The sequence below is a fragment of the Ictidomys tridecemlineatus genome, unplaced genomic scaffold (genome assembly GCF_052094955.1).
Source record: "Ictidomys tridecemlineatus isolate mIctTri1 unplaced genomic scaffold, mIctTri1.hap1 Scaffold_4295, whole genome shotgun sequence".
In the NCBI taxonomy this organism is placed as follows: Eukaryota; Metazoa; Chordata; class Mammalia; order Rodentia; family Sciuridae; genus Ictidomys; species Ictidomys tridecemlineatus.
In genome coordinates this window covers 1607-73695 of record NW_027522778.1, presented here as the reverse complement: position 1 = coordinate 73695, position 72089 = coordinate 1607, and the positions used below count along the sequence as shown (strand labels likewise).

General features: G+C 40.1%; 1 long non-coding RNA gene and 2 pseudogenes across 2 annotated transcripts; 1 reads left to right on the top strand and 2 right to left on the bottom strand.

The window, feature by feature from the left end:
• Positions 1–2830: 2830 nt before the first annotated feature.
• LOC144373563 (isocitrate dehydrogenase [NADP] cytoplasmic-like) lies at positions 2831–21204 on the bottom strand (annotated as a pseudogene). Its single transcript, XR_013433187.1, has 10 exons — positions 21024–21204; positions 19885–19954; positions 17376–17514; positions 14221–14512; positions 11730–11835; positions 10178–10355; positions 8893–9044; positions 6284–6424; positions 5310–5472; positions 2831–3757 (listed from the first exon to the last, which is right to left on the bottom strand). The product of XR_013433187.1 is annotated as an isocitrate dehydrogenase [NADP] cytoplasmic-like (transcript).
• A 7755-nt stretch (positions 21205–28959) lies between these two features.
• LOC144373565 (1-phosphatidylinositol 3-phosphate 5-kinase-like) lies at positions 28960–63319 on the top strand (annotated as a pseudogene).
• Positions 59699–68277, bottom strand: LOC120884917 (uncharacterized). The gene is made up of 3 exons (XR_013433188.1): positions 68139–68277; positions 62582–65365; positions 59699–61290 (listed from the first exon to the last, which is right to left on the bottom strand). It is a non-coding gene; the product is annotated as an uncharacterized LOC120884917 (long non-coding RNA).
• Between the last annotated feature and the right edge of the window lie 3812 nt (positions 68278–72089).

The following is a 72089-nucleotide window of genomic DNA, read 5'->3' as shown; positions in this document are numbered from 1 at the left end:
CAATGCTACAATGCCTGCAAATTTCTACTCCTGCAGAGCCTGAGATATCATGGAAATTCAAAGTTGTTTCTTTTTCCAGAGCAATCAGCAATTCAGAAGTTATTTTCCTTAACATTAAAAAATAGGGACTGTGGAATAAAACCTCCAATATGAGAGAAGTGATAGGACTACAGCAATTTTACTGAGTGTTGATATAATATCAAGATTTCATTATTATTTTTAGATTAGCTTCTAATCCTCTCTCTTTAACCAAACTCTTAATTTCAGGGAAATTTTTATTATATAAAAATGTTGATGGGGCTGGGGATGTGGCTCAAGCGGTAGCAGACTTGCCTGGCACGTGTGCGGCCCGGGTTCAATCCTCAGCACCACATACCAACAAAGATGTTGTGTCCGCCGAGAACTAAAAAAAATAAATATTAAAAAAAATTCTCTCTCTCTCTCTCCTCTCTCACTCTCTCTTTAAAAAAAAGATGTTGAAGTGGGAGATAGGAAGTCATGAGTTGGTGTCTTAGAAAAATTTCATGTAGAACACAGGGGATAGCTGTGATTCTAATTGTTAAGATTAACACTTAAATATTTTCAGTAAAAAAATTCTTCCTAAGGAACAGTATCTGCAACATTTAGAGAATTTCAAAGCCTGGAACTCTCTTCATTTCTGTCCCTGGATCTTCCTACCATCAATGTTTTCCATGTCAACTATTTGGACTCTCTAGTTGTTTCAGAATAAACCATTACCCTGTGGAGGTATTGGTCAGCATCTGCTCATCTGATTATTTTAGAACATTAAGTATTTTTGGAAGATGCTGATCCTGGTGGCCAGTGGAGCAGCACTCACGAACTCCCAGGATCTGTGAGTGATAGAGGGACTTAAAGATCATCCAATCCCATGCTATCATTTGTTGGCAAAAGAAAACATTCGATATTTTCTTCTTTTACCCAAACCTGAAACAGGCAGATGGTGGAAAGAGCCCGATCTGTTATAGATTCCTGAGCACTAGTGGCTATCAATGTATTTTGCAATCTTGATCAAAGGCCCCATTTACCTTCCCCATGAAACGCTGAACAAACATGGGCTGCTATGTAGAGCAAAGGGATAATAGAGGATCAAACCCAAGCCTCATGCAAGCTAGGCAACCTCTGTACCATTAAGTTGCATCCCCAGTCCTGCTTTTTAAAGTAATTCAAATCATATCAGTGGAAGGGGAACTGGGTCCTCTAATAGTTGTGATGGCTTAGATGAGGAGAGTGAAAATATATTTTATTTGACAATTTTTTAGATGTGAACTTTAAATGTTGAAGTAATTTGAAAGGCCAAAGGTTCAATAATATGAAGGAACTTAAGTTTCACCAGTTTGTTGGACATCAAGGGGCTTTAAGGTAATATCAGCTCCAACTCTAAGTTAATCAGTCTAATTTTATGGTTTCTAATTAAAAACAGTTGTACAATCTCTTAAGACTTCAGTGAGAATTAAATGCAAGTAGAGAATTATGTAAAATAACTGATGTTCCTTGTCCTTCTAATCCAAATTTATACTATTAAACAAAAAAGATTTAGAAGCGTTAATGTTAAAATTGATTCGTTGTTATATCTTTATATTGGAACAAATACTAGCCAAAAAATAACTTACCAGTTTACAATGCTCTCAAAGCCAAACAAAATATAATGGCATGTTAATTCTAAATTTTGTAAAATCTTATTCATAACTATAGTTATATAAACTTTAAAAAAAATCTGTATGGGAGAGAAAAACATTTATTGCCTATTTTTTGAATAGTTTTATCTGGATGCAATGCTTTTTTTCCTATTGCCTGAGTGACATAGTTGATTGTATGAGAAGAATGGATATCCCATTCCCTCATCCCTCAAGAGAGCTCACGTGCCTTGCCTTCTAACTTCAGTTTGACTGGAGATAAATTGCCCAAGACATAGGGCCTTGCCTGCTTAATGATATTCTTCTGTGTGGGGCTGTTCAAGGCTCTAGAGCTTAGACTGGGGTGTACCTCAAGGGTAGCACTGAGGAAACGGTCAAATGTACATCTTGAGTTAGCTCTACCCCACAGGAGTCTGAAAAACTCCATGTGTTATTGGGCCTACGGTATGCTAAGGAAGTGTCTGTGGCCTGACTCTAAGCTTGTCAGGAAATAGCCAAGAGATATCCACCCCAGCTTACTGAATTCTGAGGCATGAGAGTGCAAAACCTCACAGGGCCTCCCTCTCAAAGATGCTAGGATATGGACAGCCTTTCTCTAAGTATGGTAAGCTAGGGAAGCCTCCTCGACTTGTTTTTCTCCCTCAGCCCCCATGTGCCCTGCCAGTACTCATTCATTAACTTATCTCAGGGATTCATCCAGTTCTCAGTGCCACTGCTCCAGCTGGGTCTTAACTGTTTCCTGCCTGCAGTAATCCAACAGCCTCCTAGAAGGTTTTCCTCTCTCTATGTGCCCACCATTCTACCCCTCATCACCTATTTTTTTAAAAGAGCTGCCCTAAGTGCTACTTTTAAAAATGAAAATATAATCATGTCTCTTCCTTCTTAAAAGGCTTCATTGGCCCCCTACTAACCTTTAAGATAATGCCTGAACTCCTCAGCGGTGCATAGACAGAATCTATTGTCTAATTACTCCTTTAGTAATGACCTTTGGCCATTCTCATTCCTCTCGATGTAGTGGGATCCACCTCTCACTGTTTACTTATCCATCCCCCCTCCCCCCCAGTTAATTCTTGAGAGCAGAGATTTTCCCCGCCGCCCAACCCCAGATCAAATCCCTATGGCAAGGAGCCAGAATAAGGCATAAGGCATAAGCATAAATAAAAACCCAGAAAAGAGTCATTAGCACTTGATTTTAATTAAAATTAACAGTTCAGATGAAGACTGGACTAGAATAGTGTTTAATATCAACCTCTGAGAAATCATATTTATATAAAACAAATGAAACAGGCCAGGAGAAGTCCAAAAAAGGTACAGTTTACATTATTGCACGTGGATAAAATGCTATTTAGGGTAGCAAAATCCTCAGGCCAGAGGAGGAGGAAGAAAAGACAAATACAGAAGATAAACCTCTAGGAAGTATTTATTTTGCATTCTGAACTCTCCAATGTCCTCAAAAGTATTTAGCACTTTGGACACATTCACTATGCTCTTGAAATAAAATGACTGCAGTGACTTCAACATGTTTTAGTTACACTTGCATTCTTTGTTCTAGTCATGTGCAAGTTCAATGTGTAGCTACCTCACATACTGGGACATCTGTAACACCAAAATTCCCAGTGCCCACAGTCATGGACAACAGGGAAAGGGAGTAAAGTACTATATTATACAGATTTTAGGGAACAAATACTGTGGCTATTGTTAACCCTTTTGAGCACTCTTGATTTTGGTCATTTATATTGGAACATGTGAAGGAATAACATTGAATATGAAAGTAACTCCTAGGCTGCTTCTAGAAAATAAAACACAATTTAAAAAGAGTTCCCTTCCATGTTCAGGAAGGTGGCAATTACTGTATATATAAGAAAAGGGGTGTAAACTTATAGAAAAGATCAATGCCAGCTTACAAATTATAAAATTGATTTTGTTTTAACCTGTGAGTGTAATACAAAAAAATGTAAACTTGTGGACCTAGTTACCAAGACCACTTATCCTCCTAAGCCCAGACATGAAATTAAAGTTTGGCTTGAGCTAGTTTTATCTTCAAGTTTTCTCCAAGTTTGTCCAGGAACTCAAAGGTATTCAAGTAGTCAGAACGCTGTACGCTAAAAGGAGAGAAAAAAGGAAAGATGGAAATTTAGTTTGTTTCTAATATTGTAGGAGGTAGAGAAAAAAATCCTAAAAACACTACTTAACAGTATTCTATCTATTTCTAGAAGTCAACTGATTAATGTTACCAAGCTACAAGAATACAGACAATGACTATGTTTCCAGTTCATAGGGCTGACCCAGTCTTGGGCATCCTGCAGTGGAGGCTGAAGCACAAACATTCACAGTAGGTTCCATGCCATGTAGATTTGAGGTTGAAACTATCAAAAGTTTCAGTTTAGACTAATCCAATGAGAGCAGACTCATCCTACTCCTTAATTCTTAGAAATAACAAAACCTGTTGAGAGTATAGCCATGCTTTACCTACATTCTCATTCACCGTTACATGTTCTTAAAAAAGCTTAAATGCTCTTGATTTCATCAGTGTTTTATTTAAGAAAAACAAAAAAGAATGGGCTAACTGACATAATCATGCTGGTACATGCCCATCAAATAGGCTGCAAAGATCCTATAGATACTACATATACTATACAGATTGGAACATTTCAAACATTGTATTCTCGATGGAAATTCAAGTTAAGAAATTTGCAGTGATTGAGTATATGCACTTTATTGGGGTGTACTGAAATCTCTGAGGATATACCAGTTGGGACTTGGTATTAGTGTTAATTTTTTCTAAAATTTCTTAAGATGAGTCCTGGGAACCAACTCTGACTTTGAGAGAGTTATCTGATTAGCAGTTAATGCAATGGAATACTGGTTACCATGTCCTCAGAAAAGCCCAAGGCAATCAATGCACAGTAAGTTCCACTGTACCGAAGGTTAGTGGAACTTAAGGAAGTGATAGTAATCAATGAACATCTTATACTTGCGCTACTTATTTGTCTCATTTGTAAATTAAAGAAAATAATGGGATGGAATTAGCTAGACTCTGAGTTCCCTTTTTTCCTAATTGACTATCATTTTCTTAAATTAAATAAGTTGTTCATTCAATTATTGTTAACTAGATCAGCAAATTATAGCCCAGCCATAGAATAAATTTAGCCTGTAGTCTGGTTTTGTACACAAAAGTATAATTGGCAAGTTGCTGTATCTATGCATCTTTGTATTATCTATGACCACCTTCCTGCCACAACAGTAGATGCCAAGTTTAGTATTTGCATAGTTTTCAAAAGACTGTATGTCCCACAAACTAAAATGTAGCTGGGCTTGGTGGCATATGCTTGTAAGCCCAGCTACCAGAAGATTGAGGCAGGAGGATCACAAATTCAAGGTTAGCCTGGGCAACTTAGTAAGACCCTGCAAAAAAAAAAAATCCTAAAGATATAGCTCAATGATGGAGCATTCTTGAGTTAAATCACCAGAACCCCCCCCCCACATACACATACACAATCTGAAATGTTTACTGTCTGACACTACATAATGTCTACTGACCCCTAAAAAGGATGATGGATATCAATTTACATAATTACAAAAAACACTGGTGTTTTGAGGCTGGTGAGGGTAAATGGCAATCTGACCACAGAGTTCAGGGCATCTTATACTTACTTGGGTAGACCTTTAATGCAAGCAGCCAAGTTTTTGGTCATAAAGCCAGCCTCAATGGTCTCAATGCAGACTTCTTCCAAAGCCTTTGCAAAGATGCCAAGTTCATTATTGTTATCCAGCTTTTCTCTGTGGGCTAACCCTCTGGTCCAGGCAAAAATGGAAGCTAAAAAAGAGAAACAGTCATCCCAGGTCTAAGAATTCCCAAATCTTTCACAATTCTCCCAAACAAAACATTTTAAAAAATTTAGGTTGTGGGCTTTATTAGATGATATCCATATAGGACAGAAGTTTTAGGAAAGCTGGAAATAATTTCCCAAATAGAAACTACCCCCCCAATACCCCAAAACCCCAGAGGAAAGGGACCAGGGGGTGGTGGGAGGAGGGAGGGGGAATGTGCTATGAAGTGATATTGGCCAAGTTTTGTTGTTATATTTTGCGCACAGACAATATGTAACAACAAACCCCACCGTTATGCAACTATAATGCACTAAGAAAAAGTGTGGGAAAAAAACCTACATTTTAATGGTATGGTACTAGAGCTTGATGTTTAAGGTATTTCTGTCTTAGAAAAGGTCTCTATATCTTTTGTCTACATGTCTACATTGGTCTCCTCTTTTTAGGCTGCTATCTCTTTTTAAAGTGCTGTCCTTGACACCTTGTTGGAGGCATCTATCCATGTGACTTTAGATGTGTAGCCTCCAGTGACATTTCACTGCTCTAGGGACAGTTGATACACTTGTTGATAATATTCTTTTCTGTAATGTATACTCTTCTACAAAATAGAAAAGCACATTTTGAGAACATTATTAAGCATGTTAAAATAGCTCCTATTAGTAGAATTCATTAGCTACTTGCTGATGACTTTTCACACAAAACACTGAGTAGCCTAAGGAATGTGCCTGAGTTCCTCTGGAGATCTCCTTTGGAGAACACTCTCTTGTCAGAAATCGATGTAGGAGTAGACACCATCTTACTAATAGGATTGGTGGACGTCTCCTGTCCTTTCTGGTACAAGCGGTAGTGGCGTGTTACTGTCCCATGGGCAGCCTCTGCTTCTACTGTCTTGCCATCTGGACAAATCAGCACACTAGTCATCATGCCAAGGGAGCCATAACCTGTAGGTGGCAGAGCATTAAGTACTGGTCCATCTGCGAGAAGACTGGTCTCTCAGCATTGAGAGCAAAAGACTCAATCTTGTCAGGTCTTGGTAAGCAAAGTAAGCATGAGCACATGGAGTCATTGGTAGCTCCTTTGCCTTTCAGAAAATGAAGTATCCAGATCTCAGAGTCAAAGGATCTGGAGAAGCTGAGCTGTTTCTCATTTATCTCTGGTACCTGCTCCATGATGGAGGGTTTGGGGTCTGACTGCCTGTTTTTCACCCTATTCTGTGACTTCATATCTGCTGTGACTCAGTTTTCCTACCTGTAAAATGAGAATAATAAAAGGACCTACTTTACTGTGTTGTTGTGGGATTAGATGAATATACATATAATTTGTGAATATATATTCATATTTCTTAGAAAAATATCTGCACAGTAAGAGCTCAATATCTTGTTGTTATTATATGCAGATACTCTGCTATTCTGAGGAAATAAGGATTAAAGAGTTGTCTCCTGCCTTCAATTTACTATAAACTCATGGGGATGGGAAAAAGGCTCATAAATACAGGATGGGTTAGATCCAAGAACATTCTAATTGCTCTTCCTTGTTCTCTGTAATACCCTCAACAAAACAATTCTCTTCCATGGTTTCCTATTCAAATAACCATATTCTAAGTTAAGTTAATTCACTTATTTTTTATGTACACTTTTTCACTTGAATTCAAGGGACCCTTTCTCCATTTGTGCCACCACCTATGAGTTCTCATTAAGTTAACAATGTAAACTTCCAATAAATAAACAAATGGCTACTTTTGTGTGGGCAGAGATCAAGTGGATCTACTCTAATTTCATTTTAGTTTTTGGTCATCTTTAAGCCCAGTTAAGAAATTTCTGTGTGGAATTAATAGTTCCTTACATATCACTGTATTTCTTTGAGGCTTCATAGATACTCAAATTAAGTTGATTAGAGAATTCAGGACCCTACCATGGTGAATTTGTCTATTTATTAATATTAGGATATAAGCTTATGTCATTATCAAAACTGAGGACATAAATGAAATGGCCTGAGTCTGAAGTAGTTTGTGTCTCTAGAGTTGAATGAACAAAAAGATAGCTGGGCTGGTTTTCATCTATTTAGCTGAGATCACCTGATCTACCAGACTCTGGTCTTGAGTAGGTCTCTTATCAGGGCCCATGGTACTTAGATCTCTTGCTTCATAGTCCTTTAAACTTTTATAACTGGACATTTACATCTGAAATATTTCTTTTGATACTCTCTTCTTATTGCCATGAGAACCTTTAAACATGGAATAACTTTGGGTCCCTCTCCCAGAACTCCAATGACAAGGAATAGCTCTCCTCATCTTCTGTGGAGTCACCACTAAGCAGTGCACCTTTCTGTATGTATTTAGTACCAACCACCAAGGATCTGGAGACAGAGGAGGTGGAAGTGGTGTTGGTAAAAAGTTGTGTAATTCAGTTATCTGATATAAAAGTAATCTTGGGGCTGGTCTACTGATTTTCAAACTGATTAGAGATGTTTAACTTTCAAAGAGAAAAAGTAGTACTTCCTTGGAGAAAATAAACATAATTAAAGCCTATGCAAACATTCATCTGGGGAGAGTCAAGTTCCTACAGCTACCAAGAGTAACTGAAACTGAGCAGCAACTTGGTGCTGAGGAAAACAGGAAAAGGAGAATTTCTGTTGATTTGGCCAATTCCCCTGGCATGAAGTACCTGGTTCCTGGAATTTCTGTGAATGGCCCTGGACTTCTTTTCTCAATATTTCTTTGTACAATCCCCTTTGTTAAAAGCTAAGCAGTAAGCTTAAATTAAAATATATATATTATAATTATATTAAATTAAAATGTACATATATATATACACACACACACAGACATAAACACATACACATATATATTTATATATACACACACACACACACACACACACACACAGTAACAAAGCAGCCTGATTCAAGGCTGGCAGTAGGGGCATGATCAGGACCTGTTGCCAGGTGAATGAGCTCCTGGAGATACTGCTCACAGTTGCCCGACAACCCAGGCCACTCACTTTATTGCTCCTCCTTGCCTGAGTACACTTGGTTTTCATAATATCACCAGAGGGAAAATGAATGCAGGAAAAGGTGGTGACTTCTGGACCAGGTAGTTGGCTAACTGCTGGACATTTTAAAACTTCAAGGAAAAAAAGGATGAGGTGAGTTTAACATAAGACTGGAGCCAGCAGTGTTAAACCCCTGCTTATTTCCTCTGTGACCTTGAATAATTCACTTCCCCATCTAAACTTAATTTCTTTATGTGTCAGAAAATGAATGATGGATCTGGGTGTTTTGTAGCACTAGCATTTCATAGTTTTACAACTAAGGACTATGAAATCCCTCTTCCCAAACTATAGATCTACCATGGAATGACCTCAGGGCTAACAGGCTCCATCTACCTCCACCTGCTGCTCTGGCTCCTTACCTTGGGCCATGGAGTCTGACTGCACATCACCATCATAGTTTTTACAGGCCCACATGAAGCCTCCCTCTGATTTCATAGCTTGAGGCACCATGTCATCGATGAGCCTATGCTCATACCAGATCTTTTGGGCTTCAAATTGGGATTTGTACTGCCTAAGAAACAAGAGAAAAATTAGAACAATTAAAAAAGAAGTTGGCTTTTCAGGGCTGTCATCTGCTTCTCCCAAAGGCTTGGAAGAGGACAGAGAGCAGACTTTTTCAGTAGACAGAGCACAAATGTGGGACTCTAACACAGGCTAAATCTCTGCTCAAGCATTCTCTGGCTATTAAACCCCAATTTGGCCACCTGTCACACCTTGCAGGAAAGGTGTGATACAGTAGGCTGACCCAACTATTTAATTTCTAATTTTCAATATAGTACTGATCATATTCTTGAGACTCAGAGTCTTTTAAGAATGTAGCAAAGGAAGCTGAGTATAGTGGTCTATTCCTATAATTCTAGCAACCCAGGAGGCTTAGGCAGGAGGATTGCAATTTCTCAGCAATTTAGCAAGACCCTCAGCAACTTAGCAAGACCTTGTCTCAAAATAAAAAATAAAAAGGGCTGGGGTATAGGTTATTAGTAAAGCACCCTTGGGTTCAATCTTGGTGTTGAAAAGAAAAAATAATATAAAAAAGGGAATAAAAGATATTCCAATGACATGATATCATTCAGGAAACTAGATATACTATGGGACAGTTTCTAGGCTTAGTACAGATGGATGGTTGGAAGAGGGAATCAAAATGCCTTTGAAAAGATTTTTTTACCCAGAAAAACTGCATCTGAACTGAAGAGTTAACACAGGCTCACCTCACAGGTTGTTGGGCCCGAGGTTGTTATAAATTTATACTTAAGTTCAAAAGACCATGTAAGGTAGAGTTTCAATCATTACAATGATTTTTAGAAAGAAGAAAATGGGCCTGACTCATAAACTGACATATTTGACAAATCAGAACTTTCTATCACTAACAGGGTACTTTAGTCAAATACTAAACAATCCTGGCTCTGTGAAAAATTAAGGATGGACCCTTTTTTAGAACATGTTTATTTTCCAAAAGCAATTCAGAGTGGTTTTATTTCACTCCTGCTAAATCTTACTTTTGCTCTTATGTAATTTAAGGATTATTGAAGATTTTCACTTGATTTGTCACAGAATCAAAGGGATAAGGAAATGCAAATTCTATACCATAAATGCCAGCTTACATGGAAACAAAAGAAAGAAAAAGGAATAAAGAATGGCAGTTACTTGTCATATATCTCCTGAAAGATGTCTTTAAAGCGCCCATCATATTTCTTCAGAATAGTGTTTTTGGTGCTCAGATACAAAGGCCAACCCTTAGACAGAGCCATTTGGAAGGAACTGTGTGCAAAATCTTCAATTTACTTGTCTTCATTGTACATTTCCATGGCAACTCCACCACCCACTGCAGGGAGCAATGAGAGAAAAAAAGAAAGTAAATGTGGGATAGCTGGAACGAGGTTAAAGGAATCTCCACAACCAAAATACCAATTCTTGGCTCCCCTGGCTGAGCCTAGACTTCAATTCCCTGGCAGTCTTCCAAAATGAACAGTTCAGAAGTTTTCAAGGGACAGGATAGGATGAAAATAAGTTCTAGATAAGAATAGTCTAACTTGTTTTGGAAGGGCCACGGAAATAAGAAAAGCATATGGTCTTCAGGATCCCAAAGATACTGAAATACCAAAAACTACTAATATGGGGGCTGTGGCTGTGGCTCAGCGGTAGCACACTTGCCTGGCATGTGTGAGGCACTGGGTTCGATTCTCAACACTGCATATAAAAATAAATAAAATAAAAGTCTAACAACAATTAAAAAATATTTTAAAAAACCTGCTAATGTGACAGAAATATACTCACAAATGGGCAAATAATTTTGAATTTGTTTTTTATGTACTTTAACAATTTCCAACATGTATTTTGAACTTAAGGGTGTACTCAGCCCATAATTATTGAGAGAGATTTGCATTTTAAATACTAAATGAAAATTCTTGTAATTTCCAGAAGGATACTGAGCATGTCTACTGCAATTGGTGGAAATAATTATGCTACATGTAATCATTCATGTTTCACAACTTTTATTAGTTGAACTCTGAAACTTGAACCCATACCAACTCCCAGGGTGCTGAAACTCACAGAAGTAGATTCTATTAAGATGACATTATTTAAAGGAGGTAAGGAAAAAAAAGATATATAGGTGTTATCTTTTTTTAAAATTTGTTTGTTTAAATTTTTTAAATTTGTTTGTTTAAATGAGTACTATCAACAACTTTTGGGTGGGATTGCCCTAATGAAACTTTGAAGCTGCCAGGGAAGAAAAATCAAAAAAACAAATGTTTCACTTTCACAGGATAAATTCCCAGAAGGGTAAGGAGAAAATCTTAGCAAATAATGCAACCATTTCTAAATACAAACCCCACCAGAGCAAAGGGTAGGATTGCATGACAGATGATTTGGGGCTATTAATGTTTAATTTATACCATTTGTGCATAAGATATTCCTGCAAATCTTCCCTCCATATTTTAAGACAAATGCATAAATGTCTCCTTGTCATTGCCTATATGCATTTCCAGTTAAGTGACTAATCCCTTCATGCTTTATTCATGCCATGGGAGGGTATGGAACCAACTACTTTTTAAGTTAGATTTTAGGTCCTGTAGAAGTGTAGAATTGGGTTATATTTTTAGGCAGTCACTAATTTTGAAAAAAAAACAGTAATAATGTTTCTAAATCATTTGTTTTAAAAAAAAGAAGATGTAGCTTATGATGGACTCATACATACCTTCAAAGTTATGTACCAGGTATGTCACCTTCTGGGTTCCATCACTTGGTGTGTAGGTTATCTCTACTTTTCCAGGCCCAGGAACGACAAAATCAGTTGCTCTGTACTATATAAGTAGGAAAAAGGTATTAAGAAAAGAAAAATATCCCAATAGGAATTATAAGGAAATATATATATATATATATATATATATATATATATATATATATATATATATATATATCTGAGAGAGAGAGAGGGAGACAGAGAAACACACATGAGCACAAGAAGACACCAAGATAAACAAGAGAATATAGCTTGTCCTTTTTTTTGTTATTAGGGATTGAATTCATGGGTGCATAACCACTGAACTACATTCCCAGTCTTTTTTATTTAATTAATCTGAGACAGGGTCTCCCCAGTTGCTGAGGCTGGCCTTGAACTTGGGATCCTCCTGCCTTAGCCTCCTGAGTTGCTGGGATTACAGGCTACCACATCTGGCAGATCTTTAAAGAGATAGAAACCAAGATAGTCCAGAGTTCCTCTAGTTAGTGGTAATGCACATTAAAAAGTCAGTCAGTATTTATTAGAAGGCTACCATGTATGTGACAGTTTTATGGGCACTGATACAGAGAACACAGAGAATCACACAAGATACTTTCTTTAGGAAGCTTACCAACCTAATAAAGACAATACTAAGTGAGAAGTGACAGAGAGTTTTCAAATGTCAGAAAGAGTCATAAGCCAATAAATCAATAAAAATGCTGCAAGGTGATGAAGAGATACAACCTGGCCCATGGGCTGAGAAAGCTGTCCTGCAGGGAGGATTATAATACTACTTGTGCTGAAAATGATGATAGAGCTGATGCTTTGTCCTTACTATGTATCAAATGCTTTAAGATGATCTCATTTGATTCTCACATCAATCTTACAAAGATGTCAGTGTGATATAATGAAAATAATGCATCCTGAGTCCAGAGACTTGGGATCATTACTTAGAGTTTCAGGGCTCAGTCGTTCCAGTTATCACTTGTCCACATGAAAAAAATCATCTGGAAGCTGCTGTGACAGTTGATGAACCCCCCCCCCCAAATCCTGCTCACCTCCCTCATGAGCATAAGCCATTCCAGTGGAGAAATGTGCCTGGTACACATGAGGTATTCACAAGTCATTCATGCACTGAAACTTACTCAAAGACTTGGGTTAATTGGGAGACTTGGAGTTAGGAATTAACAAGCACCAGCCACACCTATAGGTTGATAGTAATACTAACAGTAGGTAAAAGAGTATTCAGATAACAAAAAAGATTAAATATCTACTCTACAAAGAACACTTATGACATATAAAGTCATTAACTATGGGTTGCTGATTTGTTTCCATTTCTCAAAAGGAAGAACTGAGACATCAAGGCACTGTAAATGCTTTGCATAGGGTTTATGCACATTTACACAGCAAATCAACCTGGCATTTGAAAATTTTAATCTTGACTTTAAACAACAGAATGTCCATTATTACAAATGACTGATGCTACAATTAAAAAAAAAAGACTGAATTGGTAAGAACTGCCACCTATGCATCCTTGCCTGGGACTCTGGTACCTGTGAGGGGCCTGGCCAGGATGAAGGGACAGTATGAACCACAGGGTGGAACAAAGTTAACCAACTCCTTGGGGACTGAGCTGGCAACCCTGTCCCCAGAAACATCTTCCCTGGCCACACCATTTAAAGGGATGACTACATAGAAGTGCAGATTTTGGATTTTAGCATTAGGGAATTCCTGTTTTTAAGGTTCTTGTAAGACATAAGCTTCTTTCTATGAAAATCTGAAACCTGCCTCAACACAATTTGGAATTTGTTTAATTGGCAGCTTTTCTGCTTAACTTGGCAATGAGTCTATTTGTATACAGAATCCATTTTTGGTTTTCAAGTAGGAAAAAATGTTCTAACTAGATTGCTTTTAAATACTAAGCCAGTTATCATGTTTAATATCATATTTTGTGGTTTTCAACCCTATCTGTACATTAGAATCACTTGTGGAACTGATTCAAAAGCCTGAATTCAGATTTCAGCTGGTGGAGATGGGACTCAGATATTAGACAAAAACCAAAAAGGTAAAGCTAAACCTAACCAAACCAATGAATCATTCATAAGTGGAACTTATTATGCAGCCAGCATTGAAAACCACTGACCTGGTTGGATCATATGATACTACTAAAAAATAAAAAAAATAAAAAATAATTGGGCATTTGTGTGATATAACTAACAAAAGGATAAAGAAAGAAAAAAACATGTTTGGCAAAAATCATGTGTTGAGATGGGTATCTACAGTAAGTTTATCTGTATTTACCTCTACTTAAATGTGGGTAAATATACAGCTATACATACTAGAATTTCTAAATTTTGCAACTTTGCTTAATGGGTGTAGAAACCAAAAGATAAGGATAAAAACCCATATAAATCAGAATTGCTGGGTCATGTAAAAATATATGGAAAATTATGCCCAAATGACTTACTTGGTCCCCATAAGCATGATGGCCTATGATGATGGGTTTTATCCATCCATTCACAAGTCGTGGGATATTTTTGCAGATAATTGCTTCTCTAAAGACAGTGCCACCCAGAATATTTCGGATAGTGCCATTTGGTGATTTCTACATTTGCTTCAACTTGAACTCCTCAACCCTCTTCTCGTCAGGGGTGATAGTAGCACATTTGATGCCAACATTATACTTCTTTATAGCTTCTGCAGCATCCTTGGTGACCTGGTCATTGGTGGCATCACTATTCTCTATGCCTAAGTCATAGCTAGAAAGGGAAAAAAGTATCAATACTTCAGGAAAATAAATAAGTTATAATCCATGACCCCACTGGTGACACGCAGAGGTTGCTATGCAGAAGATAAAGGACTCAAAGACACCTAAATCTGTCAAGTTTTAGCACTGATGTATTCTAAACATAGAAGATGACTGACAATTCAAGAAGGAAGTAAAGAGTCAAGAGAACTAGGCTAGTGGGCAGTTGTCTATCTGGAAATTGAATGGAAAACAATGAACTCTGCCAAATTGCCCCCTATTTTTTACCATCTTGAGGCAATAACAACACATGAACAACCCTTTGGCATGGCTTCCCTCTATATAATTAGCATACAAGTTAAACCTAAGCACTACCTAATTTTCCCTTAGTAAATATTGTGCTTGAAAAATAAAGGTGTGGAAGTCTTAAAGGATGTTTTGTATTCTGACATTAAAGTGATGAAGGGTATAGAGATTACTGTTGTGCAAAAAATACTAATGACTGCTTCATTTGTGCCAGTTAGTCATAAGGTGAACCTTCCCCTAATTCTTGGGCAAGTCTCTATGTTCTGGAAACAAGCCTGCAGTTTATTGGATAAGTAGTAGAACCCATCATCAGTTTCATATGCACCAGAAAGTTTTAGCTCAACGTACACCAACACCCATACTGCAGGTCATTCAGAGCTGAATGAATGTTGGCTGTTCATGGAACACAAAAACATGATTTTATGGAAAGTAGTAAAAATAAAATAATAGAATAACTTATTTTGTTCTCTAAGAATTTAAAGTTTTTCAGCTCTCAAAAAAATTGCTAAACCAAATAGTCTCTAGATTTCTGTTCTTAGTTTTCACATCTTCTTTCCTTAGATATTGTTGAGAGCCACAGCCAAAGGGGCCCCAGCAAACTTCCAGCTGCCAGCAAGCTTCAGACTGCCCCAGCAACATCTAGCTGATTGGCTCCTCTGCGGTGATGTTCATTGGGCTGTTTCCCTGCCCTTCAGACTGCCAGCTGATGATTGGCTCACAGCTGCCTCAGCAACATCTAGCTGATTGGCTCCTCCACGGAGCTGCTCATTGGGTGACTTCTTTGGCTCTGCCCACGCAACCCAGCCAATCGGCCTCAAGAGGAGGAGGATTGTGGGAGGAAAAGGCTGGTGTTGGGGTGAGAGGCTTGTGGAAGCCGGTGGTGGCAGTTGGGCTCTGAGGGTTTTTCCCTGGAGCTGTTTTGTTTGGCGTTTGTAGTTCTAAAAATAAAGTTAGTTTCTTTTTGATAAGTGGCTCCTGATTTGTGCCAAGCCAGACTTCGGCAAGATATCCCAACTGCTGATGCAAACACAGAAATAGCAATCTTGATTGATTCACAAATAAAAAAAAGTCTAATGCTTCAACTTTAGATAATTCACATAAATCTAACAAAGCCATATACTTTCTTATCTTCCTGCATAGAAAATGCTGAATATAGACAACGTCTAATCCCAACTCCACAAGAAGGATGGCCACAGTTTTCATGTTCCTAGGTATGATTCTCATCAGAAGAATCTACCAGAAAATTAGTGGATTTTCTGCTTCCCTTAACATTTCTAAAAGAAAAGAAGAAATAAATAGCCAGGACCACTACTGAGTCTTCATAAAAACAACAACAACAAAAACAAAATAAAAAATCAAAAAACAAAATCAAAAACAATCAATCACTACACTTCTTTCAAAAAGAAGCAGAAATAACAGCAAATTTGGAACAACTTAAAACTTATTTGAACTTGCAAGAATTCTTTAGTTTGTAGCCACTGACTTTTTTTTTCTGCCTAGGCATAAAGACACCCCTTTAAAAGGCCTTATGAGTCTATACTACAGAGGCTAGCATTATTATTCTGGACCCTGTAAACCCCTGCAAGTTCACATAATGTCATGCAAAGTTCTGAAAAAGGAGAGAGTTTGTGAAATGCTTCTTCAACCCACTTGGAAACTGTTTTTATGCTCTGTTTCCTGTATGTTTGGTGGACTCCTACAAGCACAGTCTTTACACCACATGGTGGCTGCAATACAGACATTATCAGCAGCTTAATTTTAGAACAATTAAAAAGGGCGTCTAATGACAGCATGAGAACTGAATGTCTAAACCAAAGCAAGTTAACGGGTCCTCAGGACACATTCTGAATACTTCTGGATGGAGACAGACACTTAATAGTTGCCAACAATTTGACTGAAACGTGTTGTACTATACCAGGCTTTAGCTACTTCACCTTTTTAAACATTCTGCCTCTACTTAGTTTGAATGTTCAAAAACAAGAGCTGCTTATAAAAGACACAAGGAAAAAATGAGAGAATTACGAACATACTTTCACATCTGCCCCCAAACACTGTAAAGACTGGGCAAAGAGACAAAGATGACCTAAGGGAACTGGGGCTTGAGGTGGGTGTCTCAGAGAACCATGAGGGTTCTTTCAGTGCAGCAGCTGTATGAAAGGGTGAAAGGTCAAGAATGAAAAGGAAACATCCACTGACTGATTAAGAGAATGATAGAAAATTGAGATTGAAAGGATAAAATTTACTTTACTATTTTTTACACCCTCTCGTTTTTTTCTCTTCCACAAGTAATACATTGTGCTACTCGTGGGCACTGATTTATTACAAATAAAACCATCACTGGAATCAAGGTAAGAAAGCCCTCAAAATTTGTTCCCCTTATGATTCTTGAGTTCTAGATAATGATAAATCCAGTTTTTTTACTAGAATGTTAAATTAGAAGGTTCATTAGGTATATTTAAGCCTGTTCACAAAACATGGCTACATCTATTTTTAAAAGCCAATTGCACCCTGAAATAACTTAGATTAAACTTTCTGAATCTGCTAGCTTCATGGACGAATAATTCATTTACCTATGCAGATCCAATTCCACATAAGGAAAAATGAGTTTTTCTTTAATCAGTTCCCAAATGATTCGTGTCATTTCATCTCCTTGCATCTCTACCACAGAACCGCCATGGATTTTTTTGGGACATTTTTACTTCAATAAATCTAAAAAGAAGAACAGATTGGATATATGCCTTGTCATTATTTCATTATAAAGTGGAAATGAAATATAAACAATCTCGTGACTACTAAAAAAACAGTTCATAATAGTTCTTACATGCAAAGCAAATAACAATTATATTTACCATCAGAATCGAGAATTTTCTCTGTATAAAGCATTGTGTTGTGTTCTTTATATGTGGTTTGTGTCAGCCCTATTAGCCCTATAAGATGGAAATTGTTTAACCATTTTACCTTTAGAGAAAACTAGCTTTGCCCAAGGCCACCTTGCTAAAGGGTAGGGGTGTCTGACCTTGTACATGTCCTTAATAATGCAATCACTATTCTCAACTATTGGTTTGTCTTATGAAATGAGATTATTTTCACAATATCATCCTATTTGAACATATTTATCCAATTCAATTCCTCATTTTATTGGGCCCATAAGATGAGCAGAACGGCAAGTGCTAGTATTTGTCCTAAAAAGCTGTTTTGGTGAAAATAACTACCATTGAGGAGATTCAACTGGTTATGACCCATATTCCAAATAACTTCAGAAGTGCAAGACAAAGAATTCCTGGTGGAACTGTGCAAGATAAAGAATTCCTGGTAGAACTGTGCTTTCCTAGAGACAACACAGGCTTCAGAGATGTGAAGCTAAATAGAAAAGTGACTTCTCAATTAGAGAAATCTGAATAGGAAAGGTCCCCTGCCCAGGACCCAAGCATGTCCCTGTCTTGTTCTTTAGTATCCTAACTCCTCCATGGTTCCTCTGGCCCTTCACAGGCGAGGATAAGCTACCAGTGGGTGGAATGGGGGAAACAGCATTGTTTTAGGGAGGCATGGCCCTTTAAAAAATGGCATGTGGGGGTACAAAATACCAATTAATCTAATCCCATAAAGAACAAAGCTGGATCCTTTGGAAGAAATGAAACTGTGAGCCTTCAAAGAAGACCATGGTTTATGCTTATTCTCGAAGAGACACAGGCCTTGAGCCTGCTAAAAGAATCTGTTCCTTCTCATGACACTTTAATAGAAATTTTGCCCAGCAACACAACTGCAAATTACTTTTAACCCCTTAAGTTAGAGTGAGGACTGAAAAGTCAAGAGAAATCAATTGAAAAAAATAAATACAAAAATAAATAAGAAGATTAGATCAGAAGCTGAAAAACAGTCTCTCTTGAACAGTTGAGCTAAAGCATTCTGGCCTTTAAATAAAAAAGTATAAGTAAGCTGTAAACCTTAGTTTCTTGTGATAAATGAGGATATAATCCCAACCCCAGGCGCACTTTCACTTCTCAAATTTGTAGTTCTAGATTCCTGCTTATTAGTATTCAGGAGGCTCCCTATATCTTACCAGGGAACTTAGAACTCAACTAGAATAAAAGAAATGAGCAAACTTGTGGATGAGTTAATTACTTCTATCAGTAATTTCAAGAACATTTTATAGTATAGCTTTAAGTGTATGAATCTGTCATGCTTAATCCTACTGTCTTTGGTTTAAAACATAACAAATAAAAGCAGCGGCAAGCTTATCTTGGTTTTGATAGTACATTTTCATGGCCATGTTCTTACACAGTATTATGCAATAGTTATGACTGGGCTATTTTTCCTTGATGGCAAATACAGTTAATAGATCAGACTCTGTATTTAAAATGGCAAAACTAAGGAACAGTTTTTTTTTAGTTTCCTTCTCAGTGAATGCAAACATACTCTCTGCAATAATTTTTCTATGTGTTATAATGCATTACTGAACATTTTAAGTTTTCCCTGCATTAATTATGTATTAAATTTTCTTCTTTCAACAACAACAACAAAGAATTATTGTTACTACAATGTAAGGCATTAGTGTGTTTCTTCTGGATTTGATTTTAATGCCCTGGGCTTTAGATCTCACTGGATTTATTGAATTCTTATACCTCTCTGGTTTTCTATCTCCATCCAACCCCAACTTCTGAAAGAAGGGCTGTTTCAAGCCCAATAAATGAACAGCCACCAGTTCATTTATTGAATCTGAAGGTAGTTAAATTCCAATCTCCTGACATACTAGTGTAATTCCAGAAAACAAACTTGGAATAATAATACAGGGTAGTTCAAGTAAAAAGAGCCACTTGCTCTATTTTATTTTTGTTAACCTCAAATTTCTAGCCAATTTTTAAAGGCTATGTTTAAGAACTACAATAATTGCTGGCCAAATATAGTCTCTTGCAGATCAGAGAAGACGCTAGGCTAAAAGAAATAAAGCGGTTTTAATTTATCATTGGAAATATTCTTGACTCATTTCATTGCAGTATCTTAGCTTGCCCTCAAAACTAATTAAAGGCAGGATGGCCACATCAAAGAAAGTACAGAAGAAGAGAAATTATGAATTCTCACCTTTACAGTGAACGGACTTCTAGTCACACCAACTCCTCTCAATCTTGTGGACTCAACTGCAGTTTATCTCCTAAAACACAACAAAACCGGGAATAGAAAGTCTTAAAACAAACACACACACACACACACACACACACACACACACAAACAACACAAACACACATACACACACACACACACACACACACACACACACACACACACGTCAGGAGGATTTAACTGTTTTTAATACCAGTCAGGCTGCCTGATTTATCTGGTTTAAAGTACAGTGCTAAGTATCCAGAGGAGCAAAGGGCAGCTTTGGGTCCACGTCCACCTTCCAAATAAAGGTCGAGGGAGTACAAATCTTTCTACCTGCACACATCTAAGGGTGCGTCCCTGGTCCGTAGTCTGTTAGCTGGCCTAGGGGTTTGTACGTCCTCGGGTGACGCTGTGAGCTTGCAGATGTCCCTGTGGACGTTGTGCAAGAGGGCTCCAACGGAATCTGGACGGGTTCCTCTTTCCAGATTTCCACTCTTGATGTTCCCTATTGGGTGCCGGGACCTTTAACACCCAGACACTTGGAGCTGGCAGAGTAACGCCCTCCTAGAACTTGAAATCCCATCTCAAGGGAGGAATGCTTTCCCGACCCCCACCGCGCCCAGGGTGACCTAGGGAACAGTCTTCGGATCCAAACCAGAGCTCCGCCCCCTCGCGCCCCCAGGCGAACGCAGCCTATGTGCCACTGCCAGTCCCTCGCAGCCTGAGTTCGCTGTCCACGCCCAAGTCCTCAGCTTACACCCTTCTTTGCACCCAGTTCCCCACTGTCACATGTGAAACCTCCTACAGCAAGATTTTCCTTTCCGTATGCAGATCTGGTCTTCCACTTGTCAATGCATCCAACTTCCTCAGCGCCCAATTTCTTCCTCCCATGCCCAAGAGCAGGTTTCCCTACCTCCAGCACCCTCTTCTTCCTTTTTTTCCCTTTCCCATGCTGAATACCTGGATTTGTCCCTGCTTGAACTTAGGCCTTGCCGCTAAGTTCCTGCCTCCATAGCCAAGACCAGAGCTTTCTTTCTTTTCCACATTCCAGCCTTTTATGAATTAAAGCCTCCCACAACAGCCAGGGACCTGGGCCGCCCCTCAAAGCCTGAGGTTACCTGCAGGGGAAGGTACGTTGGCGAGCAGCCCGAGGCGCCACAGTTATTCACACGCTCAAACTCACACTCACACACAGGCAATCCTCACTGGGCCCAGCTGTTTCAGCCTGTGACACCATCTCTACAGATCCAGGGACCAGTGGGCGGGTCAGGGCTTTTTCCTCTTCCCGGCTTTTGTCCCCTCCCAAGCCCCACCTCCTCAGCCCACCTCCCGGCCCCGCCCCTGTCTCCAATAGCTGCCTGCCGACTCCTCGGGTTGGGCGGGGCCAGGGCCTAGGGGCGGGCCCAGAGAAGCTGGGGCTCAGTACTTGGGGCGACCTCCGTGTCCTCCGGGTGGAGGAAGGGGCTTCTTTGCAGCTGGGATTCCTCTCCAAGCCCAGCTGCCGAGGAACGTGAATGCCACTTGCAGGCCAGGGAGCCGGCCGAGCTGAGGCTGCAGCAGCCCGGCCATGTACCAATCTAGAGCACTGTGAAGCGTGTTTTCAGGTCCGCAGTAAAGGCACCCAGACCAGCACCTCGGCGGGTTCCCTACCCGCTGCTGCCGGTTGGTCTGTAGATTGTAATGTGCCTTTGGAAGGAGAGTGTTCCAGCCAACATGGGGTTGCTTTGGGGCTGCCAGAATGCAAAGTATGCAACAGATATAAAAGCAACCCTGCCTGCCTCAGTAAATAATTTCCATCACAACCAATAACAAGATCTTTAGGGTTTTATGCACCTATAATTCCAGTTATTACCATATACTATAATAAGCCCCATTTACAATTTGCATTAAAACATAATGAAAAAGATGATTATCCGGGTTCCAAGGTAGCTGCACTAAAGATGTGAAGCCTTAGAAAACAGTGGATTTTTTTAAAAATTCCATTTCCTCCAGAGATTCATTTTTGTATGTGTATTTCTTAGTCTAGCAAACATGGGAAAACAGTATTTTATATTGCTATTTGTAGGATAATAGCATGATCAAGAGTCAATGTTCGAAATTTTATTTTTTAAAATAATCTTTCATTGGATTATAATTGACAAGCAGGGCAAAATGCTCAAGGTGCATTTTGGACGCTAGAGGGCACTAGCGGAGAAGAAAGCAAAAACCCAGCCAATTTATTAGTTTTTAATATGGATTAACGGATATTAGCATCCACGTCTACTTATTCCTGAAAAAATGGTTATAGAAGAGTGTAAGGGTGTATCTGCATCTCAAATCTCAGGTCTTTGGTCACCTGAGATTGTAAATTTTACTCCATATCACATCTGGTTCACGTGGTTTATTATCCCTTGCTGATTATTAAAAGTAAGCAATCATACCCATTCTTATTCAGGGCATCCTTCAAGTTACCTAAAATATAGTTTCATAAAAAATGTTGGTAACGGGCTGGGGTTGTGGCTTAGTGGTAGAGTGCTTGCCTCTCGCGCATGAAGCCCTGGGTTCCATCCTCAGCACCACATAAAAAAAATTAAATGTGTCCACGGAAAACTGAAAAATAAATATTAAAAAATCCTCTTTCTCTCTCTTTAAAATAAATAATACAAATAAAGGTATCTAAAAAAATGTTGGTAATATATGAGAAAAATGAGGTAAAAATAAAATAAATATAGGATATTATTCAAAACCACGGTGAGTTTAATCATAAAAATATTCCATCAAATCATAAACATTTGCTAGAGAAGGGCTGCAAATTTGTCTCAAAGTCAATGTGATAGGAAAGATGACATGGGAATCTCATAAAACAGTGTTTCTTAGGCCACTAATATAGGAATGAGTAGATTTCAGGTTGACTTTAAATATTATTTTCTTGTAGATTTCACATTGACTTACATTAAAATATTATTAAATATATATTGAAAAAATTAAATGTAATGTACCATATGCTGATAATTCTTACACAACTTTAAAATAATAAATCTATAGACAAAATGGTTAGAAATAAAACTATGAAACAATAAATTACCATTAATAAAATCAATTAAATTTAACAATTGATGTTTGACTGAAATTAGATTGCTGATAGAAATGTGAATATGAAGCTCCCTGCTTACATGCAGGCTCTTTTGAATTGAACTGGCCTATTCTATTGGATGCCACATTATGATTAATTTAACCCACCACTTTCCCCAATTTGGTTAATATTGCATACTTTGTCATTATTTGCCTTTCATTTGATCAATAAAAGAATCTAAATATTTTAATAATATCTAACGCCAAATACTGTCATAAATACAAACTGAAATCTGGGTCATGAAATCTCTGTTAGAATTTGGTTATGAGACTATCATTAAGATAATGAGATTCTCCTAAGTATTCAAAAGCTGTTATATTTTCATTTTGCTGATCTTAGAGAATCTGCATATGAGTAGGGCTTGATCACTGCTTATTCATGAAGATTAAGGGAGAGACAACAGTGAAGGTGACTTCTTGATTTAGAGTTTGGGTGACAGGATACCCTTCAACAAGGAAGAAATAAAGATAGAGTTACAGATTTGATGACCAATATAATGAGTTAAGTTTAAAGTTTGTTGAATTTGAAATGCCTGTGGGACAGCAACATGTTGATGTCTAGGAGGCAGTCATCTGTATCTGGAGTTCAGGAGGGATGTCTGAGTTGAAGAGGGAAGGAAATCTGGTAATCTTTAGCATATACTGATAATAGCTGAAAACAGCATATGAGATCATTCAGGAGTACAGAATCAGAAGAAATCCTATCTCAGTGAGAACTGTGAGTAATACTCACATTTTTAAGGGCCATATAGAAGAAAAGGAGTTCCCAAAGTAAATGGGAAGAAAAATCTGGGGGGCAGTAAGAGAATCAGCAGAGTTTTCATGTCATGCAATGTTTTCAAAAAGCAGGAAATACCACAAAGAGATAAGAAAGACAGTCTGAGAATAATTCTGGCAAGCAGAAGGACCTCATGAATGCACATTTAGTAGAATGATTCTAAGAGTAATTTTGAAAGAAATAATAATAAAAGAGTTTAAAGTATGAATGGGAGGTATAAAAAAGGAGACACAAAAAACTTTTCAAAAAAGTTGATTGTGCCACTTCTATTCAAAATGCTTTATAAAGTTTTAGTAAACATAATTTTCTGTTATCTATATTACTTACCTATCATTTGTCTTGGTTAGAACAGATTAGATCATCTTAATTTCTTGTCATTTATGTTAGTTGTGTTGTTTCCTTTTATTTTTTCATTTTATTGTTTAAATAACTATGACAGATATCTTTAACTTACCTTTTTAAAAACGGTTGAATCATTTCTTTAGGCTACATTGCTAGAATTGGAATGAATGGATAAAGGAATTTTTAAGGCTTGTTAGATCTACCAAATCATTCTATAGCAGGGATATAACAATTTATATAGTTATATAAAGGGTAAAGGGGAGCTAATTTTATTATATCCTAGCCAGAACTGAATTTCATAATTTTAAAAAACATCTTTGCAGCTAGGTGCCATGGTGCATGCCTGTAATCCCAGTGACTTGGGAGGCTGAGGAAGGAGGATCCCAAGTTTGAGATCAGTCTGTGCAATTTATGGAGACCCTATCTCAAAATTTAAAAAAAATAAAAAGAGACAGGGTCCCATTGAATTGCTTAGTGCCTTGCTTTTTGCTGAGGCTGGGTTTGAACTTGCAATTCTTCTTTCTCAACCCTCCCCAAAACAAACAAACAAACAAACAAATAAATATTATAAATAGAGCTGGGGATGTAGCCCAATGATTGCACTTCCCTGGCATGCACAAGGCTCCAGGTTCAACCCCTAGTACTGCAAAAAACCAACAAAAACATCTTTGCATTACCTATTGAAGTGAGTTAGAGCTCTTTGTACAGAACTGACCGACTCCAGGCCACTGAACAGGGAAGTTCAAGATAAGCCTACTGGTCAAAAATTAGGAAGTGCTTTCAATGACAAACAACACCTGACATCATACTCAATGGTGGAAAGTTCAAAGCTTTTCTTCTAAGATCAGGCAAGAATGCCTACTCTTGCCACTTCTATTCAACATAATATGATAGAGCAATTAGGCATGAAAAAGGAATAAAAGGCACCCAAATTGGAAATGAAAACTTAAATTGTCCTTCTTTGTGGATGACTTGATTTTACATGTAGAAAACCCTAAAGATGACACAAAAAAACTGTTAGGAATTATGAACAAATTTGACAATATTGTAGGATACATCAACATACAATGATCATTAGCATTTCTATTTACTAACAACAAACCCTCCTGAAAAGAAAATTTAAATAGTCTCATTTATGACAGCTACAAAAAATTAAATACTTAGGAATGAATTTACTTAAGAAGATGAAGGGCCTGCACACTGAAAACTACAAAACATTGATGAAAGAAATTAAAGAAGACACAAATAAATGAAAAGACATTCCATGTTCATGGATTGAAAGATTTTAATATTGTTAAAATGTGCATATTACTTAAAGTGATCTATAGAGTCAATCTATATCAGTCAAAATTTTGATGACTTTTTTTTAAAAAACAAAAATAGAAAAACAAAGCAATGCTAAAATTTGTATAGAACATGGAACAATAAAGGCTCTGAATAGCCAGTCATCTTGAGCAAAAAGAACAAAACTGGAAGCTTCACACTACCTGACTTCAAAATACACTACAGAGTTGCAGTAACAAAACAGCATAATACTGGCAAAGGAGCAGACACAAGACCAATGGAACAGAATAGGTACCAGAAATATATGACTTTGGATGTTTAGTATTATTTATGGTAAATGGGTTATTCAGAAAGTTGCCAAGAACACACTATGGGAAAAGGGCAGTGTCTTCAATAAATGGTATTGGGAAAACTGGAGGTCCATATGCATAAGAATGAAAGTAGGCCAAGTGGATTAAATATCCAAATAAAAGATCTGAAAATGTAAAACTACTAGCAGTAAATGTATGGGAAAAGGTCCATGTCATTGGCCTGGGCAATAATTTTTTTGGTTATGACCCCAAACTTTAGGCAACAAAAGCAACATAGACAAATGAGCAACACATGAAACCAAAATGCTTCTGCAAAGCTAGGCAAACAATCAACAGAACAAAAAGACAAGCTACGGAATGAGAGGATATTTGCAACCTTGCATCCGATAAGGTGCTATTATCCAAAATATACAAGGAACTTAAACAACTTAATAATAAAAAAATGAAAAACACAACTATAAAATGGGGAATGTATGTGAATAGAATTTTCCTAAGATAGCATACAAATGGCCCATAGATATGAAAAATGCTCAATATTGGGGTTGGGGATGTGGCTCAGTGGTAGAGCACTTGCCTATCATGTGTGAGGCACTAGGTTTGATTCTCAGCACCACATAAAAATAAATAAAGGGCCATCAACAACTAATAAAATATCTTTTAAAAAATGCTTAATATAACTAGCTATCAGAAAAAATACAAATTATAACCACAGTGAAAGATACCACCTCACACCTGTTAGAATGACTATTATCAAAAGATAAGAAGCATTGCAGAGTATGAGTAAAAAAGGGAAGCTTGCATATTACTAATGTGAATATAAATTAGTACACTCATTATGGAAAACAGTATGGAAGTACTTCAAAAAATTTAACATAGAACTACCATATGATTCAGCAACCCCACTTTTGGGTATATGAAATCAGTGTATCAAAGATATATCTGCATTCCTATGTTAACTGTAGCATGATTTACAATGACCCAAATTGAAATCAATCCAAGTGTTCATCAGGCAGGGATGGATAAAGAAAAAATGTGGTATATATGGATAATGGAATATCAGTGAGTCTTAAAAAATCTTTGTGATAATAAAGATGAACCTGGAGGACATTAAGTGGAATGAGTCAGGCACAGAAAATTGATTAGCATCCATATTGATAGTAATCAATATAAAGAAAAAGCTATTTTCAGCAAAATGCAACTAATATATGGGGAGAAATATAAATATAGTACTATAACAATAGTCAATTTAGCAAGAATTATAAATGGAGGCTCAGATGAGTTTTCCGGGAGGATATTTACACAAATCATCTCTCTACAGATAAAATTCATCTGGAATGACTTTGGATGTTTAGTATGAGGTCAGAATCTAAACTGATTTCTCTCCCCACCACCAAATGGTAACCAGTTTTTCATCTTTTTTCCCCACAGATTATACTGTAAGTGAATACAGATATTGGACTGAAAAACTTATTGAGGACATGGACTATAATCATGTTCATAGTTTGATCCCTAGAGTAGTGCCTACTTAACACACATTGTTGGTGACTCAAAAATGTTTGTTACAGGGTCTGGAGGCACATGCCTAGAATTCTAGGTATTTGGGAGGCTGAGGTGGAAGGATGGAAAATGAGTCCAGCCTGGGCAACTTAGTGAGCTATCTTAGAATTTAAAAAAAAAAAACATTAAAAGACTGGGGATGTAGCTCAGCGGTAAAGCACCCCTATGCTGGGGAAAAATAGTTTGTTGAATAGATGTTTTATTATTATTTTTTTAATCATACATGGAGTTTCTATATACATTAAGGTGTTCTTGTCTAGTATGACTACTTTATTCATATGCTCTCTGGGTCTATTTTGTACTTTATTTTAGGTTTATGAAATATTAATATATGGTGGACTGATTTAAGAAAGGGTTTTTTTTTTGGTTTTTCTTCCTAGAAGGCAGAGACTTGAGCATGTTCATAGGCTGAGAACAAAGAGTCACTGGGAAAAGATTGGTTGAAGATACAGTGCAAGATACTAGGAACAGGAGAGTAGATTGGGTGCCAGGAGGATTGAACTGGGAAAGAGCAGACCTCTGTCTACCAGAGAGGAGGGATCCAGGTAGGCCAGGGTAGAAGTGGATATGTGGATGCAGGAAAAAGCTGTGGCAGGGGAGGTTAGGTTGTTAAGGATTGCACCCAAAGTAACCTTGGCTTTTTCACTTGGTTAGATAAGATTCTCTAGAGAATGCTAGTCAAGGTAATATGTGTGTGTGTGTGTGTGTGTGTGTGTGTGTGTGTGTGTGTTTGGCACCGCAGTAATGAAGAATGACAAGGGGAAGCTGAATACACTCTCTAGAATGATTGCTGAAGGGCCCAGTTGAGGGTAGTGACCAGGTTTTGTACTAGGACAGATTTCTGTGGTACTCTCTAGCAGATGAAAAGATCATCTCAAAGAAAGCTTGAATGAGGATTTGCCAAAACTCTCTGAGGAAAAGAATCCCCAGAATTGAATTAAAATAGAACCTCCCTTTATATTTCTTTCGTTTCTGTGCTCCTCTGCCAAGCCCCACAATTTCAGTCAGCAGGTTTTGGTATGTTTTCTACCGAATCAAAGTGACGATCCAGGTAGCCTTAGCATCTGAAACTCAAAACCTGAATGAAAAGCTTAGAGCCAACATCACTAACTCTGGGTCAGGCACTCTGCCAACCGCTTTTCATGAACTGTTTTACGTAATCTTAAAAAAAAAGTATGTGAAGTGGGTACTGCTGTTATTAACTCCATTTTACACACCAGAGGTCTGACGCCTGAAGAAGTTAGCAATTTATCTAGGGGAATTTGCCTAGCTATGGTCGGAGTCCTGCAAGTCTGACACCGGCGTCTTTGCTCTCACCCACTGATCAGCGCTACATAAGTCAAAGTCCGGGTCACGAGAACGCCGAGCACTGTCACCCATTAAGAGTGCTCACGGTGTCGAACACATACGGTAACCGCGGCCCAGCCAGCACCCGTCTGGTGCCCAGGACACCAAGCACGCATCCGGTGACCCACACGCGTGACGCTCACACCCGCTGTGATCCTGGCTTCCTCAAAAAAGGCGGAGGATGCCTAGCTTTGGCCAAGTGGTCCAAGACGACACTCTCTGGGCTGGACTCTTTCTGCCTGAGCGTCTGATCCGAACGTCGTGCGGGCGGGGAGGAGGGGGCGGAGTCGGCCCCCAGGAAAGATTGCGGATTGGTGGGGAGGAGGAAGGGGGGGCGGAGCCTTGGGGGGAAGGGAGACGCCGCATCTACCACGTAAGCATCTTTGCTTCCTGCCGCAACAGCCAGCGACTGAAGTAACCCTTCGCTGCGCTCCGGGGCGGGCTCCCTGCACCTGAGCCGGGTGAAGCTGGGGTTGGGGTGGAGGGAGGCCGGCGGGGCTGGGGCGGGAGGCCCAGATAAAGGAGAGGCCCGGGGTGTGGCCAGCTGGGGCTGATAGTGGGAAGAAGGCCGGCTTGGGTGCTGTGCGGGCCAGAGCGGTGGGGGAAAGCTGAGGTGAGGGCGAGAGATGGGGCTCCTTCGCTGGGTTGCGGCTGGGCCAGGAAAGGCCAAGAACCTGTCCCAAGCATTAGCTGGTCTTCCTAATTCCAGGCTGCCCTGAGTCTGGCGAGTGAAACGGGAGCCACGTAGGGCCCTTCTTGAAGAGGGTTCCTTGAAACATTTGAAGTTCCCTTGCACCTCTTTTAACCCTCATGCCCGAACTTATTTAGGAGGAGGAATGCCCACTCCTCTTCCCTTTGAGTGGACGAGCTCTGGTCCATGTGTCAGAGGTACATCATTAGGCTGGAAAAGAAAGCTCATAAGCTACAGAACTGGTAACAACATTGGGCTTTCAAATATGCGTATATCTCCTTAAAAGCTTGTTTCTGCTATTAAAGGCGACTTTATTTCAACTCAAAGTGTTTTGGGGAGACTTGGTTTCCAAATTAGTACTTCCCTTTCTTAAAGAATGTTCTCAGCAAGAGGATGAGAATGAAGTGGGTGGATACTTTTAGGAATATGGGGTCTTCTGCCTAGTTTAGAGTTTGTTGTTATTAAGACATTCAAGAAATATGAAAAATGCTAGAATTCTGTATCAAGCAGAATCGGTTATTTCTGTGTATCTGTGTATAATACGTTAAATTATTAAGATGTTAATTCCGTGCATTCATTTAGTAAAAATTAGTACAATGACAATACAGATAGTATTTTGGCATATTTGCAGTATTTTATTTCGAATTTATTTGAATCTCGTTTTCTGCCTCTCCAAAAGGTCCTACTCTGTCATTCTTACAAAAAAATATTCTTAGTTTTCTTTTTCTTGAGTTTGGGCAGGTTGACTCCTCTGAGAGGCAAGACTAATTTCCTGGGAACTGCCTCTTTCTTTCTGGAAAGAGTAATATGGATCAGTTTTGGTATTCCTTTAGTATTTTTGTTGGCAAAAATTGAACAACAACAACAACAACAAAACTCTTTGTTGGTGGAAGCCAACACTACTAGTATTAAACTGTCCTGCATTATTAGATACAATTTGAGTATTTTTTATAAAAAACTACTTAGAGATAACTAGGCTGATACTTGGATATTCTAACTAAAATTTTGATATTGGCTGATAGAGCCACTTATTTCCTACATTTAATACCCCATAGCCTACTGATTAGCTTTACTAACAAGGTAATATGCATATACTACACTAACCTTGAAATGGAAAGAGGTGGAGTGCTGGTGATACATCAGAGGTCTTTTGAGTAAGTAGATAAATACTTCTAATTACCTGTCAGGAAGGAGTCCTAGTTTTTATAATAAGCAGTTATTGAGTTGTCAAAAAATTAGAGTTGTAATGTAGTTTTTTCAGGATTTAATATCATGTAATTATTATTGATAACTCCATGTGATTGTATTTATGTTGTAGAGACAATACTTGCTATATGTTAATATTGTAATTTTTTATCTTCATATCTCCAAAACCTAATAAAAGTTTCATGTTTAGTTGATCTTTAGAAGTAATTCAAGGTAATTCTAAGGCTCTTTATGCAGGTTTTTAACTCTGCTTCTGATATTACTTTTGTGAAAGTAGAATATAGGTTGTTTTCTTAGGTCTGAGGTTGCTATTGTCATTATGTCCTTCATCTCTAGTACTCTTTTAAAAAATACAGAACAAAAATTTGAGTTTGTACTTAATCAGTCACCATCTTATTTTCTAAGTGTTGAAGCTGGAATATGGAGTGTCATGATACTTTGGAAGGATTATTAACTAGAAGATGATATTAAAGACTTTTTCCCTTTTTCCTTCTTCCTCCTCTTTTCTCACTTTCCCCCCTTACTCTTTTTCTTTTTCTCCCTGCCCCAGCTTCTAATAAATATTTATTGCCAAAATTCTGTTTAAGTTAGTGGTTTCATTTGTGCTTGAATTAAAAGTCAATTAAATTATTAATAAAGCAAAGTCTTGAGTAGTCTTGAGTAGCTAGAAAATAGCTTATAGGCTAGACTTGGAGGTCTGTGAAAAGCTACAAAAATAATTTCAATCTAAAGAATTTTGTGGTGAGATTAGATGCAGGTTCCCAAACTATCTTTGTGACCTGCCCCCAGGAAAGTTATTTTAGATTCAGAGTACCTTGGTTGCCTTGAAGATAAAAATGTAATGAGGACTGTTTTATGTACCTTCCAGGATTGTAAAAATAAAATGAGATGGTGCATATGATTTTAGAGAAGCAAAGCATTTACAAGAGTGTAATGTCCTCTTTTTAAAAGTGTAAATTATATTAGAAACTAAAGCATTTTAATGACTAACTAGAGGTATGCATGGTTCTTCTGGTTGAACTATAACTCCGAATAGCAAAATATAAATCGGTGCTTTTTTGGTAAACTCTGATGTGGAGATTTACTGCTTTGGCTGAATTATGATTTTTGGTAATTTAGGGGAAAAAGTCCTTTAGGAAGAACTTTATCTTGATATTTATATAGGGTTAAAGGGGAAAATAGCAAGTTCATATTCCTGGGAGGAAACATGATGGAGCATAGCTTATTGATTTGAATAGTTGTCAATATTCAAATAAGGTGTAACTTGAGCTAATTGATGAGTTTATATAGAAATGTCATTAAAGGATGACTATTTTATTTCCTTTCTTTAGGTAGATATTTTTTTTTTGTTATATTTTTAGAGGGAAAAGCTGAAATAAGTAAGATGGAGGAATTTATATGTTGGCATAAAACCAGTTTCCCCCTATAACTTTAAAAAACTATTAAGTACCTTTTTTCCCAAAAACTTTTACAGATACGAAAATATTTTTCTTCTTTGCCTGCTCACATTTATGCCTTACCTGCAAATTTTTTAATTTAAAAAATTTAAAATGATTTTAATAGTAATGTTTGAAATTAGGTTGACCATCAGTTTTAGGTGTTGAGATTTGATTTAGACAGCAGTGTTTTTAAACCTTCACTTGAGTATGCTAAGCTAAATTCACTGACTCTTTGGTTTTCATAGGTAAAAACTCTCACAGAATAGGACCTTCCAGATATATGCATATTGTTTGAAATTAACTTTTGGCTTCTGAAACAGTAACTTTTTTTTTTCTTTTGTAGACTCATGAAATGGCCACAGATGATAAGACTTCCCCAACATTGGACTCTGCTAATGATTTGCCTCGACCTCCTACCAGTCCTTCTCATCTTACACACTTTAAACCTTTGATTCTTGACCAGGATGAACCTTCTTTTAAGTCAGCATATAGATCTTTTGTAAATCTTTTTCGATCTAACAAAGGTAAGACTTACTCTTAAGCATCAGAAACCTTACAGTTTTGATTCTTTATAGTTCCCTTATTCAACTTTCATGTTGTATCTTTGTGAGAAAGTGAAATATTAAGAAGGTGCTTTATTCATATATCACCAGATTTTTCTGCTTAAGAAGAAAAAGCTAGATTTCTTTTTTTTTGGGGGGGGGTACTGTTGAACCCAGGGGTGCTTAACCACTGAACACATGCCCAGCCCTGTTTTATATTTTATTTAAAGACAGGGCAAGAGCTTGTCTTGCTGAGTTGCTTACAGTGTCACTAATTTCCTGAGGCTGGCTTTGAACTTGTGATCTTCCTGTGTCAGCCTCCTGAGCTGCTGGGATTAAAAATGTGTGCCATTGAGCCCAGACTAGGTAGAATTTTTTTTTAATATTGTTTTTAGTTGTAGGTGGATACAACACCTTTATTTTGTTTAACTTGTTTTTATGTAGTGCTGAGGATCGAACCCAGTGTCTCACACGTGCGAGGCAAACACTTTATCACTGAGCCACAACCCCAGCCCCTCAGTAGAAATTTTGATAGTTCTAATTAAGTTTATTAATGGTTAGGTTTAAAGTACTGTAAAAACTTGGTACATTTTTAAGATGATAATTTTTAAAAAATAAGCTTTAATTTTTAAAACAGTTTTATTAGATTTATAGAAAAATTGGAAAGATAATGCAGAGCACTTAGTTTACCCCTACATTCAGTTTCTGCTATTATTAACATCTTAGGTTAGTATTACTATACTATCAGTATTACTGCACTAATGTAAATATTTTACAATTTTCACTAACTACTGTATGTATTTTATTCAGTTTTAAAATTTTTACATAATGTCTTTTTATTGTTATAAGATTCCATCTAAGATATTATATTATGTAGACTCTTTATAAGATAATACTCTATTTAGTAAACGTTTATTGAGCAGCTACTATATTGGGTGCTATTTCAATAGTACAAGGAATCTCTTCCATAAACACAGCAAAAATTCTGGGCCTTTGTGTAAAAAGCTTGCATTCTGTTTCCTCAAATTTCAAATGAAAAGTAAAACAGAAAATCACATATACCAAGGGTGTGATTATTGGCTTATAATTTTGCTCTACTCTTTGGATTTCTTTCTTTTTAAAAAATCCAAAAGCCTAATTTTAAATTATGCATGTAATATATACATACATATATATAAGTATATATATATATATATCTATGTGTGTGTGTATGTATGCATATATATAATATAGTTGTCTGGAAAATTTCATGTTTTCTCTTTGCTGTTTTCTCTTTGCTGAATTCTTGTGTCTCAATTTTTCAAATAATGTCAACCTTTCTTTTGCTCTACAGAGAGAGGAGAAGGGAGCCAAGGAGAGCACCCTTCTCCCAGTGGAAGTTGGTCCAGCCCTCAGCTCCCTTCAAGGACACAATCAGTTGAGGTCACCTGTTCCTTATAAAAAACAGCTTAATGAGGAACTTCAGCGACGCTCTTCAGTGTTAGGTAAAACAGTGTTCTTATTTCATTCTTCTAAGATCTTTCCACAGTCATTGTTTCCCAAGTTATTTATTGACTTAACTTTCTTGTTGTTTGGAATAGTCAGGTACTCTCCAGAATAAATAAAACTATTACTTAATTAGTGAAAGAATTTGTTGATATCTGAATAAAAGCTCTTAAACATATCACTAAACTTTGATTTAGGCAAACAACAGACCTCTTGGCTGCTTTTTGATTAATTACTTGCTTGAGTTTCAGCAGAGAACAATTTGCAGCATCCCCAGGAGAACACAGGTTAGTTTCAGTCTTGTGAATGAATTCTGTGTCTGTATTTGGGTGCTAGTGAAATGTGATGTGCATGCCTCTGGCTGCAGAATTCTTCAACTCCATTGCTGGGCTGCCACTTGCTCTTGGCCTGTGTCCTTTGTGGGGTGCAAACTTGTATTTCTAAGTAGCTAAATGCAAGGGGCTTCACAGTTTGTTATTGCCGGTATGCGGAGCATTGCCATTGTAATTCTCACAGCTTTGTCTCCTTTTTCAACTTATAATTCATGGATAGTTGCTTTATATTTTGAGACTCAAGAATAATTTGGTCATTCTAATACTTACATTTTAGTACCACCTCTGAGGTATTACTAATGCTAAATTAAGTTTTCAAAGTGTTTAAAAGTGTTTAAAAAGTGTTTCAAAGTGTTTAAAAATAAGTGCAGTTTAGATACAGTGATTATTTCATTAAATTGTTTTAGATAATTCTTTGTAAATTTGGATTTAGATATCAATCTCTCATTTCTTTGTAATCTTTTATTTTCCACCCAACTAAAACAAAGCACACCTAATATAAATCTGGCAAATAGTGAGTTTGAGGCAGATTTTCCATTTTATTTTTTAAATTATTATTATTTTGTTGTTGTTGTTGTTGTTGATGGACCTTTATTTTATTTATCTGTTTGTGGTGCTCAGAATCGAGCTCAGTGCCTGATGCATGCTAGGCAAGTGCTTTACCACTGAGCTACAACCCCAGCCCCAGATTTTCCATTTTATAGTAGTTCCCATTATCTGCAGGGATATACTCTAAACCTCCCTTCTTTTCTGTACCAGTAGAGGCTTGAAACCACAGATAGTACCAGACCCTATGTTTTTTATCCCCATATGTACACATCTGTGATAAAGTTTAACTTGTAAATTAGGCATAGAAAGAGAGTAACAAAAATAACTATGACAATAAATATATTAAAAATTATGTGATTGTTGTCTCTTTCTCTTCAAAGAATGAGACAAATGTTAAAATTTTTAGACTGCAGTTGCCTGTGGGTACTTGAAACCTTAGAAATAACTGCAGTCTGTTTAGGTTAGTGGGAGCTCCATGGGTTATTAGACTAGAGTGTTTAAGCTAATTGGATGTTCATCTTTTTTGTCAGATCACCTCCTATTCACCCTTAGATTTTGAAACAGCTGGAGTGTCTTAACTTTTTGTCACTATGACCAAAATACCTGATAGGAACAACTTTTAAGAAAAGTTTATTTTGGGTTCATGGTTTCAGAGGTTTCACTCCATAGTCAGCCAACTCCATTACACTGGGCCTGAGGCAAGGCAGAATGTTAGAATAGAAGGACATGGTAGAGGAAAGCTGCTCAGCTCTTGGCAGTTAGGAAGTAGAGAGAGTGAGTAGCTAGGAACAAAATATAATGCCTAAGGATATACCCCTACTGGCCTCCTTCTTCCAGTCATGTCCCAGCTGCCTGTAATTACCACCCAGTAATCCATTCAGATTATTAACGCATTAAATGGATTGATTCACTGATAAGATTATAGTGTCCATAGCCTAAACATTTCATCTCTGAATATTCGTGCATTAACTAATTTGAGTTTTTCAGGAACACCTCATATCAAAACCATAACACTAATCCAGGAATAGAAACTGCAGTAGTTTTGGTCCACAAGAAAAGTACAGTTACCTACTAGTGGCACTTTTGGTGGGCATCTACCATTCTGGTTACAAAGCTAGAATCTGGGCTTGTTTTATTATAGATAGATTTATGTTTAGTATTGCCATTTCAGTGAAACAGCTGGAGTGTCTTAACTTTTTGTCACTATGACCAAAATACCTGACAGGAACAACTTGTAAGAAAAGTTTATTTTGGGTTCATAGTTACAGAGGTGTCAGTCCATAGTCAGATAACTCATCTTTTTTGTCAGATCACCTCCTGTTCACCCTTAGGTTTTGAAATAGCTGGAGTGTCTTAACTTTTTGTCACTATGACCAAAATACCTGACCCTTTCAGTTTGGAACTACAGGGTTGGGTTGGGTGCAATATAGAAGGATAGGACTAGAGTTTGAGCAATTCTCTGGCAGTTATAATATGCTTGGACATTTGTCAGATTTTATCATGGTCAAATATACCCTCTTGGATGTTTTGAATTCTATCAGAATATTTTTTTAAAAATATATTTATTTTTTAGTTGTAGCTAGACACAATACCTTTGTTTTATTTATTTTTATGTGGTGCTGAGGATCAAACATGCTAGGTGAGTGCTCTACCAATGAGCCACAATTCCGGCCCTCTATCAGAATCTTTAGGGGTGAGTTATTTCTTTTTGATGATTAGCCCCAGAAGTGAGCCATTTGATCCTATTGCTTACCTATTTGACTATAGAGACTAAGCTAAACTAACCACATTTTTTTAACCTAAATTCTTAACTTTAATGTGGTTTATTTTATCAGTTTTTTTTTTTTTTTGCTCCTTTTATGGCTAGTGTTTAATCCTCTGGAGTTGCTTTTTCTTCTGTTAAATGTCCAGCAGGTATTTATTATAGGTTGGGACCAAAGAGCAAAAGAAATCATTACTGAATTCTGACCATGTAGATGATGCTGCTGTTTTAGGCCTCCAAACCATCAGCTCAGATAGTTCTTGTCTTAGATAGCTCTTACTTGCTTGTGAAATAGTATTTTACATGGCAATAAGAAATACTTTCAACAGTCTGTTACCCTTATAAAGACCACCCTTAACTCTCAACCTATGTCACTGGTTGGGAGAATACAAGTAATAAAAGCACTTCACATCACATAGATGCAGTGTTTTATATAGACACAATGAACCGTTAACAAGATTGCCTTTGTTGTTCTCTCTCTTTTTTTTTTTTAATATGACTCAGATACAAGAAGGAAAGCAGAACCTACCTTTGGAGGTCATGATCCTCGTACAGCTGTTCAGCTTCGAAGCCTCAGCACAGTATTAAAACGTCTCAAAGAAATCATGGAGGGAAAAAGCCAGGTAATAATTAGTGCTTTGGAAGATTTCTTCTTACATACTTTTTGGGATCATACCATTCCCACTGAAAAATGACATAATATGACTTGAAAAAAATGTATTTGTTAAGCTGGGTGTGGTGGTGCAGACCTGTAATACCAGAGGCTTGGGAGGCTGAGGCAGGAGAATCTTGAGTTCAAAGCCAGCCTCAGCAACTTAGTGAGACTCTATTTCTAAATGAAATATAAGAATGGGCTGGGGATGTGGTTCAGAGGTTGAGTGCCCCTGGGGTTCAATCCCTGGTACCAAAAATAAAGAATAAAATGATAGTATATTTATTATTTATTTCAGTTGTGAAAATCACAATTTTTTAACCTAAGTTCTTAACTTTAATGTGGTTTATTGTATCAGTTTTTTTCTCCTTTTAAGGCTAGTGTTTTTTTCTCCTTTTAAGGCTAGTTTCAGGCCAGGATCTGTAGATATACCCCTATGATTCTTTTTAAGAAGCTTTATTATTTGTGTGAATAAATAGGGTCAAGTTTCCTTTTATTTTCATGTCTATTTGGATATAATGGACATGAGGATAGCACCATAGTTTTTGAAAGACCATCTGTCATTGATTGTGCTGTAAATCTTATCACAAAAATCATGTACACATTAGTGTATGCTAAGCTACTTTTTTCTGTTCCATATCTCCATTTTTTTTTGTCCTTGCACCAGTACTATTTAAAATTATATAGCTTTTGAATAAGTCCTGAAGGATGGTAATGTAAATCCTGTTTTATTCTTCAGGATTGTTCTTGGTCATTTTGATCTTTTGAATTTCTTATGAATTTTAGAATTAACTTCTCATTTCTGTAAAAAAAAATCTTCAAGGATTTTATTTGCCATTACAATATAAAAATCAGTATTTTCAAGAAGTCTTCACACATTTTTATTGTTATAGGATAGTGACCTGAAGCAATACTGGATGCCAGATAGCCAATGTAAAGAGTGCTATGACTGTAGTGAAAAATTCACAACCTTTAGGCGCAGACACCATTGCCAACTATGTGGGCAGATTTTCTGCAGTCATTGCTGTAATCAAGAAATCCCTGGAAAATTTATGGGCTATACAGGTAAATGCATTTTATTGACAGTATTACAATTTTTAAAGGTCATAAGTATAAAATAATTATAATACAGGACCAACAATAAGCCAATTTTTATTTTGGGCCTTGTGTGTAAGGCGTGGGGATGCAATAGTGAGGGCGACAGCGCTTCACAGTCAAGTGATAAAGTAGATGGAAAGTTAAAAAATAACTAGAATAAAAGACAGTGTATCATAGATACTAGCAGAAAGCTCTAGGGATGTTAAAAGTTATCAGACAAGATGGTTAGAGTAGATTTCTAATTTATATTATTATGAGAGTTCTTATTTTTAAAGTTTTTTATTGACTTATATGACACTATGTTTTGGCAAATTGTATCTTACTCTTATTCTTCCATAAGGAACATAGTCAAATTTTAGCAATACTGAAAATTCAAGTTATTTGTTGAAACAGAAGAAAGCTGACAATGGTGTGTGGATTTATGCAGTGATTTGGAGTGGAAGGTGGACCGAAATTACTCAAGAAAATGCTCTTGACTTCTCTCATGTTATTTTTGTTATTGTATAGATTTTCCTTTTGCTTTCATTCACTTGAAAAAAAAGAAACTAAAATTGCTACAGAGTTCATTATCTTTCATCCAGATTGACTAGAGCTTTTAAGAGATTTTCTTACTCCTAGTTTTTCCCTATCTTGAATTCATTTTTCATATTCAAGTCAGTATTTGTAGAATGCCAATAGATCATGTCAGGTTATTTCCCTGCTTAGTACTCTTAGTATAAATACCTTTTCAGGGCTACCATTACCCTTAGGATAAAATCTATCTCATACGGTTAGGATTGATTTCTTTCCTTTTTATTGAGGCACTTAACCACTGAGCTAGATCCCTGGTCTTTTTTTTTTTTTAATTTTGAAAGAGGGACTTGCTGAATTGCTGAGGCTGGCCTTGAACTTGTGATCATCCTACCTCAGCCTCCTGTGTCACTGGGATTTTAGGTGTGTGTTCCATGCCTGGCTGGCATTTTAGTCTCTTAGGACTACCATAACAAAGTACAGGCTGAGTGGCTTAGAACAATAGAAATTTATTGTCTTACAGTTCTGGAGGCCAGAAGCACCATAATAGAGGTTAAGGAATCAATGTATAGATTTTACCAGTTGCTGAATATGTCTATATCAATTATATACTCTAGAACTGATGAAATAACCACAGAATGGGCTTTGGGGACCCACTAAACTCACTGTCACATGTACCTGAGCTAAAACTCCCATCAGTTGCCATGCCTCCCTAAGCCTCTGCTGTGACTGGTGAACAAGAGTGATGTTTCAGTTTAGAGTTAGTGCTGGTAATCCCTGAAAAAGTTGACTGTTTCCTTGCTTTAATTGTATAGTCACAGTATTCAAAGGCCATAAATCTTTTTGGCCCCTGATACCTGAGGATCCAGTTATCCCAATTGCATTTGGTTTTCCTGGTTCAGTGGTAGCAGTAATTTCTTATCTAAAAAGAAAAGCAATAGCAGCCAGAGCCCTTCAGGGTTTCTGAGTCTCCCCTCACAAATTTATGTTTCATGGTTGTGCTGAAAGGTATATCTTTCAGGGATAAGGGAGTAGGTTTTATATGGCAAATCCACTCTATTTTATGTGTGTTACCAAGTATGATTTATTATGGGCAAATCATAGAAAAAGGTTACTAATATCCATAGATAAATTCCTTAAGTCATATGTAAAGAGAGACTATTATTAAAAGTTTACTTTAGGTTTCTGTCAAATCAAACACTACTATCACTTACAACTAGATTTTTTATGCTTTCCAAGTATTAGCACAATTAGCATTACTTTATAAATAATCAAATCATAACTAGGTCCCAGTGGTTTTGTCCACATCCAGATTATTCAAGTTATCAGGAAGAAAGTCTTTTGTTTACTTTAGCTTTTAGTTCCTGGTGATAGCTCCAAATACAACAGGTATGAGAAGCTTCTGCTTCCATATTACGAGTATCTTGACCAAATAAACCCAGTAGCTGTTGAACAATGAATTGAGCTGTACTGAGTTCCTCTGCAGGTTTGGCTACGTTAGCCAAACCAGTACATACCAATCCCTGTTTCATAATTGGCGTCAGGAAAAAAAAACAACACAAATACCTGTTTTTGTTGATTGTAGAGGTACAAGGTCTAGGGTACTCCTCTGGTGATGTCTTTCTTGCTAGCAGAGCCCAAAGGTCATGCAGAGCATCACATAATAAGAGAGAGGGAGTGTGGTTATGTATGTGCAAAATTGACTCATTCCTGTTTCCTAAGCTCATGTATTCCTTGCTCTGTAGTATATTAGGGAAGTTCAGGCATTTTATCTTCATTTTTAATATAAGCCACCTTTTAAAGATTCATATTTTTTAGCCAGTCAACTAAATAGACTTAAGAGCTTTTTTTAACTTCTCAAGCTGCAAGATTAAATCTGGAATCTCTATTTAGTGGACCCATATCAGTAAATTCAACTTGAGCCAATTTTCTATCCACTCTTATCCTATACCCTCAATAGCCATCTCACACATTCCTTGGGTTTTTGTCTATATTAATTGGAATAGTCATGTGGTTCTTCGGGTATACCACATACATCCTCATTGGTCTTACTTTGTACCTTACCTTTAAGACCTGACAGGTCTTGACTATGGGATGGAGGTACTAGGAATAGATCTTGAGGGGAATTAGAAGTGTCTTGCAAGGCACCTAACTCGAGGGAGGGCATTACAAATTCCTGAAGCACAGCAGAGTTAATTTCGGATGACTTGGAAAGGCTACTTCTGACAGGAGGTTCAGATTTGCGGGTTTAATATCCTTAGCTTCTTTTGGCTTTTCTCATATATCTTCATTCTAATTTTCAGGATCCCATTTCTTTCTAATCAGTGTCCTCACTTTATTAGCAGACATACTGCAAGATTGGTAATTGAAGTTATGGGTTTGGTATTTTTTTTAAACAACTGAAATTTGTTCTCCCATTTCTGCATTTCTGGGGGCCAAAAGCTTGGAGTCAAAGTGTTGGCAGTCTTACTTCCTTCTGGAGGCTCCAAGGGAGAATTCATCCAGGCTTCTCTCCTATTTTCCGGTGGTTGCTGGTAGTTCTTCATGTTCTTTGGCTTGTGAACAGATCCATCACTCCTGTCTCTGCCTTTGTTGTTATGTGTATTAATTCAGCCACTTGTACTTTGAGAATTGGTTAGATATTCAGCAATCTTAGCACTGAGGCCACAGAAGATAAGGGATTCTTTCAGGGAAGACAGAAACTTTTAATTAGTTCAGTTCTTGAACTGGGAATTTGAATCCTGAGGTTATTATTTTATTTCTCTACTTTGTGTAGTGCAATTAGGAACAATAAGTTTATCTTAATATACTTATTAGTTTGACAAAAATGTTCAAAGATTAAATACATAGTAACTCATAATCTTGCTTCTTATAAGTATTTGATTAGGAGTATCCATACATAGGTGATATTTTGCATGTTTGTATTGCTAAGCACACCATAGATTATCAATATTCTCTTTGCTGTTAGAAATAAAATCATTAGTGCCTTTCAGTCCAATCAGAGAACCAGTTCTAGAAACATGAAAGCCCATTCAGGAACCTTATCCTTAAAATTCTTTTCCTTTGGAACCATTCTTTTTACCAGTTTTAGTTATGTTTGTGTGTCTGGTGCCAAAAAATACCTGACAAAAACAATATAGAGGAGGGAAAGTTTATTTTGGCTCCTGGTTCCAGAAGTTTAATCCATGGTCAATTGAGTCCACTGCTCTGGGCCTGAGATGAGATGGAGCTTCATGGCAGAAGGGAGTGGTGAAGGAAAGCTGCTTAGTTCATGGTGGGGTCAGGAAGCAGAGGAAAGACATGAACCTAATGACCCACCTCCTTCAGCCACATACAAGTTACCTACAGTTACCAGGAGGTCCATTTAAACTAGGCTAGACTGATCAGGTTACAGCTCTCACAATCCAGTCATTTCACCTTATTACTGCATTACTACAGGAGCTTTTGAGGGACATCTCATATTCAAGCATAACAGTACCAAAATCTGCATTAGTGAGAATTCTTTAAAGAAACAGAATGAATGGAGTTATACACACACACTGAGCAAATGAGTGAGAGAAGTTTATCTGTATTTTAAGGAATTGGCTCAAGTGATTGAATGATTGTGAAGGGCTGGCAACTCTGAAATTCTCAAGGAGGCTAGCAGGCTGAAAACTTCTATAGGATTTCTGCCTTGCAGTATTTTCTTTTTATTCTGGAAATGTTAGTCTTACCTCCTCAGACCTTTAACTGATTGGATGAGACTCACTACCTTATGGAGAATAATTTGCTTTACTTCAGTATTTGTAAATATTAATCATACTCCCTGAACCCCTCAACCCAAGATAACTGTTTAGATTACTTGACCAAACCCCTTGTCTAGCCAAGTTGACCCGAGATTAACCATCACAAATGGGAATAATATATTTAGTGCATAATTGCACATTGAGACGCTGAATAAATGTAGAATACCTGGAACAATGTCTGGCACATATCAAAGGATCCATGAATATTAAGCAATTATTATGGTAATAGTAAAAGTAATATCTATGCATTCATCATGTAGCATTTTAAATTATATATGTCCATCATCTCCAGTACACTGTGAGTTCTCTGGTGGCAGGACTGTGTCTCATCAGCCTTTATTTTTCCATCATATAATACACTTATATGTGTAGTGGCCTTTGCTGATGAATGTTCTAATGAAATGAAACTTTCCTGGTCAGGCTTGACGGTCTTTATTGGTTTGATAACTTTAGTTTTGAGAGCTGACTGGTTCAGGTAGATTTCCTTTAATAGTGTAAGAAACAAACCCACTTTTGTAATGGTAAACTGTAGGTCTTTCAGGAAGGAAGTAATTTCACATCCTCACTGAAATTCTGCCTTGGTCAGTTGATGGTAATTATCCTAGTGCTTTGATTATCCTAGACTGGTGTTCACTTTGTTGTTACTGTTTTCTGGGGTCCTGATTGAAGTGGATGCAGATCTATTTTTCTTAATAGTTTTAATAGATTTTATCTTTTAAATTGTGGTGACAGAAATTAGTATATCAACAACTGACATTTTATTTTGATTAAGATACATGTATAGTTTAATAAGATTAAGTAGTATATAATAGTAGTTTTAAAATAAAACAGAGGTATTATTATAGTTGGTGAAATTATGGCAAAAGCAGTACAGTGAACTTTTGGAAATCTTCTGTCACTTCAGATTTTTAGTAGTAGTGGTAATAAATAATTAAGGTAGAATTGTTAAATTACATGTAAAGTTAAATATAGTCTTGTGTTGCTTAATGATGGGTAAGTTCTGAGAAGTGCATCACTTAGGTGAGTTTATCTTTGTGTGAACATTATGGAATATACTTAAACCAACCTGGATGGTGCTGGTTAATAGATCCCTGTGGCCCTTTTTTTTTGGTAGGGTGGATTGGGTTTTTGGGGTCTTGCAGTTGCCCAGGCTGGTTTTGAACTTCTGGCCTCAGGTGTACCTTCTATCTAGCCTTCTGAGTATCAACATAGCATTTTGAACAATTGAGAGACTGCTACTGATCCAACATGGCATACTGATTTTTTTTTATTGTTTGTTTGTTTGTTTGTTTTTTTAAAGAGAGAGTGGGAGAGGAGAGAGAGAGAGAGAGAATTTTTAATATTTATTTATTTTTTTTTTAGTTCTCGGCGGACACAACATCTTTGTTGGTATGTGGTGCTGAGGATCGAACCCGGGCCGCACGCAAGCCAGGCGAGCACGCTACCGCTTGAGCCACATCCCCAGCCCCATGGTATACTGTTTTATGGTAAATTTTTTTATAAATAAAAGGTTGTTCATTCTAAAATAATGATAAAAAGTGTAGAATCATAACGACGTAAGTCAGTGACATAGTCATTTATCATCATTATCAACTTTTATGTAATATATGTAATTGTATGTGCTATGCTTTTATAAGATCTACACAGTAGTAGATTTATTTATAACAGCATCACAAACATTAGAAATGTGTTGCCCTACAACATTATGATGGCTACAACATCACCAGGTGATAAGAATTTTTCAAGGGCCAGAGCTACAGATAAGTGGTAGTATTCTTGCCTCAGAAGTGTGAGGCCCTGGGTTTGATCCGCAGTACTGCAGGTGGGGGGAACAAAATGGAGTTTTTCGGCTCCATTATGTGACAATTATTGTATTATGTGATCTTGTTAACCAAAACATTATGTGGCATATGACTATTTCACCTACATTTTTAATACACCAAATTGTTATGGAATCACAAAACAATGTTTTAGAAAAACAAGGTAGAAATTAACACTTATTTTTGGGCAGGACTACATCCTAAAAAAAAAAAATTAGAAGTATTAAGTAATCTTGTTTGTTCTCCCAAGAACATTTCATTTCTATTTTAACTTTTCATTATAAGAATTTCAGCAAAGTTTATCTCAATATATCATATTGTGGTTAGGCCATTTTATTAGTTTATTTCAAAATTGTGTACCCTTCTAGAGGCCACTCTTCAGGGCTTCATAATAGAAACTTTAATTTCCTCACTTGTTGCCTAGGGAAATTGTGTTGTTTACATTTACATTGGTTTATTTACTGTATTGAATTTTTTTCTGCTTGAAATTCCTACCTTTGATAGATCCCTTATTTCATTTTTACAATTTTGAAAAGATATCTTACAAACAGAGTTTTTCAGTATTATTGGGTCAAATTTTCTTACCTTGTTATAAATATTTGAAGTAATTTGGACACTTGGATAAATTTCTTTTTTTCTTTTTTTTATTTTTAAAGTACTTTTTGTTATAGATGGACATAATATCTTCATTTTGTTTATTTATTTATTTTTTTTATGTGGTGCTGAGGATTGAACCCAGTGCCTCACATGTGCGAGGCAGGTTCTCTGCCACTGAGCCATAACCCCAACCCCTGGATAAATTTATTATAGTGATGCTTCTTAAAATATTTAACAGAGCCAGCTGAAGTATTTTACTTCTTTAAAAAATTTGGGAGGTTGGGATTGTGGCTCAGTGGTAGAGGGCTCGGCTCACACGGGCAGGACCCAGGTTTGATCCCCAGCACCACATAAAAAAATAAAGGCATTGTGTTGTGTCCATCTACACCTAAAAAATATTTTAAAAAAATTTTGGGGGGGTAGTCTTTTAAGACTTGAAGACATTTCCCTGTTATTAGATTATCTGTTAACCCAAGGATTTAAAATATTTTAAATAATATAGTATTGCTATTTTTTACGCATTTTCCTTTTTTTTTCTCTCTCTCTCTCTCTCTTTTTTTTTTCCTCCCAGGAGACCTCCGAGCTTGCACCTATTGTAGAAAAATAGCCTTAAGTTATGCTCATTCCACAGACAGTAATTCCATTGGGAAAGATTTGAATGCTCTTTCAGATTCTGCTTGCTCTGTGTCTGTACTTGATCCCAGTGAACCCCGAACACCTGTTGGGAGTAGAAAAGCCAGCCATAACATATTCTTAGAGGATGATTTCGCCTGGCAAAGGTCCTGGCACTTGAATATAATTTTATTTAAACTTGAGAAATACTAAGTTTCTTGACTTATAAGTGCTTTTGGTTGACTTTTATTTTTTGAATTTTTTCAAATTCACCATTTTCTCCTTTCTCTTTGGTTCACCTCCAGCAGGATCATAGATGTTTATGGGTAGTGAGGTTATTGACCAATTAGAGTATAATCTCAGTAAGATGAGAGACTATATCTTTATTGTTCACTCACTGTTTTACTGTTGGCACCAAGAATAGCACATGGCATGTATATAAACTTCATGATATTTGATGAATAGGCAATAGAGGTCACTGAGATTAATAATTCCTAATGAAGTCTTTTTAGGGATAATACTAATGAGATTTGTATTCATATTTCTAAATGAAATTAGATTTTTTTCCTTCCAAAGGTACATTTCCTGTCTTTCTGCAGGTCTAAATGGACTGGTAGTAGGGAAAGTTACTTGGAAGTTACTTAGAATTGTTTGAGTTAGTGTCCTAGGTTCATCAGTTTCTGATTGCTTTCTCTAGCAACATAATTTTCTTAAGCATAATAGCAAATCTAACCATATCAAAGAGCTTGGAGTTTTAACCAACATTTTTCTGATGAGATATTTTCTCAGTTACATCTTAAGGAAGTGAGGAATTTTACTGTACATTATATTTAAACAAAAAAATGAACCAATTACCACTATAGTTGAACATGTATGAATCTTAGGGACATAATATAAAATGGAAAAGATGTTTTATATAATCATACATCCACAAACCTTTCATTTATGTAAACTTCAGAAGTATACAAAATAAATCATGGTGGGAGCATAGGTACTTTGGAATCAGTGATAGTGTTCTTTTTTTCCTTAAATTACTTGATGAATCTTTTGATGTTTGTAGTATCATGATTCTTTATATCTTACATACCTATTATAAATTTAAAAAATTGATTTTATATTTAATAATATAGTACAAAGTATAGAAAGTCTTCAATTCTTGCTTATTTTAATTAGTAATATCTTTTAATTGTGTATGATCTGGCTATATGAGCCCTTAATTGGCAGGTACAATTTAATAAAACAAATTTTATAAAACAAACTAGGTATGATAGCTTCCTGAGAGGTGTTTGATAGATGTCAAAGGTAGAATAATAGTTTTAGACTTTGTGCTAATTATTTAATATTCATTCTCTTTTATTCATTATACCTCTTTGGTAGGCACTGTTTTTTCCTTTTGACAGATGCAGATGCTGAAGTTCAGAAAGATTAAATAATGAATTTGGTCACACAGCTAGTAAGAGGTGGAACCTGCTCTTAGCCCTAAGTTTGCTTCCTATTTTGCTATTCCAGTGGGTTGTGGGGACAGAGAGTAAAGTTTTAGAACTCATATTTCCCAAATCATTTTCATCTTGTATGTGATTTGGGAAGTTATCATGTAAGTCACTGATCCAACCAATTTCATTATTTTATTGTTATTTGGGGGGTGTACTTGGGATTGAACTCAGGGGCACATGGCCACTGAATCGCATCCCCAGCCCTATTTTTATATTTTATTTAGAGGCAGGGTTGTACTAAATTGCTTAGCTTCTCGCTATTGCTGAGGCTGGCTTTGAACTCACAGTCCTCCAGTCTCAGCCTCCTGAGTTGCTGGGATTACCGGCATGCACCACCGTGTTTGGCTATTGGTGTTCTTAATGTTTGGTATACTTAAAAAACTTTATCATTCTTTTGACATTTGATATGATAATCACACAGTTTTCACCTTAATCCAAGCAAGTGCAAAAGTGACCCATAATCCCCCAATTTCAGGGGAAAAGATTTAATTTGCTTTTAAATATTAAAGCATCTCATTGGAATTGGGTTTGTCTTTTACTGTTCCAAGCGATCTCAATATTTTCCTATTTTCTTTGTAGTTTGATTCATCCAGACTCCTCCAACACTGCTCTGTCAACAAGACTTGTATCTGTTCAGGAGGATGCTGGGAAATCCCCCCGCTCGAAATAGGTAAATGCTAAATGGAAACATTGTATTCTGTGTCTGTTTTTTATTTCCTGTCATGGTAATAACAACAAGCATTAAAAAAGGTGATTGCTTGTTATAATCCCAGTTCTAAAAGCTGAATTAAACTATCATTTTCTTTTTGTTGGTCAGCTCTTGCTTTCATTCTTTGAGTAGCCCTTTCCAGTATTCATCAATGGCTTAAGATATTGGGACCTACACCATCCTCTGTCTTCTAGTTTAGTAAAAAGACCTGAAGGATGTGAGAGAATGATGTGAGAGAACGAAACCTTGTGGACCTTTTGTATAAGAGTGTACCAAGAAAACAGGAATGACAAGTTCCAAGCAACTAATAAGAAACAATCCTATGAGTCTGAAGTAGATCAGTTTTACAGTTAATTGTCAGGACTTTTACTCTGAATGAGATGGGGAGAGTGTTTTTTTTCTTGAATTTTTAATTGTTTTAAAAAACTTTCAAACTTGCAGAAGATTTGCAAGAATAAGAAAATAAGTATCCATATACTCATTAAGATTTACTTATTTATGTTTTTGCCTATTCTGTCATTTTACACATGCACATACATTTTTTCCTGAACCATTTGAGAGTATATTTCACGCATTATTATCTTTTATTTCTTTAGTTCATCAGATTTATTTTACATGGTAATTTTAGGCTGATAACAAAATTGAGGAGAAAGTACAGAGGCCCTTTTCCATTGTTCTCCATATGCTCAACCCTTCACTACTGTGAATATCTGGGACCATGGTGGTATATTTATTATAGTATATTTATTATAGAACCTACACTGACACATTATCATTCAAAGTTTGTAGTTTCCATTAGGGTCTACTGGTATTGTAGGTTGTATGGATTTGGACAAATGCAAAATGACATGTATCTACCATTGTAGTATACAGAGTAGTAGTTTCACTGCCTTAAAAATCTGCTGTTTTGTCTGTTCATCCCTCCCTCTAACCCATAATAATCATTGATTTTTTTAATTGTCTCCGTAGTTTTCCTTTTTACCAGAATTATATACACTGAATGTATGTAGATTTTTAAGATTGGCTTCTTTCACTTGGTAATGAGCATTAAAGTTTTCACTATATCTTTTATGACTTGATATTTTTAGTGCAGAATAATGTTCCATTGTCCAGTTGTACAGTATCTGTTTACCTACTGAAAGGCATCTTGATTGCTTCCAAGTTTTAGCAATTTAAAGAGTAAGATTACTATAAATACCTGTGTACAAGTAATTTTCACTTTATTCAGATAAATACCAAGGAGCATGATTGCTTGATCATTTGGTAAGAACATGATTAATTTTTGTAAGATATTTTCAAACTGTTCTTCAAAGTGTCTATATCATTTTTCATTCCTACCAGCAAGAGTTTCTCTTGCTCCACATGATACCAGCATTGGTGTTTCCAGTGTTGTGGATTTGGGCCAATGTTATAGATGTATATTGGTATCTCATTATTGTTTTAATTTGCCATTTCTTAATGACATACGATGTTGAACATCTTTTTTATCTGCCTTGTGGTTTGTATATCTTCTTTGGTGAGATGTCAAAATCTTTTGCCCATCTGTAATCAGTTTGTTTATTTTCTCATCGTTGAGTTTTAAAAATTTTGTTTTATTTTTTTTTAAATACAGCAAAAAACTTTATTGTTTTTTAAATCTCATTGTTAATTAAAAAAAATTTTTTTTGGCATTACTCACATTGAACATTGACTCCTGAGGTGCCTTCCTGCTGAGTTGTATCATCAGCCCCCATGCCCACTGTTTTTCCATTCTTTATTTTGAGACAGTCTCACTAACGTGTGATCCTCCTGCCTCAGCTTCCTGTGTTGGTGGAATTAGAGGCATGTACTACCACACCTAGCATATTGTTGTGTTTTATATAATAGTACTTTATCAGATGTGTCTTTTGCAAATATTCTCTCCCAGTGTATGGCTTGTCTTTTCATTTTCTTGACATTGTCTTTTGCAGAGCAGAAGAATTTAATGAAGTCCAGATGATCACTTATTTCTTTCATGCACTGTGACTTGAGTGTCATATTTTTAAACTCATTACCATATCCAGGATCATCTAGATTTTCTGTTATGTTATTTTCTAAGAGTTTTGCCTTTTACAATTATGTCTATGATCCATTTTCAGTTAATTTGTGAAGGGTATCAGTTCTTTTCTAGATTTATTTTTTTTTTAATATGTGGATGGACAGTTGAGTTTTTCAGATTGGAAACTTATTTGGAAAGATTAATTGCTCCTTTGTATTACTTTTATTCCTTTGTCAAAGGTCAGTTGACAATTTATGTGAGTCTATTCCTGGGCTCTTTTATGTTTTGTTGACGTATTGGCTATTCTTTTACCAATACCATTGCCTTGATTATTGTGTCTTTATAGTAAATCTTAAAGTTAGGTTGTATCAGTTCCCCAACTTTTTCTCCTTTTATAGTGTGTTAACTATTTGGGATGTTTTGCTGCCTCTTATATTCTTTAGAGTTACTTTTTGATGTCTACAAAGTGACTTGCCGGTTTTTGATTGGTATTGCAATGAATCAGATCAAGTTTGGAGAAACTTGACATCTTGACAATATTGAGTTTTCCTATTCATGAAATATCTATTTATTCTTTATTTTATTCATGTGTTGTAGTTTTCCTCATTTAGATCTCATACAAGTTTTGTCAAACATTCTTGCACTGTTAATTCCAACATTTGTGCCGTACCCAATTTTTTCTTATATTTGTTCTATATCTCCAAACTGGTTTTTTTTTTCCCTTTTAGTATGCCTTCTGGGTTGGTAACTAGACATAATATAGTAGGTGAAAGAAACTGCAGTAAATAGGCCTTTCTTTAGTCATGTAATGATAAGGCATGGATGAGGGGAAGTATCTTCAGACTCCTTTGGTTAAGTCTCAGTTTTTTGGTGAGCCTGTGCCATGGGACTATAAACTTTTTAAGTACTTCCCTCTCCCTCTGTCCTTGTCCCCACTCCTTTGCCCTCCTTAGATGGGACAGGATGGTTGGAAGAGGCTAGAGTTGTGTATTTCTCTTCCCCTACATGGTTGGTTTAGAGGGGGCTGGTATTGGGTATTTCTCTTCTCCTGGGGAGGGGGGAATGTTTAGCTCTGCTATTTTACTAGGTTAGGCTCTAATAAAATAGTTTCTTCTCGGGGAAGGCCTTATTAAAAAGATCTGGCATATTCAAAATTGTATTTTTTTTCTCCCTGGGTAGGGAGCTGGAGGGCCTTTTTCTTTGACATTCACCATGAGGACCTGGTAGCACTCCTGAAAATGAAACTCACAAATACATGCCCCACTCCCCAATACTTGGCCCACCTAGAGTTTTCAGGCTTATTCACACTGAACTATCTGTAATTTTTCAATTATAGTTCAGGTTTTTCCACCTAAAATGAGTTGTTTTTCAGGGAGGTTTCTACTTGTGAGTTTCTGCTCCAGTAAATTGTTATTCTTTGTACGCACCTGTCTCATTCTTATGATTGAAGTAGCAGTTTGTCCTGTGATCTCATTTGTCTGACAAATCTATGAAGAATTGCTGACTTTTCAGTTTTTTTAGCTTTTTGGTTGTTGGGACAGAGTAAAAATTTCTAAGATTCTTACATGTCAGGCCAGAAACAGGAAGTCTTATTTTTTACTTATTAATATTTAAGTGTGTTCCCTTAGAACAAAAAATTAAGGTCCCTTACATAATCATGTATAAATTCTGGAAATTATAATGGTAAGAAATTTCTGTCATCTGATGTGTTGTATGTATTCTGTTTTTTATCAATGTTCCTAATAATGATCTTTGTATACATTTTGAGTATAGACATAATGACATTTGCTAGTCAATTGAATGTAGGCCACAACAGGAAGAGAATTCAAAGATGACTCAGGTTTTTGACTTGAGCAATTGCAATCGCCATTAATTGAGATGGAGGAAGACAGGGAGTAACAGTTTGATTTTATTTATTTATTTTGGTACTGGGGATTGAACCCAAGGGTGCTTTACCACTGAGCTACATTCCTAGCCCTTTTTATTTTGAGACATGGTCTCACTAAATTGCTGAGCCTGATCTTGGACTTGTGATTTTTCTGCCTTAGCCTCTGGAGTTGCTGGAATTATAGGCATGTGCAGTTCTGACTAACAGGTGTCAAGCTGAATTAGACACCTTCTAGAGATCCAAGGAAGATGTCAAATAGACAGTTGGATATATGAGTCCAGAATTTAGGGAAGAGGTACAGGCTGGAAATATAAACTTGGGTGTCATTATTATGTGAATGGTATTTAAGGTTATAAACCTGGATGGGGATCGTCAGCAGAGTGAGTGTGAAAAGAGGAGATAGGACCAAGGACTGAGATTGGGGAAGTGAAGAGGACCCAATAAAGAAGGAGATGGAGAGGCCAACCAGGCCAGGTGTGTTTGCCTTACTAGACAAGTGAAGAAAGGTTTTCATGGAATTAAAATGCTGAAATGTTAAGTAAGATGAGTTAAAGCATACTAGGTAATTTTTTATATTTCTCTATAAAACCCCCTAATTTTTAATATTTTTAACAAGAGTTTATATCTACTTCCTTTGAAATATTACTGATATATAACTATATAATTATTTTTCTGTAATATTTCCATAATTACTTTCTACTTTCTTTTAAACTTACTTCTAAATGATTTTAGACTCACATAGAAATTGCACAGATAGTACAATTTCTGAGTATCCTTCACCTAGTTTTTCCTAATAATGACATTGTACATAATCATCATAACTACTTTTAAAAGTGCCTTTGAGAGCTTGTTTGGAGGTTCTAGGAGGGCAATGCAGCTACTAAGATACCCTTGACTAAAGAACAGTCCTCCACTATTGGAGAAGGTCATCCTCTTCAATCAAGCACACAGTGGGGAGGACATACAAGAAGTGGTGAGCGAGTAAGGGGGCACCCACCTAGGCAGCCAAATCAGCTGAATTAGCTCTGGCAATCAATGGGTTAACAGATGTCACAGGTGGATTGTCCTCACACCCATAAATGAGATGGCATCAACCTAAAAAGCTTCTTCACAGCAAAGGAAACAATCAAGAGCATGAAGAGGGAGCGTATAGAATGGGAGAAAATCTTTGTCACCTGCATCTCAGGGTGTTAATTTCCAGGATATACAAAGAATTCAAAAAAACTTAATATCAAAAAATCAAATAACCCAATTAATAAATGGGCAAAAAACTGAATACACATTTCACAGAAGAAGAAATATGAATGGTCAACAAATATAGCACATTAAAACTACACTGAGAATACAGTAAACTCCAGGAAGAATGGCAGTTATCAAGAATTCAAGTAACAATGAATGTTGACAAGGGTGTGGGAAAAGGATATACTCCCACATTGATGGTGGAACTGCAAATTGGTGCACACACTCTGGAAAGCAGTGTGAAAATTCCTCAGAAATGGAACCATCATTTGACCCAGTTATTTCACTCCTTGGTTTATACCCAAAGGACTTAAAATCAGCATACTATAGTGACGCAGCTACATTAATGTTTTTAGAAGCACAGTTCACAATAGCTAAGTTATGGAGCTGACCTATGTGCTCTTCAACAGATGAATGGATAAAGAAAATATGATACATGTACATAATGGAATATTACTTAGCCATAAAGAAGAATGACTTTATGACATTTGCCAGTAAATGGATTCATCTTGTCACTATCATGCTAATTGAAATAACCTATTCCCAAAACCAAAGTTCTTTGATATGTGGATGATAAGCCACAACAGGGAGAGAGTAGGGGAAGAATAGAATTTCATTGGATTAGACAAAGGGGAATGAAGGATAGGAAAAAGAAAGACAGTGGAATGAATCTGACATAACTTTATTGTATACGTATATGACCATACCACAGTGAATCTCACATCATGTACATCCATAAGAATGGGGTCCTAATTAGAACAAGATATATTCCATGCTTGTATAATTATATCAATATAAATTCTACTGTCTTGTATACATAACTAAAAAGAATCAATAAAAAAATGAAATTGCCCTTAACATTGGCAAGTAAGCATTTATTTAAATATGAATGTTTACTGTATTCTATTTATAGATGAATTTACAACTGCTATTTTACTTTTTGTTTGTTTGTTTGTTTCCAGATCAGCCAGCATTACTAACCTGTCATTGGATCGATTTGGTTCTCCTATGGTACCTTCATATGAGACATCTGTCAGTCCCCAGGCTAACCGAACATATGTTAGGACAGAGACCACTGAGGATGAACACAAAATTCTTCTGGTACTAGTACACTGTCTTTGACCCATTGTTAGTTTTGATCATAAGGATGTCTATTTCATTGATTTTTTTTAAAGAAACATAAATGAAATAGCATATCAGTTAAACAGAAATGATTAGCTTAACTTTTTACTCAGCTCACCTGAGAAACTGGTCAGTATTCTTTCTCTACTTATTGCATTAATATTTTTTTTACCCCTTTCTTCTGGCAAGATCAGAATTCAGTTTCCTACATAATATAAGAGAGCTTAACTCTTAGGTTAAGCTTGCTGTTTAAAATTTGAAGCATTATTTTTTTTAACTTTTTTTTTAGAGAGAGAAATTTTTTTTAATATTTATTTTTCAGTTTTCGGTGGACACAACATCTTTTATTTTTATGTCGTGCTGAGGATTGAACCCAGCGCCCTGCACATGCCAGGTGAGCGCGTTACTGCTTGAGCCACATCCCCAGCCCCCTGATACAAGTTTCTTATACACATGGAGAAGCCTTTGAGACAGTTTATTCAGTTTATGTGAGATAATATTTAGTTTCTTCCATTTGCTTATATATAAAATCATGTTTTCAATCCACAGAGTGATTCAAAGAAATGAAAGATGTGGCTTCTATTCTCAACTTTTAATTCAGGAGGTAGAAATCAAATCAATAGAAAGGTTTTTAATGATAAAATAAATACATATATGTCTTAATACTAAAAAGAGCGTCACGAATGATATAAAATTTAAAAAAATTGATCATTAATTAGGGTGTCAGAAAAGGTATTGAGCTGTATGTTTTGAAGGACGAAATGGATTTGGATAAGTAGTAAAGAAAGTGAATCTTATATATAGATGTAAGGAAAGGTATAGAGATAAGAATAAGCATGGCATTTCCATGGAATAAAGTAGGATTTATTAATTGGGAGAAAATTTAATTTGGAGAGTGTGGGCATTGAGAGTGCAGTTATTTGGGACTACCCAGTGAAAGGCAATGAATTTGGTCATTCAAGTTTAGATTTGAACCTGTAGTTGCTGAGCAATGGATAAAATTTTTTTTTTGAAGATTTATCTAGCAGTTGAGTGGTGCTGAAAAGGGTGGAATGAATATGGTGGAATAAAGGCTACCAGGAACAGTTACCTTAGATTATTGTGATTTGCCTGTTGTCACATCTTCTACCGTTATCCAGTTTCCAAAAAAGAAGAATATATTTTGTACTTAACTAGGAGATGGATAATATGTGCCATTGATCCAAAAATATAGTACTTGGGATCATTGATTTTTAACAGAAAAGTCATTCTTGCAATTAGTTCAAGTTGTTCCTCATGTATGCATCATTTATATTAAATCATATAAATTAGTTGCTCTAAATTGGTGAGGCCAATTTGGAAAGCAGTATGGAGATTCCTGGGAAAGCTGGGAATGGATCCACCATTTGACCCAGCTATTACACTTCTCGGACTATTCCCTGAGGATCTTAAAAGAGTGTACTATAGGGATACTGCCACATCAATGATCATAGCGGCACAATTCACAATAGCTATACTGTGGAACCAACCTAGATGCCCTTCAATAGATGAGTGGATAAAAAAATGTGGCATCTATACACAATGGAGTATTACGCAGCACTAAAAATGACAAAATCATAGAATTTGCAGGGAAATGGATGGCATTAGAGCAGATTATGCTAAGTGAAGCTAGCCAATCCTTAAAAAACAAATGCCAAATGTCTTCTTTGATATAAAGAGAGCAACTAAGAACAGAACAGGGAGGAAGAGTATGAGGAAAAGATTAATATTAAACAAAGACGAGTGGGGGGAGAGAAAGGGGGAGAGAAGGGAAAGCATATAGAAATGGTAGGAGACCCTCAATGTTACACAAAATTACATATAAGAGGTTGTGAGGGGAAATGGGGAGGGAAACAAGGGAGAGAATTGAACAACAGCAGAGGAGGTAGAGAGGGAAGATGGGAGGGGAGGGGAGGGGGGATAGTAGGGGATAAGAAAGGTAGCAGAATACAACAGTCACTAATATGCCGTTATGTAAAAGTGTGAGTGTGTAACCGATGAGATTCTGCAATTTGTATTTGGGGTAAAAATGGGAGTTCATAACCCAATTGAGTCAAATGTATGAAAGATGATATGTCATGAGATTTGTAATGTTTTGAACAACCAATAAAAAAAAGAATCTTTAAAAAAATTAGTTGCTCTAAAGAAATGCAAATCAAAGTTCCTTTTATGAATGTGAAAATCACAGGAAAGCATCTGTACAGGTAAATAGCATTCTTATGAGTAACACTTGCTCTCAATGTATTGCAGGACAGTGTTCAGTTAAAGGACCTATGGAAATAAATCTGCCATCACAGTAGTGGAATGGAGTTTCAGGATCACCGGTACTGGCTGAGAACCCATCCCAGTTGCATTGTAGGAAAGGAATTGGTTAACTGGCTAATCCGAAATGGTCATATTGCTACCAGGTATTGTGATCTTAAGAAAGAGGTTTTGATATTATTTGTTAATTTATTTTAAATGAGGACATATATTTGAAGATATAGGGATAACATTTCTTTGTAGATTCCCTTTTTTTAATGTATTTGATGGTTTGGGGGAACTAATTAGTCAACCTTCCTTCCATCTGGTTTTCACCAGTAGAGAATAGTTGGAAGGAGCCAAATATGGGGGGGTCAAAGTTTATCTTATTAAAAGTAGAAGCATGTGGTAATTCCTCAAACTTAGAACTCTTTAGTAAAGCAAGATTGGAGAACTTAGCTAGATTCTAAGGTTAAAAGATTCTTCTGTTACTGTTCTCCAATCTAGACATTATAACCTGTGTTGAGAATTGGATTTATAAGCCATGTCTGGAGGATCACAAATCAAAAGAATAACAGAAAGGGCCTAAAACCTTTCAAACTAACAAACATATTCCCGTAGGTTTTACAACTTGCTCAGATGAGCTGCTTCTCCTCTTATGAGAAGAAACAAATGTTTAAATAAGTAAAGAGAGAAATAACTTTAAACAGGGAAGAACTGGATTCCAATTTTTTGCTATATCTCTTTAGTTTTGTGCCTTTAGTAAAATTATTCAATCTTTTTATAACTTGAGCCCTTTATTTCTAACATGGGAGAAATATTTTGGTCCTGTGAATAAACTTTGGGAAAGAAATAAATGTTGATTAAGTGTTTTATAAACTGAAATGCCCCATAATAAAATGTTTCTTTCATACACAGATAAACACATACATAAATTTTATATCTATATCTGTAATATTTACTGTTTTTTCATCAAGACTGTAAGTTCTTTGTAGGAGGCATGCTGTTTTTAGCATGTTTTTACTCTTCCATTAAGGAGAGAGGTGTGTGCATGCATTGAGTATTTCCTGTAATTAAAATAAGGTTTTTAGGACTGCCTTACCATAGGTTCTCATCCTTTACTATGGTATCTAGAGGAATTTTTTAATTTACATCCAGTCTCCCCAGTCTCTCCTTATCTGTCCAAGGATAATTTGAAATTTGAACTCTGAACTGGAAAAAAAAAAGATCATGTCTTATACTATAAAATTATTCTAGGCACCCAAGGAAACTCAAGAAAAATCCCATGTGTCCATCCAAATCTAAAAGAATGAAAAAGAATTATAATATTGGATGAAGTCTCTTGCCTTCCTCTGGTCAGGCTCCTGACTTCTATGAAGTAAGAACAGGGATCCTCTGGGTCAAATGAGTTGTTGCAAGCCCTCCAGGAACTAGCACACAGGTGTATGGCTTTTCTCATGAGTCCAGTACGCATAAAGAATCTACCCCTGGCAGGCAGGAGGCCTCTAATTTGAGAAGCAGAGCAGTATTAAGTAGAGGCCCATTTGATCTATCCTGTTTCTCAGGAAGGGTGTCCAGGCCACCATGACATTTGGCATATGATGGGCATGAGAGCTTACTTTGCACACCATCTTAGACTGCTCCCCCTATGCAAACCCCCAGCCAGAATGTTATGATGAGTGTCTGTATGGAAGAAGACAAGGGCCATGTGGGAGTGTTTCTGTTAGAATAGTGGTCTTTTGTGTGGTGGTTGGAAAAGATGACTGGGTCCACCTCAGCTTGAACTCTGGTGTGATGCCATTAGAGACTGAGTTCTGGAACTGATCTCAGAGAACTCTTGCCATGAATCGTGTTGGGATTTTCCAAGGCCAGACATTAGAGGAGTCTTTGGAAACTGAGATCTAGGCTGAGGGTGGCTTTCTCCAGAGCGCTGGGAATCTCAGCCAGGATTTCACATGATTTTGCTGTTAAAGCCTTTTCAGCTCTAGTTGAATAACTTCTAAGAAGAACTGTACATAATCTAGACATGTTTTAGGAAACTAAGTAGCTGTCTGAGGTAATGTATGAATTATTCATATTAAGACTGCACTATATTTATGTATTCTTTATGAAGTGATTAGCTTTGATGAAGATATGTGCAATCAAATTATATAAGTATTATTTTCTCAATATGTGTAATATTTCTCAATGGTTTTTTTTGTTTTTGTTTTTGTTTGGAAGTAGTGAGGATTGAAGCCATATCCCTAGAACTTTTTATTTTTATTTTTTGTTTTTATTTGTTGAAGCTGGCCTCAAAGTTGTGATCTTCTATCCTCCCAAGTAGCTGGTATTACTAAAGGTGCAACCCACTGTACCAAGTAGAGAATTCTCGGGATAGGTAAGTATTCATTAGACATCACCTAATGAGCTATGCAGGGTGATATATCCTTTTAATTCCAGAGTGGCATAAGGATTGAAGGTTGGAAGCCAGGATGGGCAACTATCTCAATATTAAACAACAACAACAACAACAACAACAAAAAAAAAAACTGGGGATGCAGGTCAGAGGTAGAACACTCTTGGGTTGTTTTCAGTGCTGACAGCAAAATCAAACTACTACACAAAAAAGAAAATCACCAAATAAATTTCTTGCCTATGTGCCTAAAATGTATATACAATAATTATTCTGACATATATTTAATATTTTTACTAAAACAATTAGGTGGAATAAGTGTAAACAAGTTGTCTGAAGCAACACAATCTAAAGAAGTAAATTAGGCCAGGTGTGCCTGTAATCCTAGCAGCTCAAAAGGCTAAGGCAGGATGATTACAAGTTCAAACCCAGCCTCCACAATGGTGAGGCACCAAGCAAATTAGTGAGACTATTTTTGTTAGTAAAAGTCAAAATAGGGCTGAAGATGTGGCTCATTAATTGATTGCTACTGAGTTTAATCCCCAGACCTCCCCCAAAAGAAAGCAAGTACAAAATAGTCAAGCAGAAAATTCATTTGCTTCTTAAAAATGTTTGAGAAGAAAATTTCAGTTAACAATATTTGTTGGAATCACACCTGAAAAATCAAAAGCAATCTGAAAGTAGATGAAAGTGCCCAGATGATAGCTGAAATCATTGGAAATTAGTAGCACTTGTGGAGGAGAATGAGATTGGATGGTTCCAGAAAATCTCCTTCTCCCACATGCCTCTTTGGTAGTCCCCCCTGCTTTTAAAAAATTAAAGGAAAGTGTGTGGGAACTTGAAGTGAGAAAAGAAACTCATTGATTAGTTTTGATTCTTATTTAAGGACAAAATAGTAAAGGTTGGAGAGTTGAATGACTTGTATCAGAGCACACCACGCAGCCGACAGGTCTGCAGTCAGATTCACACCCAGGACTGTGGGTCTCTGAAGGTGGCTCTGCCTTCAGGGAGGTGGGCACTGGCACTGGCTGAGTGCCCTCCCAGGACACGCTGCTTGTGGTAGGGCATGGGCTGGATTTGGCAGGCAGGCAGGTGGGATTGGTGAAGCAGGGGTGCCTTCAGGGTTGCAGCTTTGAGGTGGAGTCTGTCCCTGCATGTGGGGTTTCAACGGGGGTGCCTCTGAAGTCGGCAACAGAACCGCCTCCGGCCTTTCCTCTAAGAAGAAAGGCTGTCCCTGTCTTTCTGGGCCTGTGCTCATCCTGCACAGCTCCCCATGGCCTCGGGCTGCTCCTTCACCGAATACCCTACCCTGGGCCGGGTGCACCAGGCAGGAGTGGGGGCTGACAGGAGCCGCACAGACCTGCCTCCTCCTCAAGGACAAAGAGCAGCTGCTCTCCCTCCTCTGCAAGCTCCTCCCTCTGCAGGATGAGTGCCTGAGAAGGAAATGCCAGCCCAGCGCCAGGCTCTGCACTCAGTACCTGCAATTTGCACAGGGGGAGTTCAGCTATTTCAGACAGCTGAGGTGCTCCTGATACCTGAGCAGAGGGAACATGCAGATGCCTCCTTTCCTCCTCCCACGCCACCCCCAGAATCCAGGGCACAGGGCAGGGTGAACTTCCGATGAAGGTGACATTGGTTTAAAATAGAAAAATGGTGCTAGTAATTTTAAAGGCTGGACAGATAATTGGAGAATCCAAAAGACAAATGCAATACGAACATCTCAGCAGTGCCCAGCAGAGGTCTTCCTGGCCAGGGCTGCCTGGCCTCGAGGGGCACAGAGGGCTCCTGAGACCCTGTTGGAATGTGGATTCTGATTAGGTGCAGGTCTGGGGTAAGGCTGGCATTTTGAAATGAAGATTCTATTTTTTGTCCCTGGAGTCATAGCGGGTCCTAAGGGGGCCTTCTTCTCTTGGGCAAGTCCACTCTGCACAGCTGAGGGCAGCAGTCATTCAGGGTCCAGCTGTGGTCAGGGCCTGAGTCCCTGTGCCTGCCCCACCCACCTCTAAGAGACAAGCTCCACAGACCCCGGCAGCAGGCCGGTCCTGCTCATTGAGCACTGCAGGGCTTCGGGGGAGCTCATTCTGGAGACACCCCGACGTCTCCTGGGCAAACTGTCTAGAATCAGTGCTCAGTGTCCCCAGAACCAATGGTGCCTTTGGTGGAGACCTGGACTGGGACCTGGAAAATTGACCCATAGCCTGCCCAGCCCCAGGGCCCTGGGGCCTGTGGCCTTGCAAGATTAGGACACTGATGACCCTGTAGCTCCAGCCCCAGATGCAAGATTTCTAATTATTTTTCCAATAATTTGTGGTTGATGCCCTGTTAGCCAGCACCATGACAGCCACGTTGTGGGTGACTGAGCTCCCCAGAAAATCCCACAGGGACTGAATTTCATCACTAGAGGAAATGTTCTGCTGCATTTTATTTCCTCTCTGTAATATTTCTGTTCTGGGACCCTGAAAGGGAAGATATTGAAAATATTAGTTCTCAGCAAGATGCCGCATCTTGAGAAACACAGAATGGGCCAGTCCAGTGTCTGCTGATCTTTCAGCCCTGTCCCTCCTCTAGGTCCCTGGGCAGGGACTGCACTCAGTTTGACACACAGAGGGACAGACTTGGGGCTGGTGTCTGCAGGCTGGCTCACCACACGGCCACCCACAGCTCTGATGCTTGTGGAGGCTGCTGCCCGCAGCAGCACCTTAGAACCTTCCAGCAGCCTTGGTGGTAGGCGTGGCTACTACAGCTTTCCACTTGAACTTGATGAACTGGAGCTGGCCTTGGCCACCCTGGGAACAGGCCTCCCTGTCTTATTCACACCCCCTGGCCAGGATGGGGCACAAGCAGTCCATCTGGTTCCCATGGGGACTCTCTCCCATGCTGGCTGCACCAGCTCCCCTGGGCGGTGACAGCCCAGGCACTTCCACACCCTCCAGTGGAGAAGAAAACCCGCCTGAGCCAGGAGCAAGGAGAGGCTTTTGGTTTTAGTCTCAGACTTGCTTTGAAGGAATCTCTGGTAAGGACAGACCTGTAGTGGCACCTGACTGTCCTCATGGTGGGTGTTTTTTTTTTTTTTTTTTACTGTTTAAGTGTCCCCTGGCCTATGATCACCAGGAATGTGGGCAGCCACTCATACTTCATGGCTGGAAGGATGGGGACATGGGCAAGGGTGGGAGCAAAGCAGAGCTCTGAGTGGGGGAGCAACTGCCCAGGGCTGTGCTGCACACAGAGGTGAAACAGACTGCAGTCAGTGTGGCATCAGGAAATCAGAGCCCACCGGGGGCTGTGAGCCCACTACAGAGGCTGCCCATCACGTGAAGGTCTCTGGGAGCTGTGAAAATGTTCAAGGCAGAAGTGATGGCACTATTGTCCTTGTAGGCATGAACTTCAACTGCCAGGGGTACATACACCCCAGAGCGGACAATGTCTCTGCACAAGAGGTACAAGAGCCTCTCACCCAATGTCCAGCTCCCACCTCCTATCTGCAGAGCCCTCCGCTATGGAGGGTACCTGGATACCAATTTCTCAGCCTCTTTCCTAGGAGACATTGTCAATCAAACAGGAGAGCCACCTGGAGCCCCAGGACCATCTCGGCACCCCAAGAGAAAGAACCTGGGACTCCTCTCAGAGACATCAACCTGACTTCCTGGAACATCTGACCAAGCTTCACAATTGTGCGCTTTGTCAGCAGGGTGAATACACCACACCAATCCAGAGACACACCTGTGGTGGCCCAGGTAGCGAGCTCACCTCCACAGCCACCGTGGCTCCAGAGGTGGGTATGGCAGGGTGGGCACGGCAGGGTGGGCATGGCAGCAACTGAAGTCTGAGAAGCTCGGGGCTGAGCTACTCTGGTAGCAAAGTCGCCCTGGTCCCTGGTGCGTCCAGGAGCAGCAGCTGCCACAAGAAGGGAAGCCCACTGGGTGACAAGCCCTTCTTTATATGGCCAACGTGGCTCTGGAGCGATGGGGCAGGCAACAGGCTGGCAAGGTGGCTGTCGCTCCAGAGGGCTCCTGAGCCACGGCCAAGGTGGAATGAATAGCTTTAACTAAAGTCTCAGAATAATCAGGACAATCAGTGACACTCCCCAGGGAGCACTGGCAGTGACCAGCAGGGGAGGATCTGGCCCTGCAAGGGAGGCCAGGCAGGTGAGCAGGGAGAGCAAAGACCCAGCCCACAGGATAGGTAGCATGGCCCTCCCTGTGGGCACTGACGTCCAGCCTGGGTCTGCTGACCCTCTCCAAGGTAAGGGAAAGGGTGGGCATGTGCTCTTTGAAAGATGGATTGCAGGGTGACCTGCTCCAGTCTGAATTTCAGTTTTATTTTTGCAGAAACCTTGGAAAAAGCAGTCGTGTCTCTGTCTTGGTTTCCTGAACCACAGCATGGGGTGAGAGCTTTTCCTGATGCCTGTTAGGGTTAGGATTGGATGAGAGAGTGGACTGTGGGTCAGCATAAACTTCTGTGGACAGGTGAGATGCCATTCCCAAACCAATGTGTGCTTTCTTGGGTTGGCACTTCTTGTACAGCAGGGGTGTCACATCTAAGGCTGAAGATGGCACTGCCTGGGTATCTTCAGGGGCTATTGGCACCCACCTGATCTCGGAGACTTCAGGGTCACTGGACATAACTCAGGGCAGCTGCTTCTTTTTACAGATCGGGAAATGGGGCCAGGACAGTGAAGGAGACCACAGCCCGGTGGCTCACAGGCGGGGGCTCTCCCTCCATGACACACCTGTGTCCCCCTGAAGGCTCCTTTCCCTGCTGTGCCAGGACGACCCGACAGCTAGACACACGCCCTCGTGGCAATCCCTGTCCTCCTGTGGCCCTCCTGGGCTGACCGTCTCCCTACAGAACAAGGTCGTGTTGTGAGTAGCAAAAACCACTCCACACAAATGCTACAGGCACTTGCTGGGGCGAGAGTCCAGGGAAGTGAGAGACCCAGGGCTAGAGGGGAATTATGGTGGAGAGCACACTGCTCTCAGATAGATGCAAACCACTGGCCTGAACCCAGTGCAGCTGCACCTCCTCATCTCCCTCTGTCTGCAGGAGGCGACCTGTGGTGATACCTGCTGCCCGTAGCTCTTCTTCTGCCCACCTCTAGGGACCACCGAAGTGCGATGGGTCCATGTGTCCAGATCATGCTGACTTTTAAGGACCAGGGCCTGATGGGCAGACGCAGAGCAGAGAGGTCTCCGAGGAGAGAGAAGCAGGAACCAACAGAAAGCATGACCCATTTAGATTGTGGGAAGGAAGATGCTGTGTAGGAGGGACCCTGAGGGTGCTCTGAGCTGAGTAAATCAGGCCAGCAGGGCAGAGGCTGGTTCTTAGGCAGAAGTCCGCCGGGCTGAGGAGGGGCTGGTGGCAGTGCACCAGGAGGGTCTTCACAGCTGCCACACAGCAGGAGCCGCGCAGGGTCCATGGGACAGGGTGGCTCTTCGATGGTCGCAGCAACAAAGCTGAAACTGCAGAGCAGCGTCCACACTGGGAACAGAGGATCATGGGGATGGGCCAGGCCCCCCTACGCGCTCAGCAGCCTTGCAGGTGTCGAGGGAGTGGAGGGACAGACCTCTACCGTTCTTGAGGTCAGTGTGACCCACGTCTTGGTCCCCAGGAAAGATGGTGAGCTGCACGGTGTCCACGCTGAGGTCCTACCTCCCACGACAACCTGTCCTTGTGTGTCCCACCGCCATTTGTGTGGCTCTTGGATCCTCCCAGTCATCTGCGGCTAAGTCCTGTAGTGCCCAATTCTTGTCCTCTCCAGTTTCCTCCTCAATTCGACATGCTGCGGAGGGAAGTGTCCTCCCTTCTTCTGCCCTCGCTCCTGGCCATCTGTCTGGCCATCCCACTGGCCTGCACCCAAGTCTACCCTTGTCCCTCAGCCCCACTTGGGATAATGGGAAAGACCAATGCCTCTGTCCTTGGTCCACTTGTGCCTTCAGCCTTGAGACCCATAGGTCTCCTGAGGTGTCCACCTAAAGCCCTGCTGTCCCTCTACTCCAGAACTCCCTCAGGGATGCCAGTGCCCACCCTCCACACTCTGCAGTCTGGCTTCGGGTTCTCGCCTTTCCACCTGATTGCCAGGACACCCCATCCTCAAGTCTGGTTAGTCGGCCCCGTGCACACCCCTCCTCTGAGCAGCAGCTCAAGCCACACTGGAAGGGCCTGGCCTCTGGGGTGGGCTCTGCCTATCCCTGAAGTTTCACTCACTGGCCACCTTCATAAGGATGTCCTCCGGCCATTCCACCCACGGGCAGCTATTCCTTACAGCTCTGAGGTCAGCACAGACCCAGGAGAGGCAAGGTGAGAACAGAGGCCCTGTGGGGCCCTCCTCCTCACTTCCACCTTCAGTGTTCTGTGAGGGCCTAGGAGAGAGATCCCAGCCTCAGCTGAGCAGGCCACTTCCATGCTGCTCCAAGCCAGAGCTCTGAGGGTGTCAGGGTGGCTGCGGAGTGCAGCATGGGCCTCTCCCCGCTCTGGGTGCAACAGCAGGTGGGACTTAACCTCCCAAAGAGACTCACAAGTTCCCACCTGCTCCTGAAAATGAAGAGAGACAGGGTCCTGCCACATGCAGTCAGCCCCCACCTCCACCCATAGTTCCCTGCTGTCCCTCAGTGCTCAGCCCCCACCTCCTCCCAGAGTTCCCCGGTGTCCCTCAGTGGTCAGCCCCCACCTCCTCTAATAGTTCCCTGCTGTCCCTAAGTGCTCAGCCCCCACCTCCTCCCAGAGTTCCCCGCTGTCCCTCAGTGGTCAGCCCCCACCTCCTCTAATAGTTCCCTGCTGTCCCTAAGTGCTCAGCCCCCACCTCCTCCCATAGTTCCCCGCTGTCCCTCAGTGATCAGCCCCACCTCCACCCATAGTTCCCCGCTGTTCCTCAGCGGTCAGCCCCACTTCCACACATAGTTCCCCACAGTCCCTCAGCGGCCAGCCCCCACCTCAACCATAGTCCCCGACTGTCCATCAGTGGCCAGCACCCACGTCCACCCATAGTTCCCTGCTGTCCCTCAGCGGGGAGCCCACACCTCCACCCATAGTTTCCAGCTGTCTCTCGGTGGTCAGCCCTCACCTCCACCCATAGTTACCTGCTGTCCATCAGCGGCCAGCTCCCACCTCCACCCAGATTTCCCTGCTGTCCCTTGGTGCTCACCCCCACCTCCACCCATAGTTCCCTGCTGTCCCTGAGCGGCCAGCCCCAACCTCCACCCATAGTTCCCTGCTGTCCCCAGCGATCAACCCCCATCTCCACCCATATTACCCTGCTATCCCTCGGAGCTCAGCCCCCACCTCCACCCATAGTTGCCCCCTGTGCCTCAGCGGCCATCCGCCACCTCCACCCATAGTTCCCTGCTTTCCCTCAGCGACCAGCCCCCACCTCCTCCCATATTACCCTGCTGACCCTCGGCGCTCAGCCCCCACCTCCGCACATAGTTGCCCTCTGTGCCTCAGCGGCCATCCTACACCTCCACCCATACTTGCCCGCTGTCCTTCAGCTCTCAGCCCCTGCCTCCTCCCTTAGTTCCCCGCTGTCCCTCAATGGTCAGCCCCCACCTGCACCCATAGTTCACAGCTATCCCTCAGCTCTCAGACCCCCACCTCCACCCACAGTTGCCTGCTGTCCCTCTGTGCTCAGCCCCACCTCCACCCACAGTTGCCTGCTGTCCCTCAGCTCTCAGCCCCCACCTCCACCCATAGTTCCCTGCTGTCCTTCTGTGCTCAGCCCCAACCTCCACCCATAGTTCCGTGCTTTCCCTCAGCAGCAAGCCCGCACCTCCACCCATAGTTCCCTGCTGTCCCTCAGCAGCCAGCTCCCACCTCCACCCAGAGTTCCCTGCTGTCCCTCAGCGGTTAGCCCCCACCTCCACCGACAATTCCCTGCTGCCCCTCAGTGGTCTACCCCACCTCCACCCATAGTTCCCCGCCGCCCCTCAGAGGTCTACCCCCACCTCCACCCATAGTTCCCTGATGTCCCTCAGTGGCCAGCCCCCACCTCCACCCTTACTTGCCCGCTCCACCCAGAGTTCCCTGCTGTCCCTCGGTGCTCAGCCTCACTTCCACCCAGAGTTCCCTGCTGTCCCTCAGTGTTCAGCCCCACCTCCACCCAGAGTTGCCTTCTGTCCCTGGGTGCTCAGCCCCAACTCCACCCATAGTTTCCTGCTGTCCCTCAGCGGCCAGGCCAGACCTCCACCCATCGTTCCATACTGTACCTCAGGGGTCAGCCCCACCTCCACCCAGAGTTCCCTGCTGTCCCTCAGCGGTCAACCCCACCTCCACCCATAGTTCTATGCTGTCCCTCGATGCTCAGCCCACAACTCCACCAATAGTTGCCTGCTGTCCCTCCTTGCTCAGCCCCAACCTCCACCCATATTTCCCTGCTGTCCCTCTGTGCTCAGCCCCCACCTCCACCCCATAGTTCCCCGCTGTCCTCAGGGGTCAGACCCCAACTCCACCCATAGTTCCCCTCTGCCCCTCAGCGGTTCGCCCGCACATCCTCCCATAGTTCCCAGCTGTCCCTCAGCGCTCAGCCCCCACCTCCTCCCATAGTTCCCTGCTCTCCCTCAAAGGTCTGCCCCACCCCCACCCATAGTTCCTTGCTGTCCCTGAGCAGCCAGCCCCCACCTCCACCCATAGTTGCCCGCTGTCCCTCAGCGGCCAGCCCCACCTCCACCCATAGATTCCTGCTGTCCATAAGCGGCCAGCCCCCACCTCCACCCATAGTTCCCCACTGCCCCTCAGAGGTCTACCCCCACCTCCACCCATAGTTCCCTGATGTCCCCCAGCAGCCAGCCCCCACCTCCAACCATACTTCCCTCAGCGCTCAGGCCCCACGTCCACCCATAGTTTCCTGCTGTCCCTGAGTGCTCAACCCCCACCTCCACGCATAGTTCCCTGCTGTCCCTCAGTGTTCAGCCCCACCTCCACCTACAGTTCCCTGCTATCCCTCAGCGGTCAGCCCCTACCTCAACCTACAGTTCCCTACTGTCCCTCAGCGGTCAGCCCCCACCTCCACACATACTTCCCTGCTGTCTCTCATCAGTCAGCCTCCACCTCCACACATAGTTCCCTGCTGTCCCTAGGTGCTCACCTCCACCCATAGTTCCCTGCTGTCCCTAAGCGGTGAGCTCCCACCTCCACCCATAGTTCCCTGCTGTCCCTCGGTGCTCAGCCCCCACCTCCACCCATAGTTGTCTGCTGTCCCTAGGTGCTCAGCCCCCACCTCCACCCATAGTTCCCCCCTGTTGTTCAGGGGTCAGCCCACAACTCCACCCAGAGTTCCCCGCTGTCCCTCAGCAGTCCGCCACCACATCCTTACATAGTTCTCCGCTGTCCCTCAGCGCTCAGTCCCCACCTCCTACCACAGTTGCCTGCTGTCCCACAGTGGTAAGCCAACAACTCCTTGCATAGTTCCCCGCTGTCCCTCAGCGGTCAGCTCCACCTCCACTCATAGTTCCACACTGTCCCTCAGGGGTCATCCCCACTACCACACAGTTTCCTGCTGTCCCTCAGCTGTCAGCCCCACCTCCACCCATAGTTCCCTGCTGTCCCTCAGCGGCCAGCCCCCACCTCCACCTATAGTTCCCTTCCGTCCCTCAGCGGTCAGCCCCCACCTTCTCCCATAGTTTCCTACTGTACCTCAGAGGCCAGCCCCCAATTCCACCCATAGTTCCCTGCTGTCTCTCTGTGCTCAGCCCCCACCTCTACCCATAGTACCCTGCTGTCCCTCAGTGGCCAGCCTCCCTTCTGTCCCTCAGTGGACAGTCCTCACCTCCACCCATATTTCCCTGCTGTCCCTCAGTGGCCAGCCCCCACCTCCACCCATAGTTCTCCGCTGTCCCTAAGGGGTCAGCCCCCAACTCCACCCAGAGTTATTCGCTGTCCCTCAGCGGTCCACCCCCACATCCTCACATAGTTCCCCGCTGTCCCACAGTAGTCAGCCCACACCTCCTCCCATAGTTCCCTGCTGTCCCTCAGCGGTCAGCCCCACCTACACCCATAGATCCCCGCTGTCCCTCAGCGACCAGCCACACCTCCACCCATAGTTCTCCGCTGTCCCTCAGCAGCCAGCCCCCACCTCCACCCATAGTTCACCGCTGTCCCTAAGGGGTCAGCCCCCAACTCCACCCAGAGTTATCCGCTGTCCCTAAGCGGTCCGCCCCCACATCCTCACATAGTTCCACTCTGTACCTCAGAGGCCAGATCCACCTCCTCCCATTGATCCCCGCTGTCCCTCAGCCACCAGCCACACCTCCAACTTTCGATCCCTGCTATCCCTCAGCGACCAACCCCCACCTCCATCCATAATTCCACGCTGTCCCTGAGCGGCCAGCCCCCACCTCCTCCCATACTTCCGCACTATCCCTCAGCGCCCAGCCCCCACCTCCACAAAGAGTTCCCCGCTATCACTCAGCGGTAAGCCCCCAACTCCACCCAGAGTTCCCTGCTGTCCCTCAGCGGCCAGCACCCATAGTTTCTCCCATAGTTCCCTGCTCTCCCTCAGCCGTCTACCACCACCTCCCCCTGTCATTCCCTGCTGTCCCACAGCGGTCAGCCCCCACCTCCACCCAGAGTTCCTTGCTGTCCCTCGATGCTCAGCCCCTACCTCTACCGAGTTCCCTGCTGTCCCTCAGTGGCCAGCCCCCACCTCCACCCATAGTTCCCTGCTGTCCCTCAGCGACTAGCCCCCACCTCCACCCAGAGTTCCCTGCTGTCTCTGGGTGCTCAGCCCCCACCTCCAACCATAGTTCCCTGCTGTCTCTCAGAGTCCAGCCCCCACCGCCACCCATAGTTCCCTGCTGTCCCTCAGTAGCCAGCCCCCACCTCCGCCTATATTTCCCTGCTGTCCCTCAGTGCTAAGCCCGCACCTCCACCCATAGTTCCCTGCTGTCTCTCAGCGGTCTACCCCCACCTCCACCCATAATTCCCTGCTGCCCCTGAGTGGTCTACCCCCACCTCCACCCATAGTTCCCTGCTGTCCCACAGCAGCCAGCCCCCACCTCCACCCATAGTTCCCTGCTGTCCCTCAGCGACCTGCCCCACCTCTACCCATTGTTCCCTGCTGTCCCTCAGTGGCCAGCCCCCACCTCCACCCATAGGTCCCTGCTATCCCTCAGAGCTCAGCCCCCACCTTCACCCATAGTTTTTTGCTGCACCTCAGTGATCTACCCCCACCTCCATGCATAGTTCCCTGTTGTCTCTCAGCAACCAGCCCCCACCTCCACCCATAGTTTCCTGGTGTGGTGTCCCTCAGTGCTCAGACCCCACCTCCACCCAGAGTTCCCTGCTGTTCCTTGGTGCTCAGCCCCACCTCCACCCATAGTTGCCTGCTGTCCCTCAGCGGCCAGCCCCCACCTCCACCCATCTTTCCCTGCTCTCCCTCAGGGGTCAGCCCCACCTCCACCCATCGTTCCCTGCTGTCCCTCAGTGGCCAGCCCCCACCTCCACCCAGAGTTTCCTGCTGTCCCTCAGTGTTCAGCCCCCACCTTCTCCCAGAGTTCCCCGCTCTACCTCAGTGGTCATCCCCCACCTCCTCCCAGAGTTCCCTGCTGTCCATCAGTGGTCAGCCTCCATCTCTACCCTGGCTCCATGCAGTGGCCGAGGGGCATCCTGTATTCACACTGACTTCATTAGAACCCTGGACATCGGAACTCTATCTACAGGGATTTTGCCCCAACTTTTCTGACTTTAGAATCTACCCAGGTACTTGTCAGGGTGTTCAGTGGTGACATTCAGGTGAGAGTTGGCATTTTCTTGGGGGGTGGAGTGCCAACATTCACTAGTCTCTGCCTGGCACTTGGCTTATTTCCTGCTCATGACCTTCGTGAATGTCTGCATCCAGATCTTGGTGGGGATATGTCTCCTTGCTAGTGGATAAGGCCCAGGAGCGAGGTCTGGGGCCCCGTGGCACGGGTATTCCAAGCCTAGAAGACATAGCTGAGCTGTCCCTCCCACCCCCACCCGCCCACCTGCCCATACACCTGCTCCCATTTGGGCCCGTGTTCCTCTATGGCCTCCAACATGTGCCTCAGAGGCCAAGGTACAGAGGACCACCCCCACCTTCTTTCTGACACAGTGCTCCACCCCGTCCCTCCTGCAGTTGCTCTCTGCCTCTTGACAGAGGGGTCATTTGTGTCCAGAGTCCGAGACACTTCCCTCACCTGTGGCTAGCGCTTTTGTTTCTTAATGGCGTCCTTTGAAGAAAGGCCAACTCAGCCCCCTTCTCTCCTCTATGACTCGTATTTTTCATGACTTATTTAAGAAACTTTGCCTAATCCAAGACCACAAAGGTTGGTTTTCTCCTATTTTCCCCCTAATATTCGTAGTTATAAAGTTTTGACCTCTGACTCGTTTGAATGATACCTGTGTGTAGTGTGAGGAAAGGGTCAAAGTTCTTTTTATCCACACAGATACCCAGATATTTTAGCACCATTTATTTAAAAAGCAATTCTTTTCTCTAAAAATAACCAAGGCACATTTTTCAAAATTCAGCTGAGCTCATAAACTGATTCGTTTCTGGACTCTTAATTCTGTTCTGCTGACCTGTGTGTCCGTCCTTCTGTAATACTTGCTGTCTCGAACATGCAGTATTTAGAGAAGACTTAAATCAGATAAACTTCTCAGGCTTTGGTCATTTAAAAAACTGAGTATCCTTGGTGTCTTGAATTTCCATATACATTTTAGGATGAGCTCATGAATTTCCACAAAATTCTACATGTATTTTCAAGGATATTGATTAAGTTTATAGGTCAGCCTGGAGAAGAGTTCCATCTTCATGATAATGAGTCTTCCAGTTGGTGGATTCAGGATCTTTCTCCACATATTTTGACACTGTGAAATTTCTTTGTTTATTAGCATCCAGGGCACATGTGCTTTACATAGTTTGTTAAATTTATTTCTTAGTACCTTATTTTTATATCATTGTAAATGGGTGTTTTGAATGGTTTTAAGATTAGCATTAAAAAGTAAAATGGATTTTGTGTGTTTCCATAATGTCCTGAAACCTTGTAAAATGCACGTAGTAATTATAGCTTATTTTGTAATTTCCTCAGGATTTCTGTGTAAACATTCATATCACCTATGAAAAAAAATAAAATATTTCATTTTCAGGCCCAAATTACTTTAGATTTTTCTTGTCATATTTGTACGATGACTTCCAGTGAAACTTTAGATAAAACAGTGAAAGGAGACATTTTGCCTTGCTCCTGACTATAAGTAGAAACCTGCAGGTGTTTTTTCCACTAAATACAGACTTAGCTGTGTTCACAGA